Consider the following 72,089-nt stretch of genomic DNA (forward strand, 5'->3'; position numbering starts at 1 on the left):
GATAAATTGGTTTACTTTTTGCTATGTGTGTTCAATGTAGAATTAATATTTGTTGTAAAGTGGGTAGGGGGCTCAAGCCTTGGATAAAAAACTTGGAGCTGTCCTTTCCCATTAGATAATAGTGATCAGGAGTTTGAATTGAATCTAAAAATTACATCCCTCAATTAATATTATATTTAAAGGAGCACAAAGATAAAATTCTAACTGGTTGCCCCTTCTCTCTAAGGAGAGAAAAGTGACCAGCATATGGACCCAACTTCCTGCTTTCTCTTCTGAGAGGAATAAAAGTCTCCTTGGGAAAAAAGAGAAGACATAGAGATATCTACTCTTGCCTCCCTATGAACCACATGCAACAACACCCTTTGATTCAGATGTGATCATAAAAGTGAAGAATTTTGAAGCTCTTAGAAATATATTAAAAATGAGAGAAACAGAAATAAGCCCTTATTATATGGCAAAACTCTGCCAACTACTAAGGATACAAATACAAGAAAACAAAATAGTTGTGGCCCTTGTAGAAGAAGACAAAACATAAAGGGAAAGAGAAAGAAAGGAGATGTGGGAAGAGGAGAAAAACAGAAATGACAAAGTAACAGCCTGAATTTCCATATCACCTATGTTAAAAAAAAACAAGAAAAATTTTAGAATGCTTCAGTCTATAGAGTTATCAGTTCTCTCTCTGGAGGTGGATAGCATTTTTTTTACCATATGTCCTTTAGAATTGTCATGGATCATCATATTGATCAGAGTAGCTAAGTCTTTCACAGTTGTTCACTTTGAATCAGTTCTGTAAGTTTTCTCAGTTTTTTGGAAACCAATAGTATTCCATATAACACAACTTGTTTGGCCATTCTCCAACTGATGGGCATCCCCTCACTTACCAATTTCCTTCAGTAAAAAAAAATATATATATTTTTGTACAAACAGGTCCTTTTCCCTTTCTTGTATTTCAGACCTAGTAGTCATATTACTAGGTCAAAGAGTAAGCACTTGGTTCCAAATTATTCACCAGAATTGTTGGACAAGGTCATCCCTCCATCAATAATGCATTAGTGTATCTATTTTCCCACATCCAAGGTGTTTACCTACTTTAATAGCCTCAAGGGTGTTGAGTATCTTTTGGATAAGGGGAGTCCAAATCACAGGGTCTACAAGAGATTATATATAGGTTTTCCTGGTGGAAAAATGCGACCTATTGGAGAGAGAGAGGAAAAATATGCTAATTGTTTACCAGCTATTGTGAATCCCTTTATACATTTTCTACAGTTTTTTATGGACTCCTTTACATTTTCTACATTTTCTGTGGGGTGAAATAGACACTGTCTTTTACACAAAAAAGTTTTTACTGACCTTCTATTTCTCAAGGATTTTGAGAAAAGTTTTGTTGCTCTTGTACTAAGCTGTTAATTCCCTATCTAATACTTTCTATACAGCTATCATTTCCTGTCCAATTTTTTTCCTCTAGCATTCTCATTTACACAATAAATGTCTTTTTTTTTAGGTTTTTTTGCAAGTCAATGGGTTAAGTCGTTTGCCCAAGGCTACACATCTATGTAATTATTAAGTGTCTGAGGCCTGATTTGAACTCAGATACTCCTCACTCCAGGGCTGGTGCTCTATCCACTGAGCCACCTAGCCACCCCCACAATAAATGTCTTTAATGGGACACTTTTACCCAAACTTGTGGAGATGGGCACATGAATAATATCAGAAGATTTCAAACAACAAATTTTGAATTGGAACAATATGAACTAAGGAGGATTAACTTTTTAGAACTGCTCCTATTTTTGGACCTTGTCCATGTAAATGTAGAACCTAGGAACATTGGGCCATAGGTTAAAAATGTGAGGACATTTTGAAGGATTAATTATGTATAACTGAAACAAATAAAAATTATATATATTTATTCAGTTCTGCCTGACTCTTCATGACCTTATTAGGGATTTTCTTGGCAAAGATACTGGAGTGGTTTGCCATTTCCTTCTACAATTCATTCTACAGATGAGGCAGACAGGGTTAAGTGGCTTGCTCAGTGTCAAGTAAGGGTCTGAGGATGGATCTGAACTCAGGAATTCCGAACCCGATACTCGATCTACTGTGCCACCTGGCTGCCCTGATTGTTTAAAATTAATTCCTTTCTTAATCTTCCCTCCTTTTAAAGCCTCATCTCTACTCGCCTTTCCCTCCTATTCTCTGTAGAGTAAAATGTATTTCTAAAACCAACTCTGTAAATATATTCTTCCTTTCTTTGAGCTGTTTATATGAGAATGAGATTCAAATGTCAACCACTCCACCCTACTGCCTCCTTATTTGAATATATATTTACTTGTGTACATTGTTTATATGAGATATCTTCCCCTAAATCACTTTCTCTTCCCCATGGGTGTATTTCTATTCCTCTCTCTATCCATTCTTCTCTTAAGGTCATCAAGACATAATAGAAACACTCTAGGTCTTCAGTCTAAGTAGACTCCTTCTATATCCCCTATTGATAATAGCATTCAAAGGGGACATATGTAAGATCTCCTGAATTTGAATGTAATTATTCTTCTTTGATCATTTATCATCATAGTTTGTGTTTATCTTTTCATGTTTCTCTCTCTCTCTCTCTCTCTCTCTCTCTCTCTCTCTCTCTCTCTCTCTCTTTATAGGTTTTTGCAAGGCAAACAGGGTTAAGTGGCTTGCGCAAAGCCACACAGTTAGGTAATTATTAAGTGTCTGAGACCAGATTTGAACCCAGGTACTCCTGACTCCAGGGCCAGTGCTTTACCCACTACACCACCTAGCCACCCTCATGTTTCTCTTCACTCCTATGTTTGAAGTTCAAACTTTCTACACAGTCTAATCTTTTTATTAGGAATAATTATGGTCCCATTTATTAATCCCCTGCTTTAAGTCAATTTTGCTGGATAGGTTACTCTTGGTTTTATCTAGCCTTTGCCTCCTGGAATACTAAATTACAAGCTTTCTGCTCTCTTTTAAAAGTAACTGATAAATTAGTATGTTATCCTGACTATCGCTACCTGGTACTTGGAATCTTTTCCCTTTTGGCTGCTTGCAGTATTTGTTCTTGGATCCTAGAAGCTCTGAGTTTGTGTTTTAATATTCCTAAGAATTTTGCCTTTGGAGTTTTTACTGAGAGGCAACCTTTAGCTTCTTCCTACAAACATTTTGCTCTCTAGTCCTAATATCTGGGCAATTTTATCATTTCTTGAAATGTGATGTCTGGGCCCTTTTTTTGATCATGACATCTAAGTAGCCTAATGACCCTTAAATATTCTCCTCCATAATCTTTTTTCTAGGTCAATGTTTTTGCTATGAAAGACCTTACGTTTTTCTAATATTTGCAGTCTTTTCACTTGGTTTTAATTTTTTTGTTGTTATTTCATGGGATCATCCCTGCTATTTGGGGCCATTCTAATTCTCAAGGATTTTGAGAAAGGTTGTGTTGCTCTTGTGCTAAGCTGTTAATTCCCTATCTAATACTTTCTATACAAATATCATTTCCTTTCCAATTTTTTCCTTTAGCATTCCTCATTTCATTTATAAAAACAATTAATTCTTACTTTATCTATTTCAAAAATTCTAAGTTTTTGCCAAAGCTGTGATATTCTCTGAAGCTTTCTTTGTATTTTTGGAATAATTCTCTTCTTCCAGGTTTGTCCTGATAGTTTTTTACAATGGGATCCTTTTTTTTGTTTGCTTATCCTTTCAATTTATTCCCTGACTTTGAATTTGATGTTAGGACTGGTCTCTGTACATTGTCTAGAAAGAAGGTCTCTTTTGAACATTTTGCTACTTTCTTTTTGGACATTGATCCCCCCAATGTCCATCGATCTTTTCATCCATTTCTCTATACCAAACTGGGTTGGAAAAATGACTTGGGATTTTTCTCAGATTTTCCTATCAGGACTCAGTATAGTACATTTTCTAAATGTGTCTGGAGATGTTTGGTAGAGTGAGGGTGGGGGGGGGGTGGGAGTATAGGTTAAGTCAGTTTTGCTATTCTACTTTCTTGACTCTACCTCTATTATTTAGTAGTCATTTTACTTAGTCACTCCAAAGGGACCATCTTGTCCTGCTCACTGCTCTTCCCAATTCCTTTCTCTGCTCTTAATATTGACTATTATGTTATTCCAGACTTTAAGGGATGGCTCAGTCTTGGAATTATCTTTCAATTCTCCCAATGCTCCAATTGAGAACAAAGTCTGTTTATTTCCTTTTCCTATCCCCCCATGCCCCTGGTCCAAATTCTCCAAGTTTCTGTCTTTGGATCTGAGTAACAGTATCAATAGTGACTGCTGGACTCATCCACTATTGGTAAACTAGGATGCTCTTTCTGCTAGTTCAGAGTAACAGAGCTAAAGACTCCTCTTTCATCTGGGATTCCTGCCCTGATTATTCCTCTACAGGCTTCAGACTGAGTTAGAAACTAGAACCACTCCTAGAGTCCATAACACATTGCTGCTACACTGTTACACTGCAACCTCTCCTTACCTTGGAAAAAAAAAGCATTATCCCTGAGGGCAATCCTGTCCTCAGTCCACCCTGTATCAGTAACCTGGAACAAGATTTTGTTGTTCAATCATTTCAGTGGTGTCCAACTCTTCATGACCTCATTTGGGGTTTTTTTGGCAAAGATACTGTAATGGTTTGCCATTTTCTTTTCCAATTCATCCTACAGTTGAAGAAACTTAGGCAAACAGGGTCAAGTGACTTGTCCATAGTCACACTGTTGGTAAGTATCTAAGGGAAGACTTGAACTCCATTTGTACAATTGTGTTGTGGACAACAAAACTGTCAGTTACCACCCATTCCTATCTCAGGGCCCTGATCTAGGTCTGGAACATCCTTTTGCCTTGTACTTAGTCTCTCACTGTGCACTAAACTATTTCCTGTGTTACTTGATCTTGACCAAAACTGGTCCCAGTGTTCATAGGTTTTTGTTTATTTCCTTGTTTCCTGGTTTGAAAAAAATGACTTGTGACCTTTTTCTTGGATTTCCCTTCCAGGATTCAGTCAGTTTTGCTATTATTGATTAGTCTTTTTACTCAGTCATTTCATAAGGCACAATCTTGTCCTACTGTTCTTCTCAATTCCTTTCTCTGCTCTTACTACTCTTTCATAGCCCTTGATCCAACCTGGGTGACCAGGATCTTCCTATCCATTGTGGGACCATTTCTTATCACTCAGTCATCTGTAAAATGTTAGTACTAGGCAATAGCAGCATTATTTACTTCAAAGAGTTGTGATGAAGAAAATTCTTTTTAAATGACAAAATATTATATGACTATAAGTTTTTTATTGACAAGAAATTATCTGTTTTATTTGTCTCATCTAGCAGACAAGGAACCTGGATCCCAGAGAATCTAATGACTCATATAAGATAGTATGACCTATTCTATTGGTCTGAAAAGGCAATCTATAAAAAATCCATTCACTCCACCACACCTCCTCCCAATATTCTTACTATTTCAGAAATCTTTTGCTGTGGTATTTTCACAGATGAAGATTCTTTTTCTGACATCATTTCTAGCAAGGGTCTTATTGCACAGAAGTTTTGTAATAGACTTTTGGGTCCACATTGTCTATAACTTCCAAATGTTGATATTGACCCCAGTTTCCCAGTCAGGGTTCAAAATCCTTATTGATCTTCTTCTTGGATTCTACATCTCTTTTCCATTCCTCTGTTCCTTATATCTTTTAGACATAGTTAGAATGAAAGTAATCTCTAAAAAATATACTAAAATAATCATAGGGGCAAAAGGCATAGTAGACAAAGGACAGAATCCAAGATCTTCCCTCATCTCATGCCTCTGGAACAAACTAGCTATGTGACTGTAGGCAAGGCAGGAGACATCTTAGTGCATCAAACATGTAAAATAAGAAATTTCCCAGTTGTTTTGGTAGAGAGAGTTCTCAACATTAGTGAAATTGCCAGTCCAGACAGTAAAAAATACTGTGCACTGTTCCTTTTTCTCCATTATGACATATTTTTAAATGTTTGATCATAAGTTTCAACCTGCACACAAACAGAAGGCAAGCTAAATAGTTGTTACCTGAGTACTGACAAATGTTGAGTCTGGCCAGACACCAAGATGAAAGGGTGCCACAGGCAAATCCCAGGTGGGGAATTCTTGAAATTGGAGGCTTAGGAGATTCTCGGTAATTTCAGTAATCACAATTCAGAGAGCTGGGCTACCTCGCATATTCACACTTCTTGTTCATGACAAGAATTTGGAAGGAGCCCAATGGGTTGATCTATCCCTCTGTGAGCAGGTGGACAGAGTTTCCATTTACACAGCCCCACAAAAATACCCCACCATTCTGGCCACAGTTGTTGTGGAAGTTTCTGGATGATATTCAACACTAGTTCTTTGAAGACTGGTCTAAATGTAACTAGCTTCTTGTCTCAAGCTTCATCTTGAGAAAAGGGTTATGGGTAAATGGAAGGAGTATTTGGGTTTCTATTTTCTTTTGAAAAGATCCAATCCTCTATTGAAAAAAAGGACCTGCAATAATTTCTCAAGGCAGAGAATTTGAAAAACAAATTGATCTGTAAGTGCTGATGAAAACATGAGCATTCCCTATTAAATTATTGTGTTCACAGTCTATAGGCACTAGAACTTTACTATATCATATATGGTACTTCGTTTCTTATATTTATCCAGAAAAGGGCTTTTAAATTGTGGTCTATGGACTCCCAAGGAAGTTCTTGGATACAATTTAAGATGTTAAGAACTGAGATGGGGAAAATAATTTATCTTTATGTAATAAGTTTATACCTCACATTTAGCATGGCATGTTGTTTATGACTCAAAGAGAGGTAAGACTAGTATCTAGTGTCTTCTCCTCCCATCTTTACCCAAGGGAGATGTGAATTCATACATTCATACTAGGAAGAGAAGCAGGAAGTTGGTTAGTCCTTCTGCCCTCCTTAGAGAGAGTACTAGGCCAGAATTATGTCTATCGGCTCCCTTTAATATTGTTAGTCTAAGGGGTGTAATTTTTAGCTTCAATCTAAACTCCTATTCACTTTTTCATAATGGGGAAGATGCTTCCTCAAACTTTATATCCAAGGCTTGATTCTCTTCCATCCAAATACCAACTCTTTCTCATTAGGAATGAGGTAATTCCATTCAACCAAGATAGAATTTCAGATCTCATCCAAAGGGGAAATGTCCCAGAATCTCTAGAGAAACAAACTGGGAATAGGGACATGACAGAGACCACTGGCCCCTCTCATGTTGATTTCTCCCTAGTCTTTTTCTCCTTTCAGCAACCTGAAGTAAGGTTAATATCCATCTTTTCTCTCAAAGGTAGGAACTAGAAAATTATCCCAGAGACTGAAGAGTCTGAAAAGATCAAAGAAACAGCATCTCATTTCTTTCTCAACAACTTCACTTTCATACAAGCACAGGCAATTTCCATCAATGGGAAAAGAGTCCCATAGCAATGGAATTAGGGGTTCAAGTTATATTCATTTTCACCATTCTTTTTTTTTTTTTTTTGCAAAGTTTTGAGTTTTACATTTTTCTTCCTACCTCCCTTCCCTCTCTTCTCCCATTGATAGAAAGCAATCTGATATGGGTTCTACATGTGTAATTATGCTTGTCATAGATTCATATTAATCTTGTTAACACAGTCACTTCTTTTATTTTATTTTTTATTTTTTTATTTTATTTTATCATTTTTTTTTAGGATTTTGCAAGGCAAATGGGGTTAAGTGGCTTGCCCAAGGCCACACAGCTAGGCAATTACCAAGTGTCTGAGCCTGGATTTGAACCCAGGTACTCCTGACTCCAGGGCCAGTGCTTTATCCACTGTGCCACCTAGCCGCCCCTATATTCATTTTCTATAATATCTAATGAAAGTTTAGCATTTCTTTTAATAATGAATTTTTTGACAGTATTATTCTGAGAAGGCATCTGTAGGCTTCAGCAAATTGTCAGAAAATTCCATGACACAAATAAAAATAATCAATGGCCTGATTATTTAAGCATTATTTTCCTGCATTGTCTTAAAACTAAATCAAGCCTAGGTCCATGGAAAGGGTACTGGCCCTTGAATCATAGGACCTGGGCTCAAATCATATCACTACTACTTACTACCAGTGTGATCTGGACCAAGTCACTTAGAAATCTCTTTCCAGTTCTAAATCTGTGATCCCATGATCCAGTTTTTCTATGATTGGACAAAGTAGTGTATTTCTTCCAATGAGGCAGATTGTAATCCATCTAATTGAACTATTGTTCAAGTTATTTCATTAGTTCATCATAGGGAAGTCTGAAATGGAATATATCTTCTCTTTCTGTGAAAATGAAAAACAAAAACAACAACAACAAAATTTTATCTAGGGGGCAGAAAAGAAAGGCCTGATATCTGATTGTGCATCAAAGTGTTCAGACAACAGGTTATTTGCTGTCCTTTATGAATCACTTATTAATGTTTTAAAATTTGTCCTTACATTTTATATTATAATGTAACCTTGTATATCTTAAGGTCAGGAAATAAAACTATATTGTTTGATAGAAACAAGGAGCTAATTGGAAAAGGAAATGTTACTCTATGGAGAAAAGCATGATATGATAAGTCTTCATCTGGCTCTGAGGATTTCATAAACATTACTGAGGGTGATAGTTTCCCTCTTCATTAAATTTTTATATTAGCCTCATGCTGATAACTACTTCTTAAAAGAAATAAATAAGGAAAAACAAACAACATTGTGTTCTAGTGAAGGGAATAGCTTTTGCTACCTCTCTTTCAGCTTCAAGTCTTGTGTAAAATTCTTTTTTGCTTTCCAGAAATGGGATCTCAAGTTATAATTTGTCAATATCAATCATGAAAGCTACATTTTCCAAACAGACTTTTTGCTAGCTTCTAAAAAAAGTGAGGAGTTTATTTAAAGAAAATTCCTAGTAAAGATAATATTCCATCTGGGAGCAGGAACTTCCTAAAGAGGGGGAAAAAGGTGGCATTGGTGGGGGATAAGCCCCATTCTACTTACTATCTATGAATACCAACATCAGATCACTGTCTTTGTATTCTTTTGTGAACCATAAGGGAAGGCAGTCACAGCTACTAAAAATGATTTTTCCTTGAGCATAGATCTAATCATTTTCCTACTCAAAATACTCCCTGTTATGTCTAAGGTAAAATATACATTCCTCTGTTTGCTTTTCACAACCTGGCCCCAACCTATCTTTTCAGCCTCATTACATATTACTAGCCATCCAAAACTGTATGATCCATCCATATGATCCCTTATTCAGGAATATATATTCAGGAATATATATATATATATATATATATATATATATATATATATATATTTATATATATATATGTGTATATATATATATATATATATATATATATATATATATATATATATTGCAGAGTCAGAGGAGCTCTCTTGGAGCTGTCAAGAATCACAGTCACAGGAAAGTAGAATCTGAGTGAGAGGATTAAATAAAATTATTGGTCTAATCTGAAACTGACCTCTGATGGTCATCTGTCTTCAGCATCATCCCCCAAAGGAGTCACCTACATTGGCAATGGAATTTCACAACAGCAGGCCTTTTAGTTTCAATCTCCATGTCTTTCCAATGACCACCCTCCCTTGTCTAGAATGCATTGCTTGAGAACATCTTCTCATTGAATCCTTATCCTTCAATATGCAGCCCAAGCAATACCTTCTATTTGAGACCTTTCCTAATCTTCTGAACAACTAGTGTTTTCCTTCCCATAACTCCTCTGTATTTAATCACCTTCTATTTAGTTGCATTTATTATCTATATATTGTTCTCTATATTCATGATTATACATGAGTATATATGCACACATGTATATTACATGCAAATGAGTTTTACATGCATTCAGTGCATATAAATTCATATGAGTATAGCATTCACACATAGAATTATATGTATATGTGTATATATAGATACATACATATGTTTATACACTCTGGCCTCTTTCAAAGTAGATGGCATAGCGAATAGAGTGCTGGGCATCAGAAACACCTGAGTTCAAATCTGGTTTCAAGACATTTAGTAACTGTGTGAACTTGGGCAAGTCATGTAACCTCTGCCTGACTCAGTTTTCTCAAATGTAAAATAGGAATAATAACAGCACCTATCTCCCAGGATTGTTGTGAAGATAAAATGGGATAACATTTGTAAAACTGTGCATGGTATTATAGAGTAATAGAGTATTAGGTATTATAGAAATGAAATCTATTATTATTAATTCCCCCATGTTAACTGCTAGAGATTAGCTCCTCAGTTCTGTTTAACCAATTAACATCCACTAGCTTTTATAAAGAGAAATTTACTTCAAAGACACATAACAAGACAAAATGTAAACATTTCCTCCAGCACCTGGGAGAGAGGCATGTACTCTCTCTCCTATATCACCTCAGTCTCTTTAAAGAGAGGTTCAAACTTTAAACAACATTGATTCCATCAGATCCATAGCCAAATTCAGTCTTGATACTGAACAAGACTTTGGTTTAGATTCTGCTAGGTTGGCACCAGAAAGCAATTCTTTTTAACTTGGGCCTCAGAGATGGGTTATCTACAAAAAAGAACCATAGACTTCAACTCTCACATCTCCTGGAAATGGGATTACTTATTCTCTGGACTTGTATCTCCAGCATTTAACATAATGCCTCACACTTAATCTATGCTCATCAATGGATGACTTATATTTGTGTGAGATACCTAGGTGATGAAGCAGATAGAATGCTGGGCCTACAATCAGAAAAACTGAATTCAGTTCTATCCTGATACATTTACTAACTGTGTAGCCCATATCAGGTCATTGAACCTCCATGTGTCTCAGTTTCCTTGACTGTAAAAGGGAGATAAAAATAATACCTACCCCCCAGGTTGTTGTGCAAATTAATGAGATAATATGTTTGCCTCAGTTTCCTCATCTGTAAAATGAGCTGTATAACCTTTGTCCTTTATTCTCAAAGAAGACCATGACGTTAGGAAGGTGATGCCATGATCTGCATATGAATTGGATTTGAGTGAGGGGGTGCTGTGCTAGGTCACCAGTCTCACTTTCTCCTCCAGAATCATCTAGATCCAGTGGACTAGAGATGACCATGAATGCTAGGAAACCAGGATTAAGAGATTTACCTAAAGTCACACAGCTAGTAAGTATTTAGTATCTGAAGCTGGTTTGAACTCCCATCCTCCTGAATCTAAGATCAGTGCTCTATCCACAGCATCACCTAGGTGCCATTAGGATTTTCCATATCTCCCAACCTACTAGTGTCTTCCTAGAATCAGAGCAGCTCTCTGTGAGCAGCCAAGAAATAAAGAATTACAGGGAAGGAAATAATTAAAAATTTTGACTTTAGGAAAAAGTTTGATTTAGTCCTGAACTGACTTCTAATGTCAATTCTATTTTCAGCATCACCCCCTAAAAGGGTCACCCACTTTAGCAATAGAATTCTACAATAGCAGTCAAATTCAATCAATAATTTATGACAGACAAAGCACTGGAATTCCAAAAATGAAACTGTCCCTGTTTTCAAGAAGTTTATATTCTATTAGGGGAGACAATATAGATTATATAAAAAAATAGGAAGTCATTGGGAAGCACCAGCAGTTGGGGGGATCAGGAAAGGCCCTAAAGCAGAAAGTAGTCCTTGAATCAATAAACCCTTTTCTAGTCTTCCTTTGGAGTATTCAGATATCAAGCAAAATGATTTTTCCATTGTAACACACACACACACACACACACACACACACACACACAAAGAGTCTGTTTTGGTGTTATGCAAGAAGTACAGGTGTACATACCCCCAAGACCTAAGTTCTAATATTAGACCTCTCTCATTCTCTCTCTAAACCCAGTCTCCTCTTCTACCAAGTGGGGATTACTATCGGTCCTGGTATTCTTACAGGACTCCTTGGGGAAGTGAATGAGATATTGTATGACAAAATTGAAAAATACTGTGTAGGCAGCTAAGTGGTGCTGTGAATGGAGTACCAGCCCTGGAGTCAGGAGTACCTGAGATCAAACCCTACCTCAGATACTTGATGTTTACTGACTGTGCAAACTTGGACAAATCGATTTATCTTGATTGTCTCACATCCAGAGTCAATTCTAGTCATCTTGATTCATATCTGGCCACAGAACTCACATGGCTTTGGAGAAGAAAATGAAGCTGGTGACTAAGTGAAGCACCCCCTCACTTATGGGATGTCAAGGTATGTCCTTCAAGAGAGAAGGACAAAACATCAACATCAATCTTATGCTGAGAATGGAAATAAGATGTTCCACAGGACAGAGATGAAGACAGGATGTGTTACAAGCATGGAGCAAGCCAAGACAAAGATGGAGCACTATGCCTGAGGAATAGGGCCATAAGTTTGGCTGGACCACTGAGACTGTGAAGGGGAGTGATGTGTAATAAGGCTGCAAAGATAGGTTAATGTCAGTTGTAAAGTACTTTCAATGCCAAATGAAGGTGTTTGAATTTGATCTTTTACAAAATAATATTTGATTTTATCTAACCAATGAGTAAAAGGCTGGATGACAGTTCAGTTGGGAGCATCCATTATATTCTCTCTATTCCCCCCTTTGCCTATTTATAGGTTTCCTAAAATTGCTGCCCACTTTATGTTTCAGACAAATTGCATCTCCAAAAGTTCACATTTAATTGGAATTCCCCTGGTTGCTCCCCCTTCCTTTTATTGGTTCATTCCTCTTCAGTCTTTAACCTTTTGTGCCCACATGAATATTCTCAAGATGGTAAAGAAAAGAGGGAAATGATTTATTAAACACCTACTATGTAACAGGAAGTGTGTTAACGTCTTTATAAATATTATCTTATTTGATCCTCTCAAAGTCATGGGAAACAAGAACTCTCATTATTATTCTCATTGTACAGGTGAGAAAACTGAGGTAGAGTATAGTAGTTAATTGACTTGCCTAGGGTCACACAGCTAATAAGTATCTAAAGATGCATTTGAATTCAGATCTTATTCACTCTAGACCTACCTAAGACACTCTAGATGTTCATTGTGCCTCCTAAGCAGAGAGTTGTTGCCCATATTATTTGGGAAAAAAATCTATTAAGAAAAAAGAAAAAAAAGGGAAAAATAAGAAGACATAGAGTAACTTCCCTGTTGAGTTGTTCAGTTGTGTCCAATTCTTTGTGACCCCATTTGGGATCTTCTTGGCAAAGATATTGAAGTGGTTTGCCACTTCCTTCTCCAGGTCATTTTACAGCTGAGAAACTGAGGCAAACAGGATTAAGTGACTTGCCTGGGATCACAAAACTAGTGTCTTTGGACTTATTTGAGGGATTTGAACTCATGAAGATGAATTTTTCTAATTTTAAGCCCAGTGCTCTATCCACTCTGCCACTTGAAATTTTCTTATTACCTTCTAAAATATAATCTACATTTTGAAAAAGTTAAACACGCCTAACAGAAATTCATGGTTGCCTATAAAACCCTTTTTTTGTTCTTTGTGCATTGAAATACTTGTTTTTTTTCTTGATGATTGTTAAAATTACAATAAAAACAAAATAAAATAAAAATCTGTAAGAACAGTGAGCTCAAGGAAGCTCAAGGAAGAACAAAGTCTTTCAATTCCAGGGATGATGCTCTAACCTTTTTAGGTCACTGTAACTGATTCTCAACATCTGTTCCCAAACTCTTCCAAGGGAGTATAGTGTCTGATCCTCTTTGGGTTTGAAGGAGTCTCTGTTTCTTTCAGGAGCTGATGATTATGTGAGTAAATATGTTTCCTTATGAGCTCTCAAACTCTAATAAGGAGGATGTTTTAGTATATCCATAAATCAAAGTAAACTTTCACTCCCACCTATTCATATGAGAGAATATTATGAGTAAGGACTTTAGTAGATCAAAAAAATAAAAATGACATTGAAAACTGAAGTTCTTAGTTTTCCATAGGTTCACAGACAATTCTGAAACAGAAATAAATGTCAAGGTAAGAGTTAACTTTGAATGGCTGTGCCCTTTTATTTCTAGTTTCATTTGAAAACCATAGTTTAATTAATGAAAAGGGGAAAGTAGGCAGCATGACTTTGATTGTCATTTTGAGAATTTTCAAAAACTACATGAACTTCATTATAATTATATACAAGAGGTACAATATTTCTGCATTGTAATTACACAGTTGGGTTCTATAAATATCTAGCAAGTTCTATATATGGTGGTGAGGGGTTGGGATAGGGGAAAAGGCTGAGTATGACATAGCACAATGTAAAAAAGCATGAGATTTGGAACCAGAGAATCTGGGTATAAATCTTGCCTCTTCTGTGTGACTTTTAGTGACTAAACTCTTTTGATCCAAGTGAATTAATTTGTAAAAATAAGGGGACTGTATTCTAAATTGGTGGTCTTAATATAATGAAAGAGGCCCTGGGTTCTAGTTATGGTTCTGCCACTAATTGACTATGGTACTGTGAGCAGATCATTTCTCTTGGCCTTAGCTGTTTGCTGAGAGGACTGGACTAGATTATCTCCAAGACTCCGGCCAGCTCAATCAACTTATCTTAATGAATTTCCCTTTATATGCACTGATATCAGATTTCACTTGCCTAAAAATGTTACTGGTGGCAGGGAGATATTGATTTGACTCAGCTCATACTCAACTAGAAAAGTCCCTGATCCCAGCTAAGAAAATAAGTATAGTTATCCCTTTTATATAGAGGTTTTAATCCCTTTCTCCACTGAGGCTTTAATATATCAAAGGTCAGCATAAGAAATTAAATGGGAAGTTTTGGGGAATTCTGGAAAAGTCACAGGCAATATATAAAGACCAGCAGATGACACAGAAAAAATTTAGAAACTCAGAAATGGGGATGGCTAGGTGGTGCAGTGGATAGAGCACTGGCCCTGGAGTCAGGAGTAGCTGAGTTCAAATCCAGCCTCAGACACTTAATAATTACCTAGCTGTGTGGCCTTGGGTAAGCCACTTAACCCCATTTGTTGCAAAAAACCTAAAAAACCCCTCAGAAATGCATAAAATATGTATATGGTATTGTATAATATCAATGTTTTATCTTATAATATAATAATAATAGTTTAGATTTCTCTGGCACAAAGAGAAGGCCAAAAAATGTTACATAGATTTTCCAGATTGCAGAGGTACCATATCCCTAATTCCACTGTGATGTGGAAGACATAACTGTACAAGTCTTAGTGGCCACAATCTTGTTCACAGTAGGGACTATTAGTTTAATTTGAATGAGTAAAATGAAAGAAGCTTATATTATTATACTTATATAGTATGTTATATATATATATATATATATATATATATATATACTTATATTAAACACTGTGTTAAACATTGGAGACAAAAATAGAAAAATAAGATAGACTCTGCTCTCATGGTGCTCACATTCTCAAGGGGAAGGCAACACACAGAGAAGGTTTCAGCTACAGGTCAGAGGGAAAAATTCCAAGGTCCTTATAAGAGTGCAGTTACAGAGCAGATAGCAATGACTCTTCCTTAATGTCATTTTCACTGATAAAATCATATCACTTCCTAATCATGAACTAAATGACAGAGCCAAGGACTCAGAACTCCCCTTTCTGGTTCTTCAGTCACTATAGCTGTGGCACTTGTGTCCCAGGATAGAGGGTGAGCACACTTGGTTGGAAGCATTACTATTTCCAAGGTGCTTGGGTACAAAAACCTGCAGTGTCTCCATCAGTCTCTGAGGAGAGATAGTGGTCAAGAGTGGCAATAATTTGACTTGCCTGCACAAAATTCCCTTACCTTGAATTCTTTACTCTCATTTGTCCTAGTTTGGACCCACCTCATAATCAGTAGATGACATTTGCTGCTTCATTATTAAATTCATTTCTACGCCTAACAGACAAGATAATCAGAAACAGGTTTATATTTTTTCTGATCCTGTATGACTCCACATACCAGCAAGTTCCTGATGCTATTATCTGTTCTTGCCTTTCTTCCTTTTATCAAAAGGTAGTCTCTTCTTCCCAGACACCCTTTTGTGAGAAGTAGTAAGGCTCTCCAACTGAGCTTCAGTTGAGACAGGAAATTATTGTCCTTCCTGTTCTGTTTTCCATCCCAAGACTCAACATTAAGCCTTCAGTGATGGGTTCTCAGATCACCTTTCAAGATTGATACAGATGAGTTTCAGATTTTTACCATATCAAATATACCTTCCTAGGCTATTTCAGGAAAACTTTATTATAGAGAACCTAAAATAAAAAGCTTGATCTCCTCACCCTCATCCACCCACTCAAGCAATTGGGAAGTACCAATTATGGCCACAAGCAGAGAAGAGGCAGATAGAAGAGGGGAAAACACAAAAATACATGACTATTTTGATAGCCTTCCCAAAGGTCACCTGGGAGAAGACACCTAGGAAATCTAATACAGATCAGAACAAGTTAGTCAATACCTATACTATATAGTCCCTTGGATTTGAGTTGCCCTATGAAGACAATTGAATCTGCAGTCAGATTTCCCAAGAGTGTCACATCTCTCTACCAATAGGGCAGGTCTGTTTTTCATTTTTCTTAAACACCCTACTGATACTGTCCCCTGTGAGTATTAAATAACAGCTAGAAGGACCTTCAAACTTTCCCTTAGAAAGTGTTAATTCTATTCAGAGTTTTTCTACCCTCTTTTCCCCATCCAGTCAATCCCAGCAAGTCACTCAGTTTTTATTCCTGAAAATCCAATGTTAATCCTTTCCCATTCTTTGATATCTACCATAAGCTATCATTATTTATCCTCCAAAAAACTATTAACTATTCATCATTCCATTCCAAATAATTTCTTTTGTTTTAATTACTTCATAGAGTATTGCTGAGAAAAACCCCAAGTTATCTGGTCTACCTTTTGTTACTATTTTATAACCTTATCATCTTATGTAATAAGGAAAATACTTCCAGGGAAATGATTTGTACAAGGTCACCCACTAGTAGCTGAATTGGTTTTCTGATTTTCTCCAAACGAGTATAACAGATCTCCTGGATCATTGTACCAACCTCTTTCCAGTACAACCTAGTGGCCTATTCTTTCTTTTAAGATTTTATTTATTTTGAGTTTTACAATTTTTCCCTTAATCTTACTTCCCTCTCCCCATCCCCCACAGAAGGCAATTTGCCAGTCTTTCTAGTAGTCTATTCTTGTATAGTCTTGGAGTTCTCATTTTAGTGTAGTAGAAATGATTCTAGTCCTTGTTCTCTTACTAACTTTTCATGAGATCTTGAGAAAATCACTTCACTTTGCTAAGCCTCAATTTCCACTTATGTTACTTAGGTGTTAAAGGTTTGAATTAGTTGGTTTTTGAGAATCTATTCAGATCCAACATTCTTCATCCTCACTTCTGATTTCCCTCTTGTAGGATCTTCCATCACCCTCCTTATCAGACATGCATGTTCTCTAATTGCTCTGGAACATATCCTTGAAAGATGGGAAAGATTCCATTTATTTTTTAGATGTGTTTGGCAAGAGAAAAATAGCAACCACTATCTAAAATGGAAAATTTCCAGGATGAATGAGTTTTGAACATTCCATTACTTCACTCAAGTTTAAAAGGTTAAAAGAAAACACAATTTTCTATTATGGGTTTTGAAGAAGCTATTGAAAGGTTGAGGGGAATTCTAGCTTTAGGACTTAATGATAAAACTACAGTGACAAAGTAATATATTTCTAATATAAACTGTATTAAAGAGAGCCCTCTTAATCTGTTTTTTGCTAAGATGGAGGGTGATAGGGTCAAATTTCCCCAATTGTAGACTTTAGGATTGTTTTGTGTGGTTTTCTTTTTTGAAGCCAGTATAAAAACACTAACTACTAGCAAAGGATCTTTACTCTTTTTTTTTTTTTAGGATTTTTTTTGCAAGGCAAATGGGTTAAGTGGCTTGCCCAAGGCCACACAGCTAGGTAATTATTAAGTATCTGAGACTGATTTGAACCCAGGTACTCCTGACTCCAGGGCCAGTGCTTTATCCACTGTGCCACCTAGCCACCCCGATCTTTATTCTTCTTCAAGATTACATGGCTATTCATCAACTTTTAATTACTATACTTAATGTAAAATATACCAACGTATTTTAAATAGTATTTTTGAAAAACTGAAATATTGTTCCATCAATTTTGTTTTCATTGAAATATATGCATATTGTTGAACTGTTTCAAAAACATTTTGCCTTTACTAAATAAAACAAGAAAGTGCAGAAATATCTTGGCCAGGAAAGTATCTGAAAGTGAATAAAATTCTGCTATAGATGAAGTTGAAGACTTGCTGAAAAAGATGTCAAGAAAGTCATTTCTATGGTTCACAAGATGGTTTGCTGAACTGTGTCATGACACTTAAAAAATAATGTCAGACTCATATTTATAGCAGATCCTTTCTGGTGGCAAGGAACTGGAGATAGCAGGAATACTCATTAGTTGGGGAATGGTTGAAAAAATTGTATTATGTGATCAAGATATGCTACTCCGTAATAAGAAAAAATGAACAGGATGCTCTCAGAAAAAAAAAACCAAAACTTATGAGCAGATGCAATGGAAAAATGTACTATATACAAAGTAACAGAAATGTTGTAGAATGATCAGCTGTGAAGGACTTAGCTTTTCTTAGCAATGCTGTGACCCAAGAGAACTCTGAAGGACTTATGACAAAGAATTCTAACCATTCCAAAGACAGAGCTGATGGTATCTGAATACAGACTGAAGCATACTATTTTTTAATCTTTATTTTTCTTTGAGATTTCTGGGGGGGGAATTATATTTACTTTTACAACTATTGTGGTGCTGTTTTTCATGACTTTATATTTTTAATGTATAGCAAATTATTTGCTTTCTCAATGAAGGAGAGTGGAAATAGAGGAAAGGAGAGAATTCAGAATTCGAGGTTTTAAAAATGACTGCTGAAACTTGGTTTTTGCATGTAACTGGGGAAAAAATAAAATAAAATGCAAAACATATTGCCAGACTTTCCCAACTTAGTTCTCGTATCAGGCCTTGCCTTCAACCATCCTCTTCCAAACTATGAGAATTTCTCCCATGTTTGAACTCTCCTGAATCTGTCCATAACAGCTTATGGAATTTAGTTTTACTCCTATTTTCACTTGAAATTTAATATTCAATTAATTAAAATTGAAAATTCATCTTTTATTGCTAAGTGATAGTCACTAAGATGTAATGGGCTTTGCCCCCCCCCCGTAGATACCGTCAATTCAATGTTTCTGTGTCTATCAGATAAATTAGTTCCCTACTTTACCAATTTGGCAAATGCAGAATTTTGTGGATTTGTTATCAATTTCCCAATAAAATTAATTCAGTGAAATATAAATAATTTTCGCTTTTTTTCAGATAAAAAAAGGACTGTTGTCCAAATAATGACAAGTAATAAAATCACAGAATTTCAGATTTGGGAGGGATGGCAGATCTACCTGAACATGAACAGGAAGCCCTTCCACAACATCCCCATAAATGGTCATAGAATTATAGACTTAGACCTGAAAAATACTCATGTAATCTATTTCCTCCTTATTTTTCAATATTGAGCCTTCATTTTTGTAGAAGATCACAACATCAGGGAGGAGATGCCATGACAAATACATGAAATGGAGTTTTGTGAGAGGGTATTATACTAAGTCCCCAACCTCACTTTCTCCTCCAGAGTCATCTGGGTCCAATAGCCACACATTAATCAAGATGACTGGAAATGGTCCTGTATGCAAGGCAATCAGGATTAAGTGACTTGTTCAAGGTCACACAGCTAGTTAGAGTCAAGTATCTGAAGCTGGATTCAAACTCCTGTCCTCCTGACCCCAAGAACAATGCTCTATCTATAATCCCACCTGCTTGGAGATGCTAAATGATTGCCAAAAGTCATATCATTCTAAAGGTAGTGATCATCAGAGATGAAGTTGGAATCCATATTCAGTGTTTTCAGCCCCTCTTACCCTCACTTTATAGAAAACAGGAGTCCAAAGAAGTTTATATGTCCTTGAGTAAATTAGCTCAACTCTACCATCTTCTTCATCTATAGTATGAGAATGTTAGATCAGATGATCTTTGAGATTCATCCCAGTTCTAGCGTTCTAAACTTCTAGTGTTAATTGCAGTTTCAAATTCAGTATCACATTGTCTCCTGAATTGTATTGTGTATGAACTACTTATGCAGTGCAGCACAGTGGATATTGTACGGGAACTGGAATCAGAAAGACCTTAATTCCAATCTGGTCTCAGTTACTTAGTAGTTTATGTAATCCTGGACAAGTCATTTAACTCTCCTTACCTCCATTTCTTCATATGTAAAATGAACTGGAGTAGGAAATAGCAAACCACTCCAGTGCATTCACCAAGAAAAGCCAAATGGATTCTTGAAGAGTTAGACATGACTGAAATGATTAAATGACAATAGTGAAATTCTTAAACATGCCCAATCCAGAACCCAATCCTGAAATTTAGCAAAGAATGTGATGATAAGGAAAAATATATCTGGATTCAAAAATGAATCCTGAAAGGTGAGTGAAAATGTTGATAAGAGGCACACAAGAATTCTTAATAGCCATTACATATCTCTACTTACATTTTTTATTGGAGTTGGAAGACCATAGTTTAAATATTTCATTCACCTCTTGGTAAAGTCATTTAACCAACAACTAAGGGTCTCCATTATTCATCTGGAAAATCCTCTACATTTCCATCTGGCTCTAAACCCATGATCTTAGAATCAAATAAATCATTATTAAGTTTCTGGAGTTTTTTCCCATTCCCCTTCCATCTTCTCTTTTCCTTTGCAACTTCCATTAACACTTCATCCAAACTTGCATTCAACCTCAAAGGCAAAGTCAAATGAACAGCAGCATCTTTCAGTCAATGCCTTTTGGATTCTCTCTCTTCATGAGCCATGGAGTTAATCATGGGGCTAATTGAGGAAAAATTTGTCATTTATAAGTGTAAGCTGTTGATTTATTGATAATAGTCTTTATTTTTGCAAATTGATTTAGATGTTTTCTCTCTCTTCCTTTATATTGATTGTTTTGTATATGAATTTGAATTCTTGCCTCTGCCTTTGATATAGCTCATTGGATCTATTCCAATGTTTTTTATAGCTATTAGCCACAATTACCCACTTCTTAATTAAATATATGGTATATGAAAAAAACTGTACCTAATAACAAAGGTGATAGAGAAACCAATCTGGTTGATTTGTCTTTTGTGAAATATTTGTATCAAATTTTTTATTGTATCAAATTCTTTTTGAAAATCAATTACTAATTAAGTTATATACCTGCAAGCTTGTATAGATGTGTGTGTGTGTGTGTGTGTGTGTGTGTGTGATGACATATATACATCTGTTGCAATGGAGTCATTGTTATAAGGTAAGGACTGGGCTACAAATAATAATGATAACTGAGATCTAGTATTTTAAGCATTGTCAAACACTTTATAAATATTATTCCATTTAATCTTCACAGCAATCTTAGGAGGCAGGTACTGCTATTAACTTCATTTTACAGGTGAGGAAATTGAGACAGAGAAATTAAATGACTTTTGTAAGGTCATACAACTAATGAGTAGCTATACACAGCCATATAAATCTTAAAATATTATTTTCAGTATTCTTCTGTGGCCTAATCTTAAGGTATTGATTGGCTTCCTTAAGGGAAGATGTTATGGTAGTTTCGAGACCACAGGCCTTACCTAACAATAATATCTGAGACTACATCTGAACTCAGATCTTCCTAATACCAGGTCCAATTGACTGGACCAATTAGTTGAAGAAAAGATATGATCAAAAAAGGTGGTCTGTCAGTTATGGGAGAGAAATGCCAGGCTCAACATTAAAGAGAAAAGAATAATAAAGAAAATGGCAGCTGTTTTCTTCTCACAAGGGTCAAGTTTTGTGCTGAACTCATTTCACTGTACTAGAGATGAGCTCACTGTAGCCAGGTGAGGACAAAGGCCTTTGGGTAGACGGAGGTACGTCAGAATGGGAACAGCTTCTATCACCCCCCCAAAAAACTACCCAGATTCCAAGCTTATGCATGACTCCATCACTTCTAAGTCCAGAATTCCACCAGAATTTCTACCTCTATGTAGGCACTCCTTTGGAATTAAACTCAAACTATGAATTTCCTATAATTTCAAGGTCGATAAAGCTTCTGTACCATCTGGGGATTTCTGGAGGGCAGACTCACAGATGTTTTATAGACATTTTATTGCTTTATTATACATTGTGTGCTAGTTATTATGTACTATTTATTCAATTCTTGATTCTAGCCTTGGAATCAAAATGACCATATGTATCATTCAAGTATGTTTGTCCAGTTTTGGGAAAAGTCAATGTTAGTGTGGCAAATGAAATGACTAGAGCTCACTAAAATCAAATTTTAAAAAGGGGTCACCAGTTTTGGGAGAAGGCTTAGAAATAATTTTTAATTGAGCAAATTCAATAATCTACCCACTACTTGACACATGAGATGAAAGAGCTGGTGGATAGACACCCTCTGAATCTCTAAGAGTCTTAGAGAAGATAAAACTTTCTCAATACTTTCAGCCAGTGAGGAAGCACAAATTACTAAGGTGAGTATCCTGTACCCAGGTCCTGAGATTCTCAGAGTTTAGTATAATTGAATGAGTGGTAATCAATGTCCACAAGTAGATTAATCAATAAATAAGTATTTATTAAACTATGCTAGGCAATGGGTTAGGTGCCAGGAATGATGAAGATGATGATGAAGAAGGAGATAATATTTATGTTTAAGTTTTGCAAAGCACTTTAAAAATATTATCTTCTTGTATCCTCACAATAACTCTGACCAGTAGATGATAATAATAATAGTTACAATTAAAGAGCACTTTACTATGTGCAAGCACCATGCTAAGTACTTTACAATTATTATCTAATTTGATCTCATAACAACCCTGGGAACTAAGTGTGTCATTATTATTCCCATTTGACAATTGAAGAAACTGAGGCAGAAAAAAATTGACTTACCCAGAATCAGACAACCAGTGTCTTAAGGCTAACTGGGGTCTTACTGCACTCTATTCACTGCAATATTTAATTGCACCAACTACAAAAGTAAGACAGGAATCATACTGGATGAGATGATGAAGATAGAGTCTCTATCTACATGCAAAACAGACTCACTGGAGTTACTTTGATACTTTTTGGATATCTGATCTCATTAGTACAGATACTCATTCTTCTGGAGCACAACCTATATATGTTCCTTTTTTCCCCTGTTATATGATAAAGATTATTTTACATCCTTTCACAAATCTTCCATAGAAGAACCAGCCATTATTCTATGAACCTCCATCTAGATCTCCTGACACCATCTAGATACCAATAAAGTTATATTATTCCTTTCTCTATCTCTCAAAATAAGACCAGTTCCCCTAGTCATCAATTTTTCTGGGAACATTATCGTGTTGTGTTGCAGCTGTTATGTTCAGCCTTGATTCTTTGAAGAATGTTATACTGCATGACTTTCAACTAGTTTGCCTCAAAGTATAGATGTATATCTGGAGAGCTGGGGAGTTGATCATGTTACCCCTTATCAACCAAAGTCCCTCTCACAACCAACTGACAAAATCAAAGAAGGTTCAGGCTACAGACAAAAAGATTTTGAATGAAATGTTGGTTGATTGTTGTTCTTTATTCTTGAAAAGGATTAAAATGACATCATTATGTGAGAGTCAAGTCACATTGTATCTGACTATGACTGATCAGAATGTAAGGTTGGGATGTTCTACCACAAGTAAGACACAAATAGACCATGTGAACATTTGGGGTAGATTCTCTAAATTTGGGTATCTTGCATTTATTTTGAGCTACTTCAATTCTCCTTTTCTCATAGAGCACATCACCTTCTTGTTGTGGGTAGACCATCTGAGTGGTCCTTTGCTAATGTTTTCCATATCACACAATCTATTCCAAAGTTCTTCAGAGAGACCTTGACAGTGCCTTTGCTTTGTTTCTTTTGATCATTGTGTGAGTGCTTGCCTCACTTGTGCTTGAAGGGTAGACATATGGATATGTCCCATTATTCCCTTTAAAAGTATAAGTTTTCCTTGATATAATTCTAATTGGGGACCCAGCCCCTGACTTGGGAGGGTCATGTTGGAGTAGTAATTCATATCTCCTAGAACTTGCTCTCTGCTGAAGTATCACGATTCACACTTCATAATGCTTTCCTGCCTTGATTCTGTATCCACAGTTATTCTGCTTTGTCTTTGTGTCCATAGCTGACAAGTTAGCTATTTAAAGGTCATTAAGGGAATAGCAAACCTTTGGTTAACCATTTGGAAAGCTCACTCCTATTCCATTAGGGGCATTTCTTCACAATTCACAAAAGGGTAACAAGGCATAGACATATATTTTTGCAGTATAGCTATCATCTCATTGTCTTCTTTATCTGTACTTCTGAGATTTAATTAACTGAGAGGTGTCATGACCAAATCTACACACTTTCCCCCCAACATATAGAGTACTGGGCAATATTCTGTCATGATTGAAATGTATGTCAACTTTCAAGACAGAATCAGGAAAAAACCAGAATATTTATGTGTTTATTATATTATAAAATCTCTTTTCTGAGAAGCTTAAGGCTAAGAACTGAAAGAACTTAACTGCAGTATCATTAACACAACCCTGCAATTATTCAAACTAAGCTGGCAGTGTTTTTGGACAACTATCATTAAGTATTTATTTTCTTCCCTGATAGAAATTTCAATTTTCCACAATTTATTAATAGGAAATAGCTTTAAAATCCTACAAGGTCTTAGTTTAAAGTAATTTTAAACAAAAAATTGATAAATGTTTTTGTTTGCTTGTTTGTTTTGTAAGAATGGTGATTTTGTTTGAGACTTTGACAATATATCAGGGAATATTTCTGGGTTACATGACCAAAAAGATGGAAGACTATATACCTTATTTTTTTCCCAGTGCCTACTAAATTCTGAAAAATCCCCCAAAGAGGAATTGTGCACTGGAGATAGAATAATTATAACATTACTCAGGATATTAAAGAAGGAAGCCCAAGAGTCAATAGTCTTATGAATTAACTCTGGGGTTCCCTAATCCTTAATGTGCCAATGTGATAAAGACAGGGCTTCTGCCTTTATCAGTCCCCAAACACCTCTAGGACAACACAGACAGACCTGTCAACTTGTGCTTTGGAACTCACTCAAGAATTGTCCTCCTGCTATAGATCCTCTGTGGGCATACCTCTGCTCTATACCTTCCTCTACCTTTTTACAACAAACTAGATATTGACTCCATTCAGGTCCTTGAGGAAGAACCAGAAGTAGGGTAAATGGGCTTCCTTTTGACTGAGAGTGGCTAACTTATAAGGTTATGGGGAGGTATCTGGAATACTTGGACTACTAAAAGTAACAGGTTCATTCTACCCAGAAACCAGAGGCAGTAAGCCAAGGGGAACTGGTTTTATTGAGTTTGAAGGAAAGGTGAATAAATGTACCTGAACCTAAGTCTGTTCCCCTAGAAACTATTTAAGGCTGAAATTGAAGTTGTTGGAAAGTAAATTCCCTTAAAGTTCACAGTGAACCAAGGAATAAAGAATCACAGAAGATAAAAAGTAAAATTTTGATTACATAAAATTAAAAAGGTTTTTTACAAAGTTCATATAACTGAAATTAGAAGAGAAATAGTTAACTAGAAAAAACCTTTACAGAAAACTTTTTAGACAGAAGTCTCATTTCATATATATGTATATATATGTATATATATACATATAAAGAATTATTTCAAACATGAGAATAAGAGCCTTACTCAAATGAAAAACTGTCAAAAGATGTGAACAGTAATTTTCAAAGGACTTTCAATCAACCAATAAATTTTTATTAAGTATGCACTGTGCTGAACCCTGGAGATACAAATACACACACACACACACACACACACACACACACACACACACACACACACACACAGCTAGCTATTTTCAATGACAAAATAGTAAAGGGCAAGAATGATAATATTAGAGAAATCCCAAAAAGACTTGTAGTAAAGTTGAGTAAACTGAGCAGATACAAGGAAACAATTTGTACAATAACAACAGTATTGGAAAAAACCTGACATCTTAGAAAGGCTTTAGAAATATAAACAAACAATGAATAATCCTGATTCTAGAGGACAAGTGCTATATCTCTCATGCTAGGGAGATAATAGATATAAGAGAAATTATGAGATATATATTTTTGGACATGACCAATAGGGAATTTTTGCTATTCACATTTGCTATATATTATGATATTGTTTTGCTTTGCTTTGTTTTCTATTAAGGGAGCCTAAGGGAAAGAAAATAAATGCTTGATAATTTACTACAAATAAAATTGAAGGTAAACAAAGTAAAAAGAAAGATATTTAATGTGAGAAGCTAAGAAAGCATTGCAGTTCTACTATTAAGGAGTCAGAAAATGAGTGACAGGTAAATATCAGGAAAAAAGGCTAAAGTTACTAATACTTCAAGAGAAAGAAAATTTGATTAAAATCTAAAGTATAAATAAATTAATTAACAAACAGCACACCAAAATTAAAAGAATAAGTACAAAAACTTCAAAAAATTTACAAATTTAACTAAACATCACAAGGTAAAGTAAATTGAACTAAATGCTAATGAAACAAAAAATTTGGTGCGATCAAGAGAGAATGGATCTACAACTGGATATTCCAGACGGGTTCAAAAGAGAAATAAAAGTAATGAAAGAAGTTAAAAGAGAATAAATATCCAAATTTTTTACTTGAATGGAAGAAATAATATGCAGAATAGAAAAACATGGATCAATAAACCACCCAGAACTGTCAAAATACTTTAAAAAAGCAACACATATTCACAGATTATCTGTGGATCCAAAGAGTTCACAAAAAAAAAAACTTCAGAAAAAAATACAACTTCTAATCATAGCTTAAGATACATAGTAATTAAATTTACTAGGGTAAATAACAAACAACAAATTGAAAAATAGCTTCAAATGTAAAGGAAAGAAAATCAAATAACACAAAAACAATCTTATATCCACTAGGAATATCAGAAGGATATGGAAAAATAAATTATAAAAGGCAAAGGAATTCAAGATACAACCCAAAATAATAAATTCCACAAACTTGAGCCTAATTATCAAAGAAATAAGATGACTGCTCAATAAAGTGAGGTGTTTGAGACATTTTTGGGAAAAACTCAACAAATATAAGCAGAATATTCAACTTGTAAACATCCCAAAAGAAACACATAAAAGGTAAATAAACCAACTACAAAGACATATAAGTAATGAGGTAAATTACCCTAGTTCTACAGATTATTTTTAAAGAAACAGAAAGAGAAAGATCGGGATTAAATAAATCAAGAGAGGAACCATTAAGCACTTTTTTAAAAAGTACATAAAGGAATAAAAATGAAAGTGGAATTTAAAAAAATTTAAGTGATGGTAAAGGAGCAAGACTGCAATACCATGAATTAAATCAAACTAAATTACCCCTACAGAGATAAATCAGCTTATTTTATTAGACTAAATTTCAGAATGAACCAGGAGATGGAGGATAGCAGGAAATATATGACACACCCTAATCTCTATAGTCTCTCAAGAAGAAGAGAGATGTGGCAAAGGAAAGGGACTCCAACAGGAGAAGGCCTCAACCCTATGAAGATGAAGAGTCCCATATTCTGTAATGAAAAATAGGGACCTCACAAAAAGTCTAATCTGCAGGGAATTGGTGATGGATAGAGATACAACTTTCTATGAGTACTGTACCTCCATGGACAACATGATACCTCTGAAGAAGGAAAATAATAGCTTTTGCATTCAACTGGAATCAAGAAAGATGGGAAGACATGGACCCAGGTTGAAAACTATATACTAAATGGCTAAGTGAATCATATGAAGAGAACCAGAGGTAGATAGAACTGAATATAATACTTTCCATTTACACCTTCTTTTCAATAGAGTGAGGTAGAATTTCTAATTGGAATGTGACATACATTATTAGACGCATTTTGTAATTTGGTTATATTCACCTGTCCTCTTTTGTTATGTCTACCCTTCTCTCATTGAAAGCTCCCTCATATCAAAAAACGACTATAAGTAAAAAGAAAAAGCATTAACTTCAAAAATGAAAAATAAAGTAGTTATATTAGATGATTTGATTTCTATTTAGTTTAGCAAGCATATATAGTGCCTATTAGTATCAGTCACTTTGCTAGTTATTGATGATTAAAAGACTAAAAACAATAGTTTCTACCCTCAAGAAGCATGTTTCTGGGGGCCAGGGGGATCTGACAGAAACAATATGTACACAGACAAAGAGAAAATATATATAAGACAATTACAAAGTCACTTCATTAGATGATGAATAGGGAACCAATAATAATCAAGGCTATTAGGGAATGACCCTTGTGGAGGGTGGCACTTGAATTGAGTCTTGAATGAAACCAGGGATTCCAAGAAGCAGAGGTGAGAAGGAAAAATTTTAAAGGACAGAAAGATAGACTCAGTAAAGAAAAAGACAGGAGATGGCGTTCCTGATCAGGGAACCCAAGGTGATCTAGTTTACAAAGAATTCTAGCATTCTAAGATTTTAGGAGATTTTAATATCCATATTAAAACTATGTCATCTGATTTCCTAAAACATGACCCACATGGCAAATAATGCCTCAATGATGGTTTCTAATTCTAGAACTACTTGTTACATTTAAATTTGTTTTTACAATATTTATTTGACATTACCCTACTTATGAGTTTTTAATCAATAACAATTGAGAATTTTTTCATTATATATGAGCATCTCAGTGTTCTTTGGTTTTATCTATGGCTACATTAACATTATAGTTATGTGTTCTGATTTATATGATGGAAAAACACTAAGGTTTTAAAAACCTTGTTACATTTGGCTTAATGTCTCCAAGGATGGGCATGATTAACAATCCTGGAAAATAACCCAACCAATAAAAAAGACAACATAGCATCAGTGTGTCAACTTGCTTGAAACACAAGTGACAGCAGCAATTTTCTCTTTTTTACTAGCCCACCATGGCTCAATATTCATTAAAGAGTCTGGTATTCAGTACTTTGCAGGTGCTCTTTTGTATCTTGGGAATATTAAGTCTTTGTATAATATTCAGACACTAATTGCTATTTAGTTCCTTTAGTTTGTGCCTCTGCATTTTTTTTTGTATCACTATTTTTCTCTTGCTCAACAAGCCTTCCTAGCTTGGCAATATTTTGTGTCTTCCTTTGCCTTATATGTTTGTAACCATTTCCCTTGTGTAGATTATTCCTACGCCTTCACAAAGCCTCAGAAACAGCCTGTGTATTATTTTGACTTCATTGAAATTCTGTTACAAAATTCCACCCCCTCCCCTTCTTTTTAATGTTGTTCCCACAGATACCTTGCCAAAAATTTAGTTTCCTGGGAAACTTTATGAAGAAATTTTCCTGCGCAGTATAATCTTGGCAAGCATAATGAGATCATTGGGTGGGTCTACTTAGTTTACAAAATTTATGATCTTATCTTTGAAAGTGGAGAATTGTATAATCAAAAAGGAAAGAAATTTAATCATGAACCCAGGTTACGTTTCTCTTTCAGTCCTCCAATGGAGTCAGAGTCAGCTAAGCAAACTATAAGTAGGGATGAAGACAGGGACTGGATCTATGATTTCATAGCATTGAATCTCCCAGATGAGGATATTCTCTCTACCAATGCAGGCTGACACCTTCCTTGCAAGTTCTAGTCTATAAATAGCTTTCAGGGAGTTCATGAACTTGGATGGGGGAAAAATTGACATCATTATTTTCACTAACTAATAAAATTTAGTTATTTCCTTCTATAACTTAAAAACATTATTCTGAGAATGGCTCCATAGGCTTCACTAGACTGCCAAAAGAGGTACACAACAAAAAAGGTTAAGAACTCCTGTCTTAGAGCATTTTCTAGGTCCCTGAGAGATTTATTGGCATAGACTGAATCATATAGCCAGTATATATTAGAGGACATTACATCTTCTTCAGAAACATACTGAAGACATTTTGTGATTTCTTTCTCTGAGGTCTGTGCTATATTTGTTAGGGCACACTCCCTCCCTAATGAATATAACCCTCATTATTAATACCCATTTCTCATTCATTAGTCCAAGGAGCAATGTTATTATATTATGGGTATTAAAATATGGTCACCAAAATATTTCTCTGACCTGGGCTTCAATTCTTATTTAAACAAGTGGTCACTCAATCTTTTATTGATAACTTCCAGGGATGGGGTATCTACTGGCATCTACCCAACTTTGGGGAAGCTGTAACTTTTAGGACATTCTACAGATCAAGTTTAAAAACTGACCATTTATAACTTCCTCTCACTGTTTCTAGTTCTATCCCCTGGGGCTAAGCACAAATCTATTTCATCTTCTACGTGACAACCCTTAAAACACTGCCAAATAACAAATTTGTTCCCCATAAGTTTTCTTCAGGCTGAATACTTTCATTTTCTTCAATAGATTTTTATGTGATATGAATTTAAGGTTCTTCATCATCCTTATTGCCTTGTTCTATGTTTTCTTCAGTTTAACAAAATCCTTACCAATATGTGGTATCCAGGGGGAAATCTTCTAGGTTAAGAAATAATCTGGGAAAGGAGGGTTGGCTAGATGAGGTTAACAAGAAAATCAGGCTTAGTCTGGGAATGCTAGGAAAGAAAAAAATGTATGTATGAAAGGCATTAGCAGCCCATAGCTTCCAATTATTTAAACTGTATAGGTATATTTACTTATCAGTGGTGTTCAAAAAAATTGGGGGTGCTAGAAAATAGATCTTCTCTGGAAGGGAGTTTTAAGACATAGTGCATTTTGGGGAGAGCAAAGAAAGATTCCAAAATTGTGATTTGGTGTAGCTCTTAAAAAGACAACAGAGGATAACTGAGAAACAATCATATGAATGAGAAACATAAGATTACAAGGGAATATCAGAGTATAGGCAGTGCCAATAGTTCATGTGTAGAAAGAGACATGAATCTAAATATGAAAGACAGAAAGATAATTTCTGGAATCTTGAAGTCACAGAATGCTGGGAGAGGATTCAGAAGAAGTTAAAATTGGGACCTGAAGCCTTTGAAGAGTAAGGAAAAGTGTGTGGGATGTAAAGTGAGAGTATATATGACAAAAGTTTGAGCTTTGTTCTGTGTTCCATATCTTCCTACTCTCTACCCCCATGAAAGGATGCCCCTACTAGGGGAACATGCAAAGAAAGCTTTCTAAGATCCTATATCTGAATGGCAACCAACTGATCTCCCTGTGGTCTGTGAAAGAGACAGGTATATCTGAACCAGCAAGGAAACCTAAAGCTTGGGAATGACAGTGAGATCAATAGAACTGTGAGGGAAATGTCTCTAATATTAGCATTAGCAGTTGGATGACTAGCCATGATCCTTAGGGGATAAATGCTCAGCCATTTGAAGTAATTTTTTTAACTCCTACTTCACCCTAACAGAAAGAGAAACTTTGGTTTTTAGAGAATAAGTTTAGTTGCTTTTCTCACATAATATCATATTAAATGTACAGAAGAAGAAAATTCAGAGCAAGATGCAGACAAGAAGACTTCTTTGAAATTAATGTGTTAATTTCATTATATCCTTTTTAAAAAAAGACAAGTTATATGTATTAGAGCTTCATGGTTTCATATAAAAAAGTAGCTTTTTTCTATTCTTTGGATATAAAAATGCTCAGGTTTGTTATTGTTTATTAAATTTAGAATTTTTTTCAAGTAATATGGAGCAAATAACAAAAATCAAGGTTCAGAATGATAGAAAACAACAATTTTTTTAAAATGAAAGGAATTCCTCCTCAAATATATATCTGAAAGTTCCTCCCTATTTTCTATTTTTTAAATGAAATGACTTTTTCTATTTAGGTTACATGTCTCCTTGGATCTTATTGTGTCATATGGTATAAAAAGATGGCCTAAACCTAATTGCTGAAAAACTATCTTTTCATATTCTCAGACTTTCTTGTCAAAGAGGGAATATTTTCCCCAGTAGTTTGTTTTTTGGGAGTTTATCAGACAGTGGACTGCTTTGTTTAAATGCTTCTTGGTTCTGTTATTTTAGATTTTCTTTTCTATTTTTTAGCAAATAACTTTGAGGATTATATCATAATGTACTTTGAAATCTGAAAATGTTATGTATTCATCATTTATGCCCCACCATTTATTTCTATTCAGACTGTAGGTCTTTTTTCTTTCAAATGAATTTTATTATATTGATTTTTTTTATAAAATAGGCCATTGATACTTAAATATAGAATTAAATCTGTAAATTAAATTAGTCAGGCTATTTATTTAAACTATACTGGGGCAGCTTAATCAATCAGTCCATACCTCTCTTCTATTAGTTGTCTTCATTTATTTCTGCAGAGTGTTTATAATTACATATGAAGATTTCCCTGGAGGAATGGGCAGATGAGAATAATTTGTTCCAATGGCCCCAAAGGCAGATGAAGCAGGAAATGTGGAGCACTTGGAACTTGATCGGGCATGGAAGATGCTAAGGTCATTCACTGCATCCTAGGCCGTTGCCAGTTCTCCTGACTTTCATCTTGTCACTGGTCTTTGAAGACTCTGGAAAAGAGAGTGAGGATAATATCTTTGTGAAACTCTGCCTCACATAAATCTTATTCATGGGCAATTCAAAACATTATCTATGATGTCATTGGTCCTCTTTGAAAGCAAAGGATGAACTACAAAATAATTTTTTTTTAATTTAAGGCAATGGGGTTAAGTGACTTGCCCAAGGTCACATAGCTAGGCAATTATTAAGTGTCTGATGCTGAATTTGAACTCAGGTCCTCCTGACTCCAGGGCTGGTGCTCTATCCACTGCACTACTTAGTTGTCCCCTACAAAATAATTTTAAAATTAATTTTCTATTATTTTCATCAACATAGAAATATTAATGATTTATCTGTACTTAATGTTTATCTGGCGAAACCAAGATGTAGGAGTAAAGGCAGGGATTTACTCAAGCTCTCCCTCAAAATCCCCAGAAATACCTTTGAATAATTACTCTGAACAAATTCTAGAAGAGTAAAACCCACAAAAAGATGGAGTAAAACAATTTTCCAGCCCAAAACAACTTAGAAGTTCGGCAAGGTGAGAGAGAGGAGCACAAACTGACCACAGCAATGCAGTAACAGGCAAGGAGAGAAATAGGGCCACTGGACTGTGCCAGCAGTGCAACAGCAGTGGTTTCCAGACTTCTCAGTCCAGAGACACCAAAGACAACTTGGAAGATCAGCAGGAAAAGTCCATCACACAAGGGTGAGAGTGGACCACTGACCAGTGCAGGCCCCGGCAGTGCAGACCAGACCCCAGCAGATCAGGAGCAGAACTCAGGAACCACTGAATTAGCTGCAGAGGCAGCTACTTCTGAAGCTCTCAGCCCACAGAAGGTAAAAGGACCAGAAGGAGATCACAGGGTCTCTTTGCTATCACTGAGAACTCTGCTGCTTTGCCCAAAGAAGAAGTGATAGTACAACAGAGCTTGGAGTCACAGTGAATGAAGCGGGATCCTCTTCACAGTTCCAGGTCAGAAAGGAGTGCTTGTGGTCACATCCAAACCAGAGCAAAGGCCAGGAGAATAGTAAAAACTTCTCTTTAGATCATACCTCATTGAAAGAACTGAAAACTTTCTATTCCCTAGAAGTATCTCAGAAAACAACAACCAAAAAACCCCCAGAAACTTGGAAAAGTGCACTCTCCACCCTAGAAGAAGAGCCCTATCTTTAAAAAGACTTAAAATCAAGTCATGGGCTGGGGAACTGGGCAAACAACAGAAGAGAAAAAATATCTGACAGATAATTACTATGGTCATCAGGAAGATCAAAACAGACACTCATGGGCTGCTAGGTGGAACAGTGGCTTGAGCACTGACCCTGGAGTCAGGAGGATCTCAGACACTTAATAATCACCTAGGTGTGACCTTGGGCCAGTCATATGAATTGGTCTCAGACCATGGAAGAATTCAAAAAGAATTTTGAAAATCAAGTAAGAAAGGTAGAGGAAAAATTGGGAATAACCTCAGCTACTTTATTATTGCTCTACCTCTAATTTATTCACTGTCTTATTCACTATAGAAACTCTCCCAAACCTTATCTCTCCTCAAACCTCCCATGACTTCCCTTCCTCCCATCCTCTCAATTGAAAACCTTGTTTCATATTGCACAAGAAAAATTAAAATGTTCAATAGCCCCCTCGTCTTCTTTTCTCTTCATCTGATATCACCCAATTACTTTCTTCCACTACCTTCTCCTTTAAACCTATCTCACATGAGGTGAACTTTTTCCTTTTCAAGGCAAATCCCACCTCATACATAAGTGATTCCATTCAATCTATCTTCTCTAGCAAATTGCCCCTTCTATCATCTCTAGTCTTTCATTTATCTTCTGGCTCTTCCTATCTACTGATTATTTCACTACTGCCTAGGAACCTACCCATTTCTTCCTCATTCTCAAAAAAACCCCATACTTTATCCATCCATCCCCATTCATTTTTGTTCCATATTTCTCCCCCCTTTTGTGGCTAAGCTCCCTGTGAAGATTATCTACAATGGGTATTTCCACTTCCTTTCCTCTCACTTTCTTCTTTAGTTTCCATAGTATGGCTTCCAATATCATTCAATTGAAATCTCTCTTTCAAATATTTCTAATCACCTTTTAATTGCCAGATATAATGATCTTTTCTCAATCTTTATCCTTCTTGACCTCTCTGCAGCCACTGACAGTGCACTTCTCCTTGATAATCTCTTTTTTCTAGATTTTGGGACACTACTTTCCCTAGTTCTCCTTCTACCTAGCTGACCACATCTTTTTAGTCTCCTTTATTGGACCTTCATTTAGGTCATGCCCAACCAATATCATGGCTGCCCTCCCCCATTCTATCCTGATCTCTCCTGCACTGTTTTACATGGTGATTTCATAAGCTTTCACAGACTTAATTATAATCTCTACTTATTCAGTCTACCCCCCCACCGATCTCTAGTCTCTACTGATTAGACATCTCAAAGTGGATATACCATAGATATTTTAAATTTAACATGTCCAAAATTTATTTCATTATCTTTTCCCTCAATCCCTCTCTACTTCCTAATTTCTTTATTAATAGTCATTCCCCCAGTTTCCCAGATTCAAAATCTAGATGTTATCCTCAACTCCTTTCTCTCTCTCTCTCTCTCTCTCTCTCTCTCCCACCCTCTCTATCTAATCAGAGGTCTATTGATCTTCCTTTTGTAACATGTCTCAAATGTGCCTTCTACTTTCCTCTGACACCACCACCATCTTACTGTAAACCCTCATCATCTCACACTTACATTGTTGCAATGTCCTGCTAGTTGATCTCTCTGTCACAAGTCTCTCCCTATTTGAATCCATCTTCCAATCAACTTTTAAAATGATCTTCCTAAACAAAAAAAATCTAATCATATTACTCCCTCAACACACACACACACACACACACACACACACACACACACACAAACACACACACACTCTCTCTCTCTCTCTCTCTCTCTCTCTCTCACTCAATAAACTCTATTGGCTCCCTATCACCTTCAGAAACAGACACAAAATTCTATTTGACAGTCAAAGCCTTCAAAACCTGTCCCTCTATCTTTCCAGTTTCTTATACTTTATACCCACCCACCATGTACTCCAGTTACATTGGCCTCTATGATGTTCATTGAACAAGACAGTCCATCTCCCAGGCTCTTGAGGCCTAAGATTATCTTACTTTTATATTTTTATCCTCAATGCTTAACACAGGATCTAACAATAAATATTTCTTGATTAATTGCTTGATTTCCTAAATTGAGACTAACATTTGTAAAAGAATTATGGAATACTGAGAAATGTCTATTGTTTAATATTCCTAGTCAGAAGATGCCATAAATCATTTAAATTTAGACTGCTTAAATTTATGGTTTCATTTTTATCTTTTTTTGTTAGGTGCATAGATGAAAGCCTCATATAATTATTATGCTGCTATACATGTCTTTTTCATCTTAATTTTAAACACAATACATTTTTGTGTATATATATTTATGTGATATTTTTATAATCTGTAATACTTTTAAATATTAAAAAACTTTCCCTGTATATCTAGTCATTATGAATTTTTATTGTTGCCTTCTCTGTAATCATGATTATAACTCCTATTTGTTTGTTTTTGAAATTACATGATGCATAGTAAATGTTCTTCCAGTTCCTCATTTTCATTTTCTACCTGTCTTTATTTTTTAAGTGTTTTCTTTATATGCAACACATTGTTGGATTTTATGTTCTCACTCACTCAACTATTCATCTTCTTTTCATTGGGAAGTTTAATTCATTTGCATTAAGATTATAATTTTAGGCTTGTGTTTTCCTTCATTTAATTCATTTGAATTAATCCATTTGAATAATTATTATGTGGAAACTCAATGTCTGCACAAGGGAAAAATGAGGAAAACTCTGCACAAGACACATATGTCCAAAGGATTAGATGATATTCTTTACAAGTTGAATATAAGAGAGGGTGGCTGCTATTCTCCAAAAACTGTCCAAATTGAGGTTCCTTCTCAATTTTTCTTTTGCAGGGGGAGAAAGAGAGACAGGGACAAAAAGTAACAGTGACAGAGAGCTTTTATTGAGTGACAGATAACAACTTATGCTTAACACTGATGATACCAATACAAGAAAGAAAGTTAATTCCTATCCTCCAGGACATTTTACTCTACCAGGAGAAGTAACACATAAAGATGAACTGGAAAGTTGAGACAGCAATGAGGAGCCCATGCAAAGACACAGCTTGGAGCTTTTTGCCAGGAAGTCAAGAGGTCTTGATCCAGGCAAGTTAAGGCAAAATTTCATTTATCTGAGTCCAGGTGGTTTCAGGGGCAGAGTTCATGGTTCCAGTGGAAAGAAGATAGGGACAATTACCAGGGTAGAAATGGTATATTGTAGAACTGGCGGCTGGGAAGTGTACAGGAAGTCCATCTCTAGTGTTTGTTAAAAATACTTCTTCCTGGATCATTAAAAAGGGTAAAAACATCATTTGTACAAAAATATTCCCTAACAACTCTGTTTCTTAGAGACTTGGAAATGGAGTGAATGTTCATCAGTTGGGGAATGGCTGAACAAATTGTGGTATCTGTATGTTATGGAACACTATTGTTCCAGGAGGGATGGGAATTCAGAGAAACCTAGAAGGATTTACATGAACTGATGCTGAGCGAGATGAGCAGAACCAGAAGAACACTGTACACCCAAACAGCAACATGGGGCTGATGATCAAGCTTAGAGGACTTGATCACTCCATCAGTGCAATAATCAGGGACAACTTTAGAGTATCAGCAATGGAGAATATCATCTGTATCCAGAGAAAGAACTTTGGAGTTAAAACAAAGACCAAAGACTGTTACCCTCGATTTTTTTAAAAAAAATTGTCTTATGTACTACATAATTTTTCTATCTGTAATACTTTATTTTCTCCTCAAGGATATGATTTCTCTCTCAACACATCCAATTTCGATCAATATATATGGCACGGAAACAATGTAAAGATTATCAGACTGCCTTTGGGGGGAGGGTAGAAGAAAAATTGTAAAACTCAAAATCTTACCAAAAATGATAGGTAGAAACTACTATTGTATATAATTGGAAAACAAATGAAATATTAATATTTTTAATTACTGCTTTCTTTTGAGTGGCTCTTGAAAGGTGACTGGTACTCTCCAGATATTATCTGTGATTTCTGCTTCCAAATCTATATTTTGGGATATTTGAGTAATTGGTTAGGAGGTATGAAGGAATGAAATTATAGGACTGAAATATTTTCCAGTTTACTAAAGTTTGGCTAACAAGGAAGATCTGGAGAACAAAAAATCATGAAGTTCTTTGGGGCCATTTGGGTTCAATTATATTATTATCTGTGAAATTATAACTGAGAAGACCTTCTCAGCCTAGGGAGGTAAAAGCAAAAGAAAACAAGAATTAATTAAAACTACAAAGAAATATACTATAGTAAACAAATAATATTAACATGATCATACCTAAGTAGTTCAGCTTCTAAGGTACCCAGCCATTGGGAGAAGGATGGCCTTGGATTTTTTTTTTCTCAAAAAAGACCTTCTAAGGCAGGTGTTTATTATATTTTTCCCTGGAATTCTGTGCATGAATGCTAACTCAAATTGTAAAGTTGAAGGGTAATAAATTTCCAATACCAAAAAAAAGCTTAACAAGGAAAAGGTTTTAATTATTACTATAACTATATAAAATATATTTATGCATATATGTGCAAGAAATATCAATTAATATGCATATTCCAGAGGAAAGATAATCAGTTGAGATTGCAAAATTCCAAACAGCAAACAAAACCTTGTACATATAGTAGGTATAAGATTACAGATCTAGAACAGAAAAGACTTCATTTCAACTCCCTTATTTTACATATGAGGATATACTTGTATGTTTTCATATACACATACATATATATTCTCATATTATATATATAATACATATATTTAAACTAAATGATTTACCTAAGATTATTTAGGTAGTGTCAAGGGTACAATTTGAACCCAGATCTTTGTCCTCTAAGAATTTTTTTGTCTGTACTAGGTTGAATCCAAAAAATGTCACAGAAACTACAATCAGACACTAAGAAATGAATTGAAGAACTCATAATTTAAGGGACTTTCTGTGAGTGTATTTCAATGGTCTCCCCATTATTATGAGCCCCCACTTCCATTTCTCCAATCTCTTTTATTACTGCTTTTACCCTACCATGTTCCCTCAAATATACCAAAAAACTAGCTGCCTCCTATCATTTGCCTTCCTTCTCCCTTCCTTAGCTATTTCTATTTTAATATGAACCTTCAAATAAAAAATTTCATTCAGGAAATTACATGGATTTTAGTCCATGAATGAGTAATTAAATGAATTTCTTTTTCTGCAGGGGTCCAGCCTCCAAGGGGTCCTTGGAACCTGACAGGAGGGATAGAGTTGGCGAAATGAGTTGAGTCAACAAGTGGGTAGAGGCAGGAGCAGGTTGACTGACTGTCAGCTGCTTGGATTTATTTTTATAGTTTCAGAATCATGTATGTTTCAAGCAAGCTAAGATCATTTCCTTGGTTACAAGAGTGTACAATTTTCATCATCAATCATATAGTTCATATGGTTACAAGTTTTTATCATGTGATTACAAGTTTAAGTAATAATCATATAGTTAATTGATTTCTTATCCCTACTCAGACCATGATGACCTTAACCTGTCTGTTACCTTATTTATTACTACATTGTATAATTGTTAATTCATTTAAAATTATTAATTAAGCAATTCTTTTAATGGAAAGTTTTTTATATTTTTTGTGTAGGTAATGTTTTTCGATACACTTGCTTAACAATCGATAGTTGAGGGTCTTTATGCTTGTCCACCCATCCGTTAACTCTTACAATAACCAATTTTTCTTTCAGGCCTTGTTGGTAGAAGCCACAGTTTCTGTGACTTTTTTATTCTTTCCCATGAAACTAAGGCTGCTGAAGTTCACATATCAGTCACCTGTACTAACTATTTACTCACCATCTTTTTCATATATCCCTGTCGATGGTAAGGAGGGAAAAACTATTAATTTCCCTGGAATTCTATCTGACCCATCTTATATCAGTATTCCCTGTATATATTCTGACATCTCCTTGGAATTCCCAGTGTTGGGTTTTCCAGAGATTTCATAATGTTGAAGTCTTTTGTATGCCTCAGAGAGAGGCAGTCCTGTTAAATTTATACAGAGTTGGGGTGGCTAGGTGGCTTAGTGGATAAAGCACTGGCCTTGGAGTCAGGAGTACCTGGGTTCAAATCCGGTCTCAGACACTTAATAATTACCTAGCTGTGTGGCCTTGGGCAAGCCACTTAACCCCATTTCCCTTGCAAAACAAAAAAAACTAAAAAAAAGATTTGTACAGAGTTTACAATCTGTTTTATTCAAGGGATTTTTCTGAAATCCTTCCTTTATAGTCATTCCAGTATTAGGGTAAGTAAATATTGTAATCAAAAATAAACCTATAAATATTGGTATACATGAAATCCCTATATATATTGAAGAAGGAAATGTTGTTCCATCAGGCAGTGTGACTGCCTTGAGTCTTCTTGCTGTGACTGTGTCAAACAGCTTAGAGACCCTGGCTCCCAACACTTTTCTTTCTTCTGATTCTTTGATTCTTCTTAAAATGTTAGCCTTTTCTTTCATTCAATGATTTTTCTTTACTGCTAAACACCTGATTAGTATAAAATTTAAAAAAAATTAATAACCTTGTGTGGACCTAGAATCATGAGAAATCAGTTTTCATTGTTAAGATTTTTCTTTGTTAATTTTCCTCTTATTTTTCTTTTGTTTCCTATATGAAATTTTTCCATGACAAAAAGTGTATGTATTACTTATAGTGGGGAAAAGAGAAAGATAAAAGAAAAACTAACACTATTACTCAAGTCAAATGAGATGATGACAGTATATGAAGGAGAGAAGACAAAATTATTCGACATATTTTTAACTTCAACTTTCTTTTAAAAAGATAAAACAGAATATTTGAATTTGAGAAGGTAGAATGAAAATGCTTAAAACAAAGCCAAAATCCAGGGTATACAAAAGGTAATAGTATCTGTCCAAGATGAGTCAAAATCAGAAGGCTCAGAAAAACTGTAAATCAGGGTAGTGGTGGTGGTAGTAATAACAGAAGCCACAAAGCAGTTCTAGAGCACTTGAAGGTTTTTAAAGTGCTTTATAAATGTTAACTAATTTTATCCTTCCAACAACTCTGGGGGCAGGAAGGAAGGTAATATTATTATCCCCATTTTACAGCTGATGAATTGAGCAGAGGTGAAGTGACATGACAAAGGTCACAAGTGTCTGAGGTTGGATTTAAACTTCAGTTTTCCTAACTCCAGGACCAGCTGTCTATCCACTGTACCACTTAACCTGCCTCAACAGAGACATGAAATGTTAGAATATGTTGGATTTGAGATGCCTTTGGAGATGAAGCATTGGAATTCAAGAGAAAGAGAGCCTTTGCTGGATATACATACATACATATATATATGTATGTATGTACAGATACACCAAGGAAGATATTAAAGTAGAAATTTTGATCATCTTACCTTGAAGGTGCCATGACATGTATTAGCAAATGGAATCTGAATCCCACTATAATCTGTGCAACTTAAATATCAACCATCTTTTGCAGAAGACGAAGGGGAGGGAAACTGTATACCAAATTGGCAAAATCATTCAAAGTCAGTGAACAGTATCTTTTTAAAAAATTTTATTTATTTAAGGCAATGAGGTTAAATGACTTGCCCAAGATCATGAAACTAAGCAATTACTAAGTGTCTTCAGTCGGATTTGAACTCAAGTTCTCCTGACTCCAGGGCCGGTGTTCCAGTGAACAATATCTTGATACTTTGGGGACTTCTATGCAAGGAAAAAGGCAGAAAAACTATATTGGAAAATATCATTCAGGCAGGGAGGCAGTCAAGATAGTGGAGTCTTAGGAAGCTGTTCAGTGAATTTCCTTTAACAGACTCCTCCAAACAGATCCAGAAACTGCACCAGACCAAATCCTGATGGGGAAATCCAGAAACAAATAAACAAACAAACTAAAAACCACAGTGAATCACTTGTCTAGTGCAGCTCAGTATGGGGAACTAGACAAAGAGGTCTCATGTCAATGAAGACTGGTTGGAAAAGAAACATTCCATTCTAGTATTACGGTTTCCAGGGAAAGGCTGTATATTAGGGCAAGACACCAGCTGGGCCACAGCAAAATACTGTGATGGGGACAGATGAGAATTATCAATTTTGTAGCCTGTTTCTGGTCACAGACTCAGGTTGGACTATAAAGGGAACCTGTATGCTGAAACAGCATTCCTGGATAAAATGATCCTGAGTAGTAAAAGGAGGAATTTCAGAAGCCAGTAGCAGCAGGACACCTCAGGGCCAAGGCAGGGTTGTCTTTTCAATGCCTCACTAGACAGAATCCTAAGCCAAAATTTTGCTCCTGAGCCAATAGAGCTTTCTAGCCAACTGATAAGGATAGAGTTTAGAGGCAGTCTACCCTTTCCCAAACCCAAACCAAGGTCAGAAACTTAAAGAAATCAGACCACAAGGGTATCAGTAAGATTTTGTCCAGGATTAGACAATATTAGGAGCACTGAAAGCTTCCAAGTTTCCAGTTCCTAGAATAATGCAACATCCAATAACCCAAGAAAGCAGGGTTATTAATCCCTTTCTAGAAGTGAGGCAGTTGTTGCTCAGTTGTGTTTAACTCTTCATGACCTCATGAATGATAGCACACATGATCCTTCTATCTTTTACTATTTCCCAAAATCTGTCCAAATGTGTGTGTTCATTGTTTCCATCCCATTATCTATACAGTTCATCCTCTACCATGCCTTTTTTCTTTTGCTTTCCATCTTTCCCCAACATCAGGGTCTTTTCCAAAGAGCCTAGCCCTTAACATCAAGTCTAGAATAAGAAAGTAGGCTGAAAGAATTGATCAAAAAAAGAAAAAAGAATCCCATTATAATGAGCTGATAGAGAAGCTCAAGAAGCAAACACAGAAGATGAAAATGACTCCAAAACATTTACAAGAAATACCTCAGAGAAAAACACAGCTTGGGCATAGAAATACATTCACTCAAAAGGGAAAGAAAAAAGAAGAGAAAGGGAAAAGGAGGAGAGGGAACTAGAGGAAGAACAAATTAAAGGAGAGATTGATTTAAGCAAAACAATCTAAGGACATACAAAAATTTGTCTCTTTTAAGGTGACAAATGATAAGAATTAGAGTAGGAACACGAATTGATTGGCTATATAAATGTTTAATTTGTTTTTCTTTTGCTCTCAAAGGGGAAGTGGTGAGGAGAAGTTAAATGGTGGATTTTGCCTCTTTAAATGAAATATTTTTAAAAGCTTATCAGACTTGGCATTTAAGAGATCATTAGTACTTTTGGAGATAGCAGTTTTGCTTAAATGAAAAGATCAGAAATTAGACTATAGAATTAAGAAAAAGTATGACAGAAAAGGAAATGAAAGCATCAAGATCTTCTCAAAGTATTTAGACATAGGTTGTGAAGGGCTTTAAAGACAGGAGGGTTTTATATTTGATCTAGGAGTTAACAGGAAGCCACTGGAATTTATACTTATCTTGGAGTTAACAAGAAGCAACTGGAATGACATAGTCATTATTTGAACTTTAGGGAGATCACTTTGTGAACCAAATTGAGGATAGACTGAAGTGAGAAGAGAGTTAAGACAGGAAGATCAACTTTTGTACAATTTTTGTGATTGATACTTTGTTATAGCCTTTTTGCTAATCTTTAAAATTTTTACATCAATATTCATTAGGCATATTGTTTGATAGATTTATTTATATGTTTTGACTTTCTTATTTAGTTATCAAGATCATACATGCATCTAGAAGAAATATGATGGGATTCTTTTTTACAGTTTGTGAATTATCAGAATTCTTTGCATATTTGGCAAAATTCACTTGTAAATACAAAAATAGAAAAGGAGAAAATATTGTTCAATATTGATTGAGAGGCTCAAATATGCAGATTAATTACTGTCTATACAAATCTATAGAGCATGAATATTTTCTTTAAGAGACTAGTCAAAGGCACTGGATTTAGGCCTTTTGTAGAGAAGTTACAAGACATGCAGAAAAGTCTTATGGGATCAAAAACATGAATGGGAAGTAATGCCAGCAGTCAGTGGCAATCAACAGTCCTTCAGGTAGCAAGGTTCATGTCCACTGCATGCACACATTAAAGTAATCAAATGTGAATTTGTTTGTGGTGAACTAATTTATTCTGGGGAAATCTCTTTTAGATCTCAAAATGTAAGCCCGATCTCTATAAAGAAATTTATCCTCTAAGAAATTTAGTATATCATTTGTTTACACATGAGTTGTAGAAATATCCACAGGATAACTCCCATCACCCTCAAATCTTCTTTAAAATTAAAAGGAGTGTTGCCCAAATTACATAGATGCTTGCTGTCTTCCTAGGTAGACAAAGTACTATTTATATCCATAAATAATTCTTCATCTATAATGATTCTTTGAAAATGATTTTTAAGAAAATATATACACACGATTTTGAATGAGATTGTTTGGAGGTAAGAGGTAAAAATTTTAATCTGAGTTTCAGTTCTGTCCTGAAAGAGGATATTTTAGGATTGATAGAGGATTTATGTTCCTAGTAAGGACTTGGCAGGTGTCTATGTTTCCTCTGAAACATCTATATAAGATCTAAAAAGCTACTGTGAAAACAAAAGAAACTTAAAGTTTGGACTGTTCTCAGCCAGTAGAACCAGTTCTTTTTCTTTTCAAATCAGATTTCCTCAGTATCACAGAGCAGTCAGTCAACAAACTGCCTACCTTGAATAGACTAGACTGGTGACAAGATTTATTTCTCTCATTTCACAATACAGGGAAACATGCACAAAAAGGTTACCAATTTGGCTGGCACTGTAAACTAAGAAATGGAAATTTGAATGAAACACCCACAAACCACTCAGTGAGTCTAATCCTATTAAATCTTGTTACCATTTATCCATTATATGTTAGTTTGAGTATTTTTTTAAACTACTGTCTGGACCAATTCCTGTCTCAACTGCAGTATCAAGAATGACATTTGAATTTTCTTTTCTCTTTGGTTTCTAGACAGAAGTTATGTGCTGTTATATAACCCAAAAGAAATTCTGCATTTCAGGAAACAAATAGAATTTATTTTTAATTTTTTAGCACATATGATTTACAAAAGAATTTGCTATGGAAAAGTACTATATTTGGTAAAGTAGGATTGGGGTTGATGATATCCTTATCAATGTATTCAGCCACCAAATTTTAGTGTATAAAAAAAAGACCCAAGCAAGAAGGAGTCACATAACCTGACTTCAATTAGTATTCCCTTTTTCTTTATCTTCATCAATAAACATTTTTTAAGCCCACATTGCCAGGTACTGTGCTAAGTCCTGGAGACAAAAGAAAGGCAAAAATATGATTCCTGACCTTAAGTAGCTTGCATTCCATTGGGGGGAAGCAATATGCACTTAACTGCACACATTATGTATATGTGTCTGTGTGAATACATATTAACATTCAATTGTTTTTCAGTTATGTCCAACTCTTTGTGACCCCTATTTTGGGTTTTCTTGGCAATGATTTGATTTGTCATTTCCTTCTTCAATTCATTTTAAAAATGAGGAATTGAGGCCAATAAAGTTAAGCAGCTTGTCCAGGGTCACAAAAGATATTGTCTGAGGCTACATTTGAACTTAGATTGACTCTAGGGCCAGCACTTATCCACTGCAATATCTAGCTGCCCAGGTATGAAAACACACACTCACTCACACAGTGTACATGGAAAGACATCTCGGAGGGAATGCGCTGATAGGTGGGAAGAGAGTGACTAGGAAAAGCATCATTAAGGTGGGAAACCACTTGAGAAAGTAGAGATGAGAAAGTAAGGATATGGGGTATTGTGCAAGAGAACAATGAGAGGGCCTATGTCACCGTTATTATGTGAGAAGAGGGTAAGATTAAGACATTTGTCTATTAAGATTAAGACATTTGTCTAGTCCTCATGTTCTTTTGGCCAGACCTTAAAATAGCTCCTTTTTTCCTTAGATGTAAAAACCCTAAGACCAGAATACTTCTTTTATGTGGCCAATATTAACTACAATATTGGTTAGTCTTGATAAAGATAATGCTTGTAGACCTGGCACCAATCTTTCAGTTTGGTTTTGACTGTTTTATTATCTAGTGCTTCACACTTAGAAACACACACACACACACACACACACACACACACACACACACACACACACACACACACAGAGCTAGTAGTTGGATAATTGTTTATTCAAATAACAGAGATAATATATTATCAATAAATTGAAGTATTCATTTTTATTCATCAGTATAAGATATTGATATCATAGAGAGGAGTTTAATGGAGGAAGAATAGCAGTTGAGACAGCCACAATTTCACAGAAGTCAAAATCTAAGAAAGAAATCAATAATAAAACCCTTCAAATTTCTGTGTACTATGACAAATATTTTATTTGGACCTCCACTTTATTTCAATCAGTTCGGTATTCTACAAAAATCATATAGGGTTCTCATATAGGTTCTTATACTGGACTTCAAATTTTAATATTCACTACTTGTTCACTAAATTATGAGGCTCACTTGTACAATCATGCGTATGCTAATAAAGATATCTCCATCCTGTTTTATACAAATTCCATATCCAAACTGAGAATGCATGGGATGCCTTGACGTTTTGTAAAGTTCCTCTATTTTTGTACCTCCAGACCATTCTGTCTTGTCCAACATGAGTAAGTGACCATCTAAGACCACTATCAGTGATTTCCCATACTTTAATCCAACCAATGACACCCCTGCTAATATGTCATTTTTGGCCCTTAAGTGTAAGGTCTATCGAAATTCTGTATTTTACCATGCCTTTTTTGCATTTTTGGATATCGAAACCTTATAAAGACAGGGACTTTGGAAGGAGAGGGTACCTCAGATTATGAGGAAGATCTGAGGTTCCCTTCCCTGGAGGGGACTATGGACCCTTTAATAAAGTACCATCAACTCAGAGCTCTGCCTCAAACTCATTTATTGTAGGTTGGACAATTTTAATTTTCATGGTATAAATAAATAAACTATAGGTAACAAGGAAGATAAATTAGAAATGCTAATATATATATATATATATATATATATATATATATATATATATTTTATCCTGAGATCTACTCTACTTCTGAACTTTAGACAATCCATAGTTTAAGTGAAAGAGGTGCCTGCAAAGAGTCCTTTTAGCCTTACAGAAGATTTTGAGCAGTTTGCATTTTTAAAATTCTTTCACCTGAAGAACGAAAGTTATAAAAATGTGAAGATAATCTTGTTAGCTGTAAATGTCATTCAGCTCTAGAAAGGTACACATGTAGCTACCTATATTGTCTTCCAAAATCTTCCAGAACTGGAATGACTGTAGAAGGGATTATCTTATTCAAAAGAAACAATTTAGGTAGAAGAGGCTAGGTGAATAATAATAATATTGTTGATTAAGAAGATATGCTCTTTTGAGGAAGACTAGCAAATATCAGGGAAAAACACAATAGAGAATGTTCAGGAAAATAACTATAATAAGCAGAAGATGATTGGGCTTTGCTCCAGTTATCTTGTCTATAAGGATATGTTCTTCCATTTCCCAGAGGGACTTGAAATCCTGGAGGAAGCACTTCCTATGAGAGATGGTTTCAGCAGGAGCCCTAGGATCTGTGAACTCTTACCATGGGGAGAAGATAAGACATCTTACCCCTCCCAGATTTTGATTCTCTGAGAGGGAGGTCCCTTTACATGAATTAAGGGCTTCCATCCCTCAAGAGGCCCTCTCCATTAAGCAAACATTTTTCTCACTGCAGTCACTGTGGCTGAATAGAGCAGACTTCTTGCCCTTCACCTGGCCTACATAGGGCAACTGGAATGCTCAAGATCAGCAGCAGAACCAGAGGTGACAGCATCTAACCCCAAATAAATGTTAGCAAGATAATTGAAACAGAATGGTTTGAAAATTAAATGATCAAGTCACAGATTTAGAGCTGGAAAACACCTTAGAGATCAACTCCAGCTTTCTAATTTTATAACTGAGGTCCTATAATTAAATTAACTACAATTTTTAAAAAAATTCATTTTGGGAGAAGCCCCCTGAGGGTTTCTGTCAAAATAAAAACAATTGCTACCAGGCTATCTCCAGTCCTAGCTTTAATGGCTGAATGGGCAAGCCTTAGTCAAACAGACTAGCCAAAGCCATTAGCTTAAAGGTCATGGTCACCCATTGCAACTAAGGCCCTATCCAATCCCTGATGTTATGATCCTCTTCTAGAAGAATGACAAAGAACAATAATAATAACAATAATAATAAAAGAGTGCAAGAGGACTTAAGAACTTACATTCATAATAGATAAAATAACTGACAATAGACAAAATTGATCAGCCATCATTATTTTTCCACCTTATCTGCCAAAGAGAGCAATTATCTTTTGACTGAAAAGGAGAGAACAAAAAAGGTTTGATAGGCTGTTGCTAATAAAGAAGAGAGCCATAGGTGCTATCTGTGGATCCTTTTTGAAATACAGGTTGGTCTAAATGGCTTCAGAGGTCACTTTTGACTCTGAAAATCTATTAATTCCTAGCTATCAAACCTCAATTTATCTACATTAATAGCTCAGAACTTTTAATCCTTCTATCCTTATTTAATTTGCCCTGAGAGATTTATGAATTTGACCTGAGGAAGTAAGGTTACAATTGCCCTCTACTGATTAAATACTTTAAAATTTTTAGACATCTTTTTAATACATATCCTCTTCCCCCCATTTCAAAGTCTGTTATGGTAGTCTCTGTAATGTACCAGTAGTTTGAAGTCTGCTCTCCTATTAATAATAAAATTCAAGATTATAACTGTTCTTCTTGACATATTGATTAACCACAAGAATTTGAAAGAGGGACACCTGAACACAATCTCCCATTCATATTTCCAGTCAAATTAATAAAAGTTCAAGTAGCATAAGATTCACTTCTTCTAAGGCTTTTTTTTTTTAGTTTTTTTTGCAAGGCAAATGGGGTTAAGTAGCTTGCCCAAGGCCACACAGCTAGGTAATTGTTAAGTGTCTGAGGTCACATTTGACCTCAGGTACTCCTGACTCTAGGACTGGTGCTCTATTCACTGCACCACCTAGTCGCCCTTCTCCTGGAATTTTTATTCTTTTAGATATAGTCTGTATATTCTGGTATCAGATATAATATGGACTAGAGGACATTGGTTATAACAGAGTGAAGTTTATAACTTATAGTTTTACTTGAATTATTAAAATTTCACTAGTAAAATATTAAAATCTACCTTATCAATTTTTAAACTTAAATTTTACTTAACAATTATCATGGCAGCTAGGTGGTGGAGTGGAAGAAACATGGGTCCTGGAGTCAGAATTACCTGAGTTCAAATCTGACCTCAGGCACTTAACAATTACCTAGCTGTGTGGCCTTGGGCAAGCCACTTAACCCCATTGCCTTGCAAATAAATAAATAAATAAAATAAACAATTATCAACAAACATTTCAGTATACAAAGGTTGTATTTTTGCAGTTTGATTTTTTTAATTCACATGCATATAAAATTTGATAATTACTATCTATGAGTGTTGCACTTTAAATGCATTTTAAAAACTATTTTATTGCTTTTAAAAAATATATCAATTCTACTAATCTGTCATTCCATTCTTCTCACCATTAGCCTGTAGAAACCATCCCTTGAACAAAGTTAAGTAAAATCAATCGATCAATACATTGGCAATGTCTGAGAATACACATTATTCAATAATTGATTTTTCTATTTGTTTTTCAAGTCAGTTACCTTTTCCTATATTAAATTTGGGCATTTTGCTATTAGGCACACAGATGTCTAATAATGACATTTTTCTTTTAGTATTACCTTAAGTATTATAACATTTGTTATCCTTATTTGAAATTAGCTTTATTTGATATCATTGCAGTAATTAAAGATTTCCTGTAATTAGATCAAATGTGGCAAATTTTAGTAAATCCTGCCATTTCAAACCTTCACTTGTGCTTTCTATAAAAGCAACATATTATTGTGATTTTTAAAAAGTCTATTCAGTAAGAATTTTCTATGAGCATGTATCTCTGTTTAGGAATGAGATGGTGTTTCACTTATATTCTACCAATTTGTTGTTTGTTTCTTCATAAATGCAATCTTATTTCACTAATGCCAACTTTTTTTCTCAACCTTAATAGGTATATATATATATATATATATATATACATATATATATATATATGTATATACATATACATATATATATATTTACCCACAAGAAGATTGAACAGAATTATTTTATATAATACTATTATTTTTGTTTTGCAAAAATCCTGACCACCATCCTCTCATGGCAAGAAATTTGTTCCATTGTGTTGGACTCTTTTTACTCACAAACATATACCAATTTTCATCTTCATCATTTTTCTTTTTGTTTTCTTATATCTTTAAATCCCCCAAAACATGTTCTTTTCTTCCTTTTTCTCTTATATTCCCTCAATTCCATTATATCCTTTGGTGATCAAAATAATACTCTTTGCTAATTCCTTCTATTGTGATTGCATCCAGATAGTGACTACTCAAACAAAGCTGTAAAGTTTTGATTTTATTAAGGTTCCAGTTTTGTCTTGAAATTTTTGAGCTTTAGCTGGTTTTGCACAACAAAAGTAATTTTAAGCTCCACACTTTAAATCTTTTTTTTAATCAATCCCTTTTTTCCTGTACAGCTGGGAAGCTGATTTGGGGGGCACTACCCCATATTTATTATGCTTCTCTTCTCCCCACCCCTCTTTATAATAGCCGTCCCCCAACCCAGTCCATAAATATACACAGTAGAGAGGGTTGGTTTCTTGTCTCCACAAAAAAGCCAGTGATGCCACCCCAGTCCCTAAACCAAGACCCAACCTGGCTAAGAGCTGAAATGTGTAGCTAAATGTGAGGTTCTCTCTGGACAGCAGCAACTACTCCTCCCTGGTGTTCTTTGGAATAGAGAATAGTAGACTGGGCTGGGGACCGAATAAGATAAAACAGGAGAGGGAGCTTCCAAAAGGTGCCAAGTGAACAGTTTAGAGACCCCCCCCCCGCACTCTTAATTACTGGGATTGCCCTCTGAATCCAGGGTACAACTGGCACAGGATCAAGATGTACGGGGACGGCTGGGTGGGTGGTCAGTGAGAGGGTAAAATTTGTTTGCAAGCAAAGCAAGAGTCAAAATATGGACCTGGAGGTGAAGAGGGTCAAAGGGGGCATTTTGTGGTGCCAATGGATATATGGAGCGGAGGGAAGGGGTGGCCCCAAAGACCAGGGGAGGATGCAGCATTGCAGGGAGCCAGCACGTGTACACTCAGACCAGAGGACCCAGGGAGGCGGCAGCAGGAGGGCACACACACGTGGTCGGGGAGGCAGCGGCGGCAGGAGGGCACACACACGTGGTCGGGGAGGCGGCGGCGGCAGGAGGGCACACACACGTGGTCGGGGAGGCGGCGGCGGCAGGAGGGCACACACACGTGGTCGGGGAGGCAGCGGCGGCAGGAGGGCACACTCACAAGTGCTCGGGGAGGCGGCGGCGGCAGGAGGGCACACACACGTGGTCGGGGAGGCGGCGGCAGGAGGGCACACACACGTGGTCGGGGAGGCAGCGGCGGCAGGAGGGCACACACACGTGGTCGGGGAGGCGGCGGCGGCAGGAGGGCACACACACGTGGTCGGGGAGGCGGCGGCGGCAGGAGGGCACACACACGTGGTCGGGGAGGCGGCAGAGCCCGGCAGGTGGCGGCCCGGCCCGTGGGCCCTGCCCCGCGCCCCGGAGCGCCGGCTCCGCACGGCCTGCAGGACCAGCAGCCCCGGGGCTCAGCGCCAGCGGCGAAGCTCCTGGGCCACGTCCGGCCGGGGTGAAGGGGCAGCAGAGCGGGGCGGCCGCGGCCCCCGCCGGACACGCGTCCCGGCCCAGCCCGGCCCGAGGGAGGGCCGCCCCGACGCTCCTCGGCTCCTGCAGCGACGGCCGGGGCTGCGTGACGGGCCGCCCCGCCGGCCCCGTCTGGGGATGCAGACGGTCCCAGCGCCCCCGTGGAACGCAGCTGCAGCCGCCTCTCTTTTCTCCCTTCTCCTCGCAGAAAATCGTCTGAGACTCGAATCATCTGGTTTTTGAAGGATTTAAGTGTCCTAGCCATTTTTTCAAAGATTTTATTTTTATTTATTTGTTTGTTAATTTTGTTTATTTATTCCCCCTAATCTTACTTCTCTCCACCACCCGTCACAGAAGGCAATTTGCCAGTCTTTACAAATCATCTTTTTTTTTAAGGACTTCAATGTCCTAGCTGTTTTTTTATTTTTATTAAGGGTTTTATTTGTTTGTTTGTTTATTTGCATCTTTATTGTATTTAATTTATTTCCTCTAATCTTACTTCCCTCCCCCACCCCCACAGAAGGCAATTTGCCAGTCTTTACAAATCATTTTTTTTAAAGTGATGCCTTTCTTCTCTTATATTCATAGATGTCCAGTTGAAAGGGTCTCGAGGTACCCTGAAAACCAACAATAGATGATACCCTTCACTACTCAATACCTTTCACTGAACCAAATTACAATTTGATCTGGTTTTTCTTATCTTTGGAAGAAAATCTTGTGGAAATCAAATCAATTTTTTTTGTTTTGTTTTCCATATAAATTTCCTCTAAAGATCATAGATTTTAAGTTGCAGGCCAAGATGGCGGAGAGAAGACAGCCACAGTTCTAAAGTCTCCTGATCTCTTTCCCATCTATCACATGAAACAAACCTCTGAAAAGAAATCAGATCCAGAAAACCCAGAAAGAAAAGCCAGAAGAACAGCTACCTCAGGATTTGTCTCCCGCAGCATCCTTGGACGAATCCAGGAGGGTGAGTCTGGGCTCCAAGGGAGGATCTGCCCAGGATCAGCCAGATTAACAGCTGAATTGGAACCAGGAGTCTGAGGGCCCGATAGCAGACCTGCTGAATCAGCAGTGGGGCTAGACGAAAGGAGCTTGGCTCCACATGGAAGCAGAGGTGCTGGTGTTGGTGCTGTCCCCCTGGAGTGCCAGGACCAGGCTGGGGGAAGCATTCTGGTGGAGGAGAACAGCAGACACCATCCCTAGGCTTCGCGGAAAGTCTCCTCTCCATTGCACAGGGGCTTCTCCTCAAACAAAGGCAAATTACTTCTGCCTCAGGCCCAGGTGTGTGAGCAAAAGAACCAGCCCAGCTGAGGAATGACTTCAGGCCATGGTAAAGCCCACCATGGACTGAAGGCAAAAGAATTCAATAGTTCCAACTCCTGCCTTCAGGCAAAGGGAGAAGGCCTCCCAACCAAGGTCACAGATACTCCAGAGAGGGCAACCAGCACCTCCTACTGGCCACCCAGAGAAACTGCACTCAGTAAAGCCTTCAGCGATCTCAAGCCCAGGTGAACCAGTCCCCCCCCCAACTCATGGTCTTAGCATAATGAAGAAGGGTCAGTGGAAAGGTGGATCCACAGAAAAATTCCTGGAATGGAAAGACCCCAACTCAGAGAGACCTGGAACCTCTGAGGAGAATACAATCTGGTCTCCAGCACAGAAAGACTTCCTTGAAGAAATAAGGAAGGAGATTAAAAATTTGGGGGAGACATTAATACCTTAGAAATTACAATTAGACAAACACAAAAGGAGAATAAATCTCTCAGATCATCAATTGGACAATTACAAAATGAGAATAATTCTCTCAGATCCTCAAATGAGCAAATGCAAAAAGAAATTAATTCTCTCAAAACTTCAATTGGTCAAATGGAAAGCTCTTGCCAAAGTAGAATTGACCAATTGGAAAAGGAGTTGCAAAAGGTTAATGAAGAAAACGCCCTCCCCCAAAAAATAATGGAGTCTACAGAAACTAATGATTCCATGAGACAGCAAGAGTCAGTTAAACAAAATCAAAAAATAGAAAAAATAGAAGCAAATGTAAAATACCTCATCAACAAAACCACTGACCTCCAGAATAGATCGAGGAGGGGCAACCTGAAAATTATAGGACTTCCTGAAAACATTGAAGAGAAAAAAAGCCTGGACTTAATATTACAGGATCTAGTGATGGAAAATTGCCCTGATATCATGGAATTGGAGGGCAAAGTAGTTATTGAAAGAGTACATCGATCCCCACCAGAAAAAGATCCTAAAAGGAAAACACCAAGGAATGTTGTGGCCAAACTGCAGAACTATCAGATAAAAGAGAAAATCCTGCAAGCAGCCAGAAAGAAACAATTTAAATATCAAGGAGCCACAGTAAGGATCACACAGGACCTGGCTGCATCAACTTTAAGGGATCTAAGGGCCTGGAACGAGATATTTCGAAGAGCACGGGAGCTTGGAATGTAGCCAAGAATCTATTTTCCTGCAAAGCTGAGCCTTCTCTTCCAGGCAAAAAGATGGAGATTTAACGAAATGGAAGAATTCCAAAAATTTCTGATGAAAAGACCAGAGCTAAACAGAAAATTTGGACATCAAATAGGAGGTTCAAGAGACAGATGAAAAGGTTAAAAAAAAAGGGGGGGATGGCGGTAAAAGAAAAAAATACACCTAGCCAGAAATGAGGGACATTCATGACCTATCCATGAGACTACTATCCAATGGGATGTAACTGGCTTTAACCCCACTTGGGAGAAAGACTCTAATAACTCTCAGGAATTTTGACTCTATTTGACAGAATGTACAGAACTAGAAGGGACAGACACTCAGAATTTTCTATGACTTAGACAGAAGGATCTAAAAAAAACACTACCGCCCAAAAAAGGGGGACAGCAAAAGAGATGGGAGGAGGAAGGGGATTGAATGGGACAAATCTCATTACACTAAGAGGTACAAAAAAACCTATGGTAATAGTGGGGGGGGAAAGGGAGCAGAGGAGAAACATCTGCATCTTCTCCTCATCAGACTTGGCTTAAAATCAACCTATACATACTCAGTTAACTTATAAAACATCTAACCTTTCAAGTATTAAAAGGGGAAAAGGGGAGGGGGGACAGAGAAAGGGAAGGGGAGTGGGGGAAATAAGGGGAAATAACAAAATGAAGGGAAGGAAAAAGGGAAAGGGGAAAGAAAGGGGAGGGTGTGATATAGGAGGGTAAAACCACTGAAGGGGTGGTTTTCAGAAACAAAAGACTGGGGAATATAGAGAAAAGGTGGGGAAAGGGGGGACAATACAAACAGAGGGAAGATAGCACAGAGGGCAATAAAGAATTAGTAATCATAACCTTGAATGTGAATGGGATGAACTCTCCCTTAAAATGTAAGCAAATAGCAGAGTGGATTAAAAACCAGAATCTGCTGCTTACAAGAAACTCATTTGAAGCACAGAGATACATATAGAGTAAAGGTAAAAGGTTGGAGCAAAATATATTTTGCTTCAGCTGAAGTAAAAAAAAAAGCAGGAGTAGCAATCCTTGTCTCAGACAAAGCAGCAGCAAAAATAGATAGCATTAAAAGAGATAAGGAAGGAAACTTTATCCTCCTAAAAGGTACCATAGACAATAAAGTCATTTCAATATTGAATATATATATGCACCCAGTGGGACAGCACCCAAATTCTTAGAGGAGAAGCTGAAAGAATTACAGGAAGACATAGACAGCAAAACTCTACTAGTGGAAGACCTCAACCTCCCACTATCAGATCTAGATAAATTGAATCATAAAACAAACAAGAAAGAAATTAGGGAGGTAAATAGATTGTTAGAAAAATTAGATATGGTAGACTTATGGAGGAAACTGAATGGGGATAGAAAGGAATATACCTTTTTCTCTGAAGTACATGGAACTTATACAAAAATTGACCATGTACCAGGACATAAAAACCTAATGACCAACTGCAGAAAGGCAGAAATAGTGAGTACATCTTTCTCAGATCACAATGCAATAGAAGTCATATGCAATACTGGGCCAAGGAGATATAGACTCAGAATAAATTGGAAACTGAATAACCTCATTTTAAAAAATGAGTGGAACAAAAACCAAATTATAGAAAGAATTAACCATTTTATCCTAGATAATGATAATAATGAAACAACATAGCAAAACCTATGGGATTCACTCAAAGCAACTCTCAGGGGATATATTATAGCTCTAAATACTTATATGAGTAAATTGGAGAAAGAGGAAATCAATGAACTAAACATGCAACTAAAAAAATTAGAGAAATAACAAACAAAAACCCCAATTAAGTACCAAATTGGAAATTCTAAAAATTAAAGGAGAAATTAATAAAATTGAAAGCAAAAAAACTATTGAATTAATAAATAAAACCAAAAGTTGGTATTATGAAAAAATCAATAAAACTGATAAACCTCTGGTCGGTCAATTTGATTAAAAAAAAGAAGAAAACCAAATTGCTTGTATCATAAATGAAAAAGGTGAACTAACCACCAATGAGGAGGAAATTAAAGTAATGATTTGAAACTATTTTGCCCAACTCTATGCCAATAAATTTGATAATCTAAGTGAAATGGATGAATATTTACAAAAATATAAGTTGCCCAGGTTAAATGAAAAAGAGATTAAATACCTAAACAACCCTATCTCAGAAAAAGAAATTCAACAAGCCATTACTGAACTCCCTAAAAAAACATCTCCAGGGCCTGATGGATTCACAAGTGAATTCTACCAAACATTTAAGGAACAATTGGTTCCAATCCTATACAAACTCTTTGGAAAAATAGGGAAAGATGGAATTCTGCCTAACACTTTCTACGAAACCAATATGGTACTGTTACCTAAACCAGGAAGAGTTAAAACAGAGAAAGAAAATTATAGATCTATCTCCCTGATGAATATAGATGCAAAAATCTTAAATAAAAATCTTAGCAAAACAATTACAACAAGTCATCACTAGGATAATACATTATGATCAAGTAGGATTTATTCCAGGAATGCAGGGTTGGTTCAATATTAGGAATACTGTTAGTATATTGAATTATATCAACAACAAACCTATCAGGAATCATATGATCATATCAATAGATGCTGAAAAAGATTTTGACAAAATACAGCATCCATTCCTATTAAAAACACTAGAGAGTGTAGGAATAAATGGACTGTTCCTTAAAATAATTAGCAGTATCTATCTGAAACCATCAACAAGCATTATATTCAATGGGAAGAGGATAGAGCCATTCCCAATAAGATCAGGGGTGAAATAAGGATGCCCATTATCACCACGACTATTTAATATTGTATTAGAAATGTTAGCACCAGGAATTAGAGAAGAAAAAGAAATTAAAGGAATTAGAATTGGGAAGGAAGAGACAAAACTCTCACTCTTTGCAAATGACATGATGGTCTACCTAGAGAATCCCAAGAAATCATCTAAAAAACTACTGGAAACAATTAGCAATTTTAGCAAAGTTGCAGGTTATAAAATAAATCCTCAACTTTTCTATATATGTCTAGCAAGAAAAAGCAGGAAGAGCTAGAAAGAGAAATCCCATTCAAAATAACCTCAGACAATATAAAATATTTGGGAGTCTATTTGCCAAGACAGACTCACAATCTTTTTGAAAACAATTATAAAACACTACTCACACAAATTAAATTAGATTTAAATTAACTGGGCACATATCAACTGCTCATGGATAGGTAGAGCTAATATAATAAAAATGACAATTCTACCAAAACTAAACTATCTTTTTAGTGCCCTACCAATCAAAATTCCAAAAAATTACTTTAATGAGTTAGAAAAAATTGTCAGTAAATTCATATGGAGAAATAAAAAGTCAGGAATTGCCAGGAGCTTAATGAAAAAAAGTGCAAAAGAAGGTGGCTTATCCCTGTCCGATCTAAAATTATATTATAAAGCATCAGTCATCAAAACTGTTTGGTACTGGCTAAGAAATAGAGTGGTGGACCAGTGGAATAGACTAGGTGTAAAAGAAGGAGATGATTATAGTAAGCTGCTGTTTGATAAACCCAAAGATTCCGGCCAGTGGGATAAAAACTCCTTCTTTGATAAAAATTGCTGGGAAAATTGGAAGTTAGTATGGAAGAAACTTATATTAGACCAACACTTCACACCCTTTACCAAGATAAGATCCAAATGGTTACAGGACATAGACATAAAAAACAATATTATAAGCAAACTAGAAGATCAAGTACTAGTCTCACTGTCAGATCTATGGAAAGGGAAACAGTTTATGACTAAGGAAGAGTTGGAGAACATCACCAAAAACTAATTATATGATTTTGATTACATTAAATTAAAAAGCTTTTGCACAGATAAAACCAATGTAACCAAGATCAAAAGAAATGTAGTAAATTGGGAAATAATCTTTACAACTAATGATTCTGACAAAGGACTCATTTCTAAAATATACAGAGAACTGAGTCATATTTTTAAAACAAAAAGCCTCTCCCCAATTGACAAATGGTCAAAGGATATGCAAAGGCAATTTACAGATGAGGAGATCAAAGTAATCTATAGCCATAGGAAGAGATGCTCTAAATCATTAATTATTAGAGAAATGCAAATTAAAGCTTCTCTGAGGTACCACCTCACACCTCTCAGATTGGCCAGTATGTCCAGGAAGGATAATGATCATTGTTGGAAGGGATGTGGGAAATCTGGGACACTATTACCCTGTTGGTGGAGCTGTGAACTCATCCAACCCTTCTGGAGAGCTATTTGGAACTATGCCCAAAGGGCAACAAAAATGTGCATACCCTTTGACCCAGCAATACCACTACTGGTCTATACCTTGAAGAGATGAGGAAAAAGGGTAAAAATGTTACTTGTACAAAAATATTTATAGCAGCCCTGTTTGTGGTGGCAAAGAATTGGAAATCCAGTAAATGTCCTTCAAATGGCTTAGCAAACTGTGGTATATGTATGTCATGGAACACTATTGTTCCATTAGAAACCAGGAGGGATGGGATTTCAGGGAAACCTGGAGGGATTTGCATGAACTGATGCTGAGTGAGATGAGCAGAACCAGAAAAACACTGTACATCCTAATAGCAACATGAGAGTTATGTTTAACCTTGAAGGACTCGCTCATTCCATCAGTGCAACAATCGGGAACAATTTTGGGCTGTCTGCAAAGGAGAGTACCATCTATATCCAAATAAGGAGCTGTGGAGTTTGGAAAAAAAGTGCAAGGACTATTCCCTTTAATTTAGAAAAAAAAACCAGATAGCTTATTGTCTGATCTTGTTACCTCTTGGACTTCTCTTCTCTTGAAGGATATGATTTCTCTCTCATCACACCCAATTTGCATCAAGGTATAACATGGAAACAAAATAAAGACTGTCAGAGTGCTCTCTGTCGGGGGGAGGAGCGAAGCAAGGTTGGGGGAAAATGTAAAACTCAAATAATATCTTTAATAAAAATAAAATTAAATTAAAAAAAATACCTAGCTGTGTGGCCTTGGGCAAGCCACTTTAACCCTATTTGCCTTGCAAAATCCTAAAAAAAAAAAAAAGACTTGTAGTCATTTATCTATACTTTGAATGGCTTTTTCACAACATTGTCATAATAATTTTTACTTAATTGATTATTAAATTCCTTTATTGAAAAAAAGATCATAGATTTTAGAGCTTGGAAGCTGTAGAGTTCATTCTTTTCATAGTTTTTTTTATATTGGAATAACCAATTCTCAGTATGTAACTTGTACCTAGAGCATCATCCTATCCCATTTTCATTGAACCAAACCACAGCTTCATCTATTGTTTATCTTTGGATAAAAATCAGATAAAAATAAAAGCATTTTTTTAGAAGAATGGTCAAGGGTAGAATCAAGATGGTGGATATAAGTAGGAATTCACTTGAACTCTCTCAAATTTTCTTCTAAATAACTTTAAAATAATACCTCAGATTCGATTCTGGAGCGGCAGAACAACCAAAAGATCAGGTGAAACAATTTTCCAACTCAGGACAACTGAGGTGGTTGGCAAGAAAAGTCTATGTCTGAATCAGCAGCAGCAACAGCTTTGGGAACTCTCATATAGATGAGTTAAACAAGTGATCAGAAAGACATGGCAGGTGACCTTTTGCTGTTGCTGGGTCAGGATTGTGTTCCATTACCTATACTTGAAAGCAGACTTGAAGCAGCTCAAAGGAAACATGACGTGTGTAACTTTAGAATACCCACCCCAGGTGTTCACATGGACTATTTGTGCCTTACCTATGGTTGAACATTCCAAATTCATATTGTTCTGATCAATCATAGTTGGGCACATTGTAATTTGTATCAAATATAGTGATGTCATTTTGGTCTTCTTCATTAATGAAAGACAAGAACCAACTAATTCATTGTCTATATGTAGTTCCAAGTCAAAGAGGCACAACTAGTACTTGGAGATGAAAGAAAGCAAGCTGATCATGATTCTAGAGACAAGATAATTTCTAGCACATGTTGTTACAGGGAAACAAGGTCCTTTTTTGGGTAAAGGCCAGAGCACTTGCCAGGAAAGCAGGGACCATACTTCTCCTTAGCTCATAACCCTGGGAAGCACCAAAAACTTACAGCTAGTTCTCCCCAGAACTGACTCTGGAAAGAGCAACACAAAAGACCTGAAGCTTGGGTGTCCTTTCCATCCTGAAAGTAGAGTTTCAAGAAGGTGTAAAGTTTCAAGTCAAGAAATAGGTTTGAAAATTAGGAGAGAGAGACAGACAGAGAGCCTGACCAAAAAGTTATTATGATGGAAGATTAAGACACAAACTCAGAAGATGATGTCAAAACAGCTACAGGCAAACCCTCAGAGGAAAAAATAGTGAATTGGATAAAAGTGAATAGTGAATTGGATAAAGCCCCAGTAAAAATTTCTGGGAAAAGGACAAAAAGAATTTTCAAAAATCAAAAGTAGAGGAAAAAGGAGAAACTCAAAAGGAAAATGCAAGAAAATTATGAGTCAACAACTTGACAAAAGAGGTACAAAATTACTAAAGAAAATAATACCTTAAAAGCAGAATTGGTCAAATGAAAAAAGTTACATAAATTCGCTGAAGAACTCCTTTTGAATTTGTCAAATGGGGGGGGAAGGTAAAAAAAATTCACTGAAGAACTTAAAAAAGCAGAATTGGGCAAATGGAACCTAATATCCCCATGAGACATCAGAAAACAAAATCAAAAGAATGAAAGAATAGAAGAAAATGTGAAATATCTCATTGGTAAAGGTACTGACCTGGAAAATAGATTGAGGAGAGATAATTTAAGAATTTAAAAAAGTCATGATCCAAATAAGAAACTAAACATATTTCAAAATTATCAAGGAAAATTGTCCTGATATACTAGAACCAGAGAAATAGAAATTAAAAGAATCCTCTGATCACCTTCTGAAAGATATTCCTAAATGAAAACTCCTAGAAATATTATAGCCGAATTCCAGAGTCTCTAGATCAAGGAGATGATGTTTCAAGTAGTCAAAAAGAAACAATTCAAATATTGTGATACCAGTCAATATCACACAAGATACTTCCATGTTAAAGGATCATAAAGCTTGGATGATGATTTCTAGAAGATAAAGGAGCTAAGGTTACAATAAAAACTAACTTGCCTTGCAAAACTGAGTATAATCCTTCATTGGGGGAAAAAATGCACATTTAATAAAATGTATTTCAAATGACTTTAAACAGAACCAAATAAAAAATTTTACTTTCAAATGCAAAACTCAAAAGCATAAAAAGATCAACAGGAAAGAGAAGGGACTCAAAAAGGTTAAATGGATTACATCTCTCTATGCAAAAATTGTAATTTTAATTCCTAAGAACTTTATTAGGTTCCATACTATTAAGGCTAACATTCATTATTGTTGCTGGTTGTGTCCAACTCTTTGTGACCATTTAAGGGTTTCTTGGCAAAGATACTGAAGCAGTTTGCCATTTCCTTCTCTAGTTCGTTTTACAGAAGAGGAAACTGAGACAAACAGGGTTAAGTGACTTGGCCAGGGTAACAGCTAGTGTCTAAGACTGAAATTTAATGATTCTTCCCGACCTTGTTTTCTATTCATTGTACCACATAGCTCCCATAACCAGCAGGTTTCAAGCCCATCAGTGAGTTGGGGGAGATCTACTACAAGCATTTGAAAAAGTGGCAGATGAGAACAATTTGTCCCCTCAGTCCTGAAGATGACTGAATCAAATGTGAAACTCATAGAACTTGGTCAAAGTCACCAAAGTCATTTACTGCACCCTGGACCATCACTAATCATCTTGACTTTTGTTCTGCCACTGTACTTCAGTGATGGAAAAGAGAGGGATGTTTACAATTTTGTGCATTTCTCCCTCAGTTAAATCCAATTTCCATGCAAGTCAAGACATCATTCCATGATGTCATTGCTCCTTTTCAAAAATTACATACAAACAGCAACATCATTATTAGGGCGGTTAGAAGTCTACACAGAGCACCGGTGTGAGTTTACTATGATGGGAGGATTTTAAAAAAAGATGAAATTAAGGAGTGAAAGAGAAGCATTGGGAGGGGGAAGAACAAAGAGGAAAAATGGAGAATTAACTCATTAAAGATACTCAAAAGGATATTTTATAATGGGGGAAATGGTGGGGTAGGGATAGCAGGCAATACTTGAGCATTATTCTTATCAGAAATGGCTCAAAGAGGGAATAGCATACAACTTCAGTTGGAGATATAAATCTATCTTACATAGCTGCTTGTTTTTGGTGGCTTAAGAATTGGAAATTGAGGGGATGCTCATCAATTAGGAAATAACTGGACAAACTGTAAGATGTGATTGTGATGGGATAATATTATGGTCTATGAAATAACAAGCAGGATGATTTCAGAAAAACCTGGAAAGCCTTATATGAACTGATAATGCTAAGTGAAGTGAGGAGAACCAGGAGAATGCTGTACACAGTAACAGCAATATTTTATGATAAGGAATCGTGAATGGCTTAATTATTCTCAGCAATAGTCAAAGATCTAAGACAATTCCATACTATCTGCTTCCAAAGAAAGAACTAATATTGAATGAATTCAGACTGAAGCACACTATATTTCACTTTGTTTCATTTTTTTGTTTGAATCTTCTTGTACAAAATGACTAATATGAAAATGTTTTCAGGGAAAGGGAAAAGAAGGGAAAGGAGGATAGAATTTGGAACTCAAAACTCTAAAAAATGTTAATTGTTGCTTCCGGCCAAGATGGTAGAGAGAAGACAGGCACAGTTCTAAAGTCTCCTGATCTCTTCCCCATCTGTCACATGAAACAAACCTCTTAAAAGAAATCCGACCCACAAAACCCAGAAAGAAAAGCCGGGAGAAAGAACATCTACCTCAGGATTTGTCTCCGGCCCCTGCTTAGGCCGAATTCGGGCAGGTGAGACTGGGCTCAAAGGGAGGATCAACCCTGGATCAGCCAGATCAACAGCTGAATTGGAACCAGGAGTCTGAGGGCCCGAGAGCCAGACTTGCTGGATCAGTGGTGGGGCTGGACCTCAGGAGTTTGAGTCGGCAGGAGAGCGGAGGTGCTGGTGTTGGTGCTGTCCCCCAGGAGATCCCGGACAGGGCTGGGGGGAGAGTTCTGGAGCAAGAAGGCTTCTGATACCATCCCTGGGCCCCTCTGGTCTGAGTCCCATTACAACTCCGACTTCTTCCCTTACAAACAAATGCAAACTACTTCTGCCTCAGGCCCAGGTGTGTGAGCAGAAGAACCAGCCCAGCTGAGGAATTACCTCAGGCCAGGGTAAAGCCCACCATTGATTGAAGGCAAAAGAATTCAATACCTCCAACTCCTCCCTTCAAGGAAAGGGAAAAGGCCTCATCCAAGGTCACAGACACTCCATAGAAAGCAACCAACACCTCCTACTGGCCAGCTAGAGAAACTGCACTCAGTGAGTAAAGCCTTTAAAGATCCCAAGCCCCGGGAACCAGCCCCTCCCCAACTCAGGTCTTAGCAAAATGAAGAAGGGTCAGCAGAAGGGTGGATCCACAGAAAAATTATTGGAAGGGAAAGACCCTAATTCAGACAGACCTGGAACCTCTGAGGAGAATACAATCTGGTCTTCAACACAGAAAGACTTCCTTGAAGAAATAAGGAAGGAGTTTAAAAATCAACTGGAAAATTTGGGAGAGACAATTAATACCTTGCAACAAGAAAACAAAACCTTAGAAAGTACAATTGGACAAACACAAAAGGAGAATAAATCTCTCAGATCCTCAAATGAGCAAATGCAAAAAAGAAATTAATTCTCTCAAAACCTCAATTGGTCAAATGGAAAGCTCTTTCAAAAGTAGAATTGTCCAATTGGAAAAGAAGTTGCAAAAGGTTAATGAAGAAAATTCCTCCCTCGAAAAAAGAATGGAGTCTACAGAAACTAATGACTCCATGAGACAGCAAGAGTCAGTTAAACAAAATCAAAAAATAGAAAAAGAGAAGGAAATGTAAAATACCTCATCAACAAAACCACTGACCTCGAGAATAGATCGAGGAGGGGCAACCTGAAAATTATAGGACTTCCTGAAAACATTGAAGAGAAAAAAAGCCTGGACTTAATATTACAGGATCTAGTGATGGGAAACTGCCCTGATATCATGGAATTGGAGGGCAAAGTAGCTATTGAAAGAGTACATGGATCCCCACCAAAAAAAAATACTAAAATGAAAACACCAAGGAATGTTGTGGCCAAACTGCAGAACTATCAGATAAAAGAGAAAATCCTGCAAGCAGCCAGAAAGAAACAATTTAAATATCAAGGAGCCACAGTAAGGATCACTCAGGACCTGGCTGCATCAACATTAAGGGATCGAAGGGCCTGGAATGAGATATTTCCAAGAGCACGGGAGCTTGGAATGTAGCCAAGAATCTACTTTCCCGCAAAGCTGAGCCTTCTCTTCCAGGGAAAAAGATGGACATTTAACGAAATGGAAGAATTCCAAAAATTTCTGATGAAAAGACCAGAGGTAAACAGAAAATTTGGACGTCAAACAGGAGGTTCAAGAGACACATGAAAAGGTAAAAAAAAAAAATTAGTGGTGGTAAAAGGGGAAAAAAATGCGATCCAGTAAGTTGAAACTGGCTATATACTAGCATGGGGGGGGGGGGGGAAAGATTCTCATAAATCTTGAGAATTGTAACTCTAACAGAGAGAATATACCTAGCCAGATGTTATGGACATTCATGACCTATCCATGAGACTACTATCTAAAGAGATGCAACTGGCTTTAACCCCACTTGGGAGAAAGACCCTAATAACTCTCAGGAATTTTGACTTTATTCGATAGAATATACTGAATTAGAATGGAGAACTGACAATTTTCTATGACTTAGATAGAATGATCTAAAAAACACTACCTCCTCAAAAAAGGGGGACAGGAAAGAGATTGGAGGAGGTAGGGGATTGAATGGGGTAAATCTCATTACACTATGAGGTACAAAAAAAACCCTATGGTAATAGAGGGGAAGAAGAGAGCAGAGGAGAAACACCTGAATCTTCTCATCAGACTTGGCTTAAAGTCAACCTACACATACTCAGTTAACTTATAAAACATTTAACCTTTCAAGTATTAAAAGGGGAAAAGGGGAGCTGGGGACGGAGAAAGGGAAGGGGAGTAGGGGAAAAAGGGAAAATAACAAAAAGAAGGGAAGGGGAAAAGGGAAAGGGGAAAGGGGAAGGTGTAATATAGGAGGGCAAACACACTGAAGGGGGTGGTATTCAGGAACAAAATACTGGGGAATATGAATAAAGGGGGGAGAAAGGGGGAAAAATAGATAGCATGGAGGGCAATAAAGAATTAGTAATCATAACCTTGAATGTGAATGGGATGAACTCTCCCTTAAAACATAAGGTAAAAGGTTGGAGCAAAATATATTTTGCTTCAGCTGAAGTAAAAAAAAAAGCAGGGGTAGCAATCCTTATCTCAGACAAAGCAGCAGCAAAAATAGATAGTGTTAAAAGAGATAAGGAAGGAAACTTTATCCTCCTAAAAGTTACCACAGACAATAAAGTCATTTCAATATTGAATATATATGCACCCACTGGGACAGCACCCAAATTCTTAGAGGAGAAGCTAAAAGAACTACAGGAAGACATAGACAGCAAAACTCTGCTAGTGGGAGACCTCAACCTCATCACTATCAGATCTAGATAAATAGAATCATAAAACAAACAAGAAAGAAGTTAAGGAGGTAAATAGATTGTTAGAAAAATTAGATATGGTAGACTTATGGAGAAAACTGAATGGGGATAGAAAGGAATATGCCTTTTTCTCTGCAGTACATGGAACTTATACAAAAATTGACCATGTACTAGGACATAAAAACCTAATGATCAACTGCAGAAAGGCAGAAATAGTGAATACATCTTTCTCAGATCAAAATGCAATAAAAGTCATATGCAATACTGGGCCAAGGAGATATAGACCCAGAACAAATTGGAAACTGAATAACTGCATTTTCAAAAATGAGTGGACCAAAAAACATTATAAAAAGAATTAACCATTTTATCCAAGGTAATGATAATATTGAAACCACATACCAAAACCTATGGGATTCATTCAAAGCGACTCTCAGGGGATATATTATAGCTCTAAATGCTTACATGAATAAATTGGAGAAAGAGGAACTCAATGAACTAAATATGCAACTAAAAAAATTAGAGAATGAACAAATCAAAAATCCCCAATTAAATACTAAATTAGAAATTCTAAAAATTAAAGGAGAAATTAATAAAATCAAAAGCAAAAAAACTATTGAATTAATAAATAAAACCAAAAGTTGGTATTATGAAAAAACAATAAAATTGATAAAACTCTGGTCAATTTGATTAAAAAAAGAAAAGAAGAAAACCAAATTGCTAGTATCATAAATGAAAAAGGTGAACTCACCACCAATGAGGAGGAAATTAAAGTAATAATTTGAAATTATTTTGCCCAACTCTATGCCAATAAATTTGATAATCTAAGTGAAATGGATGAATATTTACAAAAATATAAGTTGCCCAGGTTAAATGAAGAAGAGATTAAACACCTAAGCAACCCTATCTCAGACAAAGAAATTCAACAAGCCATTATTGAACTCCCTAAAAAAAATCTCCAGGGCCTGATGGATTCACAAGTGAATTTTACCAAACATTTAAGGAACAATTGGTTCCAATCCTACATAAACTCTTTGGAAAAATAGGAAAAGATGGAACTCTGCCTAACTATTTCTATGAAACCAATATGGTACTGTTATGTTAAACCAGGAAGAGTTAAAACAGAGAAAGAAAATTATAGACCTCTTTCCCTGATGAATATAGATGCAAAAATGTTAAATAAAATCTTAGCAAAATGATTACAACAAGTCATCACTAGCATAATACATTATGATCAAGTAGGATTTATTCCAGGAATGCAGGGTTGGTTCAATATTAGGAATACTGTTAGTATATTGAATTATATCAACAAAAACCTATCAGAAATCATATGATCATATCAATAGATGCTGAAAAAGCTTTTGACAAAATACAGCATCCATTCCTATTAAAAACACTAGAGAGTGTAGGAATAAATGGACAGTTCCTAAAAATAATTAGCAGTATCTATCTGAAACCATCAAAAAAGCCTTATATTCAATGGGGAGAGGCTAGAAGCATTCCCAATAAGATCAGGGGTGAAACAAGGGTGCCCATTATCACCACGACTATTTAATATTGTATTAGAAATGTTAGCACCAGGAATTAGAGAAGAAAAAGAAATTAAAGGAATTAGAATTGGGAAAGAAGAGACAAAACTCTCACTCTTTGCAAATGACATGATGGTCTACCTAGAGAATCCCAAGAAATCATCTAAAAAACTACTGGAAACAATTAGCAATTTTAGCAAAGTTGCAGGTTATAAAATAAAACCTCATAAATCCTCAACTTTTCTGTATATGTCTAACAAGAAACAGCAGGAAGAGCTAGAAAGAGAAATCCCATTCAAAGTAACCTCAGACAGTGTAAAATACTTGGGAGTCTATTTGCCAAGACAGACTCAGAATCTTTTTGAAAACAATTATAAAACACTTCTCACACAAATTAAATTAGATTTAAATTAACTGGGCAAATATCAACTGCTCATGGATAGGTAGAGCTAATATAATAAAAATGACAATTCTACCAAAACTAAACTATCTTTTTAGTGCCCTACCAATCAAAATTCCAAAAAATTACTTTAGTGAGTTAGAAAAAATTGTTAGTAAATTCATATGGAGAAATAAAAAGTCAAGAATTGCCAGGAGTTTAATGAAAAAAAGTGCAAAAGAAGGTGGCTTAGCCCTACCTGATCTAAAATTATATTATAAAGCATCAGTCATCAAAACTGTTTGGTACTGGCTAAGGAACAGAGTGGTGGACCAGTGGAATAGACTAGGTGTAAAAGAAGGAGATGATTATAGTAATCTGCTGTTTGATGAACCCAAAGAGTCCGGCCAGTGGGATAAAAACTCCCTCTTTGATAAAAACTGCTGGGATAATAGGAAGTTAGTATGGAAGAAACAGACTAGTCCAACACCTCACACCCTTTACCAAGATAAGATCCAAATGGTTACAGGACATAGACATGAAAAACAATACTATAAGCAAATTAGAAGATCAAGGACTAGTCTACCTGTCAGATCTATGGAAAAGGGAACTGTTTATGACTAAGGAAGAGTTGGAGAACATCACCAAAAACTAATTAGATGATTTTGATTACATTAAATTAAAAAGCTTTTGCACAGATAAAACCAATGTAACCAAGATCAAAAGAAATGTAGTAAATTGGGAAGTAATCTTTACAACTAATGATTCTGACAAAGGACTCATTTCTAGAATATATAGAGAACTGAGTCATATTTTTAAAACAAAAAGTCATTCCCCAATTGACAAATGGTCAAAGGATATGCAAAGGCAATTTACGTATGAGGAGATCAAAGTAATCCATAGCCATATGAAAAAATGCTCTAAATCATTAATTATTAGAGAAATGCAAATTAAAGCTTCTCTGAGGTACCACCTCACACCTCTCAGATTGGCCAGTATGACTAAGAAGCATAATGATCATTGTTGGAAGAGATGTGGGAAATCTGGGACACTATTACACTGTTGGTAGAGCTGTGAACTCATCCAACCCTTCTGGAGAGCTATTTGGAACTATGCCCAAAGGGCAACAAAAATGTGCATACCCTTTGACCCAGCAATACCACTACTGGGTCTATACCCTGAAGAGATGAGGAAAAAGGGTAAAAACGTTACTTGTACAAAAATATTTATAGCAGCCCTGTTTGTGGTGGCAAAGAATTGGAAATCCAGTAAATGTCCTTCAATTGGGGAATGGCTTAGCAAACTGTGGTATATGTATGTCTTGGAACACTACTGTTCTATTAGAAACCAGGAGGGATGGGATTTCAGGGAAACCTGGAAGGATTTGCATGAACTGATGCTGAGTGAGATGAGCAGAACCAGAAAAACACTGTACATCCTAACAGCAACATGGGAGTGATGTTCAACCTTGAAGGACTCGCTCATTCCATCAGTGCAACAATCGGGAACAATTTTGGGCTGTCTGCAAAGGAGAGTACCATCTGTATCCAAATAAGGAGCTGTGGAGTTTGAAAAAAGTGCAAGGACTATTCCCTTTAACTTAGAAAAAAAAAACAGATAGCTTATTGTCTGATCTTGTTACCTCTTAGACTTCTCTTTAAGGATATGATTTCTCTCTCATCACACCCAATTTGGATCAAGGTACAACATGGAAACAAAATAAAGACTGACAGAGTGCTATCTGTGGGGGAGGGGGAAGGAAGCAAGATTGGGGGAAAATTGTAAAACTCAAATAATATCTTTAATAAAAATAAATTTTAAAAAAATGCTAAAATTTAGAATGAGGAGAGCTTGGTAAATAATGTTTAAATCCGGAAAAAATGTTAAGTGTTTTAACATGTAATTGGAGAAAAAAATAAAATCTTTTTTAAAAAAATCTAGTTTATCCTACAGGGAAGTGGGAAGGGAAAAGAATAAGAGAATGGTAGAGGGGCTGATAGGAGAGAGGCATGAAAGGAGCTAGTGGTTAGAAGTAAAACAAATAGGGGAAAAAGAATAAACAGGGAAATAGAATAGAGGGAAATAGTAATCATGACTCTGAATGTGAATGGGATGACCTCACTCATAAAATGGAAGCAGATAGCAGAATATGTTAAAAACCAGAATGCAACAATATGTTGTTTACAAATACCAAACACATTTGAAACAGAGAAACATGTAGAACATAAAAAAGGGGGGGGACTGGGGTTGCTTCAGCTGAGGTTAAAGAAAAAGTAAGGGTAACAATGATCTCAGATAAAGCAAAAGCAAAAACATCTAAATAAGAGAAACAAACAGGAATTACATTTTGCTAAAAGGAACCAGACAATGAAGTGATACCAGTAGTAAACATATATGCTCCAAATGGCATAGCACCCCAATTTTTTTGGTTTATGTAAGGCAATGGGGGTGACTTGCCCAAGATCACAGGTAATCATTAAGTGTCTGAGGTCAAATTTGAACTCAGGTCCTCCTGACTCCAAGGCCGGTGCTCTATCCACTATGCTACCTAACTGCCTCTAGCACCCAGATTCTTTTTTTAAATTTATTTTTATTAAAGATATTATTTGAGTTTTACATTTTTCCCCCCAATCTTGCTTCCCTCCCCCCTCCCCCCCCCCAGAAAGCACTCTGTCAGTCTGTACTTTGTTTCCACGTTGTACCTTGTCCTAAAGTGGGTGTGATGAGAGAGAAATCATATTCTTAAAGAGAAGAGAAGTCAGTACTCAACATATCCTCTTGTTGACAATTTCAAATTGTCTGGTTTTTTTTTCCCTATATTGCAGAATTATCCCTGAGTTAACAGTGGTTTGGAACTTTTGTAAGATCAATTCACTTATTAAACAGTGTCATCCACAATTGGGCACTTACATGAGCAGTGTTTTTATTTTTAACATTTTTCTCCCTCTTGATAGAGATGAAAAAAAAAATTTTAAAATGCTTCTTCACAGTAAAGATTTTCAAAGGAGACCCAAAATGTGCTTTTTACCATAGAACTTTTAGTTCTATTTAGTTGTGTTTGAAAAAATGTTAATAAATGCATTTTAATGAAAAAAAAAGAGAAGAGAAGTCTAAGAGGTAACAAGATCAGACAATAAGCTATCTGTTTTTTTTCCTAAATTAAAGGGAATAGTCCTTGCACTTTGTTCAGACTCCACAGCTCCTTATCTGGATACAGATGGCACTCTCCTTTGCAGATAGCCCAAAATTGTCCCCAATTGTTGCACTGATGGAATGAGTGAGTCCTTCAAGGTTGAACATCACTCCCATGTTGCTGTTAGGATGTACAGTGTTTTTCTGGTTCTGTTCATCTCACTCAGCATCAGTTCATGCAAATCCCTCCAGGTTTCCCTGAAATCCCATCCCTCCTGGTTTCTAATAAAACAATGGTGTTCCATGATACCACAGTTTGCTAAGCCATTCCCCATTTGAAGGACATTTACTGGATTTCCAATTCTTTGCCACCACAAACAGGGCTGCTATAAATATTTTTGTACAAGTAACGTTTTTACCCTTTTTCCTCATCTCTTCAGGGTATAGACCCAGTAGTGGTATTGCTGGGTCAAAGGGTATGCACATTTTTGTTGCCCTTTGGGCATAGTTCCAAATAGCTCTCCAGAAGGGGTGGATGAGTTCACAGCTCCACCAACAGTGTAATAGTGTCCCAGATTTCCCACATCCCTTCCAACAATGATCATTATCCTTCCTAGTCATACTGGCCAATCTGAGAGGTGTGAGGTGGTACCTCAGAGAAGCTTTAATTTGCATTTCTCTAATAATTAATGATTTAGAGCATTTTTTCATATGGCTATGGATTACTTTGATCTCCTCATATGTAAATTGCCTTTGCATATCCTTTGACCATTTGTCAATTGGGGAATGGCTTTTTGTTTTAAAAATATGACTCAGTTCTCTGTATATTCTAGAAATGAGTCCTTTGTCAGAATCATTAGTTGTAAAGATTGTTTTAGCACCCAGATTCTTAAAGGAAATGTTAAATGAGTTAGAGGAGGAAATTGAATAGTGGGATACCTTAGCTTCCCCCTCTGAATGATGTTATCCATCTCCAGAAAAAAGAATTGATGGAATCTGAATGCAGATTGAAGGATGTTTTTAATTTTTTTTCCTTTTTCTTTTTTTTGGGGGGGCCTGTATTTTCTTTTGAAATATGACTAAAATAGAAGTGTTTTGTATGTTTACACATGTGTAATTTATATCAAATTACTTCCCTTCTTAAGGGGAAGGAGAGAGAGAGAGAGAGAGAGAGAGAGAGAGAGAGAGAGAGAGAGAGAATTTGGAATTCAAAAAACTGTAAAAAATTAATAGTTCTTTGGATTATATGTTTGGATTTAGAAGGGACCTAAAAAAC

The sequence above is a fragment of the Macrotis lagotis genome, chromosome 1 (genome assembly GCF_037893015.1).
Source record: "Macrotis lagotis isolate mMagLag1 chromosome 1, bilby.v1.9.chrom.fasta, whole genome shotgun sequence".
In the NCBI taxonomy this organism is placed as follows: Eukaryota; Metazoa; Chordata; class Mammalia; order Peramelemorphia; family Peramelidae; genus Macrotis; species Macrotis lagotis.